Source organism: Mirounga angustirostris, unplaced genomic scaffold (genome assembly GCF_029215605.1).
Source record: "Mirounga angustirostris isolate CCGP_5_RB_7025 unplaced genomic scaffold, mMirAng1.0.hap1 SCAF_11, whole genome shotgun sequence".
NCBI classification, from domain to species: Eukaryota; Metazoa; Chordata; class Mammalia; order Carnivora; family Phocidae; genus Mirounga; species Mirounga angustirostris.
This window is the reverse complement of record NW_026991719.1, coordinates 125,507,748-125,575,449: the sequence shown is the minus strand read 5'-3', so window position 1 is coordinate 125,575,449 and position 67,702 is coordinate 125,507,748. Positions and strand designations below refer to the sequence as shown.

The window sequence follows — 67,702 nt, the reverse complement described above, 5'->3', positions numbered from 1 at the left end:
CTCGGGGTTCATCCATGTTGTAGCTGTGTATGGCAGGATTTCCTTCCTTTTTCAGAAAGAATAATATTCCATTGTGTGGATAGACCACATTTTGTTCAACCATTCATCAGTTGATGGGCGCTCAGGTTGGCTATCGTGAATATTCCTGCTGTGAACTTGGATATACAAGTATCTCTGCTTTCAATCTACACATTTAATGCAATCCCTATCAAAATACCGTGAACATTTTTCACAGAGCTGGAACAAACAATCCTAAAATTTGTATGGAACCAGAAAAGACCCTGAATAGCCAAAGGACTGTTAAAAAAAGAAAACCAAAACTGGAGGCATCACAATTCCGGACTTCAAGCTCAGTTGCAAAGCTGTCATCACCAAGACAGCATGAGCACGTGCTGGCACAAAAACAGACACATAGCTCAATGGGACAGAATAGAGAGCCCAGAAATGGACCCTCAACTCTATGGTCAACTAATCTTCGACAAAGCAGGAAAGAATGTCCAATGGAAAAAAGACAGTCTCTTCAACAAATGCTGTTAGGAAATTTGGACAGCCACATGCAGAAGAATGAAACTGGACCACTTTCTTTTTTTTTTTTTTTAAGATTTTATTTATTTATTTGACAGCGAGAGACACAGCAAGAGAGGGAAGACAAGCAGGGGGAGTGGAAGAGGGAGAAGCAGGCTCCCCACAGAGCAAGGAGCCCGATGCGGGGCTCGATCCCAGGACCCTGGGAACATGACCTGAGCCGAAGGCAGATGCTTAACAACTGAGCCACCCAGGCACCCCTGGACCACTTTCTTACACCATACACAAAAATAAACCCAAATGGGTGAGAGACCTAAATATGAGACAGGAGTCCATCAAAATCCTAGAGGAGAACACAGGCAGCAACCTCTTTGACCTCAGCCGCAGCAACTTCTTGCTAGACAGTCTTCAAAGACAAGGGGAACGAAGGCAAAAATGAACTATTGGGACTTCATTAAGATAAAAAACTTTTGCAAAGCAAAGGAAACAGTCGACAAAACCAAAAGACAATCGAAGAATGGGAGAAGATATTTGCAAATGTCTTTTTTTTTTTTTTAAAGATTTTATTTATTTATTTGACAGAGACAGAGACAGCGAGAGCAGGAACACAAGCAGGGGGAGTGGGGAGGGAGAAGCAGGCTTCCCGCTGAGCCGGGAGCCCGATGTGGGGCTCGATCCCAGGACCCTGGGATCATGACCTGAGCCGAAGGCAGACGCTTAACCAACTGAGCCACCCAGGCGCCCCAATATTTGCAAATGTCTTATCAGATAAAGGGCTAGTATCCAAAATCTATAAAGAACTTATCCAACTCAACACCCAAAGAACAAATAATCCATCCAAGAAATGGGCAGAAGAAATGAATAGACATTTCTCCAAAGAAGACATCCAAATGGCCAACATGAGAAAATGCTCAACATCGCCCGGCATCAGGGAAATACAAATCAAAACCATGATGAGATACCACCTCACACCAGTCAGAATGGCTAAAATCAACAACTTAGGAAACAACAAATGTTGGAGAAGGATGCAGAGAAAGGAGAACCCTCTTACACTGTTGGTGGGAATGCAAACTGGTGCAGCCACTTTGGAAAACAGTATGGAGGTTAAAAATAGAGCTACCCGGGCGCCTGGGTGGCTCAGTTGGTTGGGCAACTGCCTTCGGCTCAGGTCATGATCCTGGAGTCCCAGGATTGAGTCCCACGTCGGGCTCCCTGCTCAGCAGGGAGTCTGCCTCTCTCTCTGATGCTCCCCCCTCTCATGCTCTCTATCTCATTCTCTCTCTCAAATAAATAAATAAAATCTTAAAAAAAAAATAGAGCTACCCTATGACCCAGCAATTGCACTACTAGGTATTTACCCAAAGGATTCAAACATAGTGATCCGAAGGGGCACCTGCACCCCAATGTTTATGGCAGCAATGCCCACAATAGCCAAACTATGGAAAGAGCCCAGATGTCCATTGACAGATGAATGGACAAAGAAGAGGTAATAAATAAATAAATAAATAAATGACTATTACTCAGCCATCAAAATATGAAATCTTACCATTTGCAACAACGTGGGTGGAACTAGAGGGTATTATGCTAAGCGAAATAAGTCAATCAGAGAAAGACAATTATATGATTTCACTCGTGTGGAATCAAAACAGAGGATTATAGGGGAAGGGAGGGAAGAATAAAATAAGATGAAATCAAAGAGGGAGACAAACCATAAGAGACTCTTTTTTAAAAAAAAAAAAGATTTTTTTTATTTGTCAGAGAGAGGGAGCACAAGCAGGGGGAGTGGCAGAGGCAGAGGGAGAAGCAGGCTCCCTGCAGAGCAGGGAGCCTGATGCGGGGCTCGATCCCAGGACCCTGGGATCATGACCTGAGCTGAAGGCAGACACTTAACGACCGAGCCACCCAGGCACCCTTGCCCATTTTTTATTTTATTTATTTTATTTTATTTTATTTTAAAGATTTTATTTATTTATTCATGAGAGACAGAGACAGAGAGAGAGAGAGAGCGGCAGAGGGAGAAGCAGGCTCCCCGCAGAGCAGGGAGCCCGATGCGGGGCTCGATCCCAGGACCCCGGGACCATGACCTGAGCCTAAGGCAGACGCTTAACGACTGAGCCACCCAGGTGCCCCTGCTTTGCCCAGTTTTTAATTGGAGACTTTGATTTTTTTGTTGTTGAGTTGTAGGAGTTCTTTATGTATTCCAGATAGTAAGCCCTTCTCAGATGTATGATTTGCAGATATTTTCTCCCATTCCATGGGGGGCCTTGCACTCTGTTGATTGCACAGTCCTTGGATGCACTAAAGTTTCTCAGTTTGGTGTAGTTCCATTTGTCTACTCTTTGCTGTTTTTGCCTGTGCTTTTGGTGTCATTTCCAAAAAGTCATTGCCAAATCCAATGTCATGATGCTTTGCCCCCTATGTTTTCTTCTAGGAGTTTTACAGTTTTAGGTCTTATGTTTAGGCCTGTAAATGGTGTTGAGTTGCTTTTTGTATATGATGTAAGATAGCGGTCCAGTTTCATTCTTCTGCATGTGGCTGTCCAGTTTTCCCAGCACCATTTGTTGCAGAGACTGTCTTTTCCCCCATTGAATGGTTGTGGCACCCTTGTCAAGGGTCATTTGATCACATACGTCAAGATTTATGCCTGGGCCTCTACTCTGTTCTACAGGCCTGTTTGTCTGTCTTCATGCCACTACCACACTGTCTGGGTTCCTGTAGCTTTGCATCAGGTTTTGAAATCCGGAAGTGTGACTCCTCCAACTTTGTGCTTCCTTTTCAGAATTTTTTTGGCTATTTGGTGTCCCTTGAGATTCCACATGAATTTTTGGATGAGTTTTTCTATTTTGAGTTAATTTTTTTTGAAGATTTTATTTATTTGTCAGAGAGAGATCACAAGCAGGGGGAGCGGCAGGCAGAAGGAGAAGCAGGCTCCCCGCTGAGCAGGGAGCCCGAAGTGGGACTCGATCTCAGGACCCCGGGATCATGACCTGAGCTGAAGGCAGATGCTCAACAGACTGAGCCACCCAGGCGTCCTTTGAGTTAGTTTTTGATAAACAATATTTTCTTAGGAGCATGCCCATTTCATCACAGTTTACATTTATTAGCATAAAGTCTTTTGGTTTTATTCTATTATTACGAAATTTGGTAGGTCAAAAGTCAGATGAAACTGCTTAATAGTCAGCTATTTTGACCTATAAAAATGGCAGGTTCTCAACCACATGCACACACAAGAGCACGCAGCAGTTCTGCGAATTGTCTAGAGAATGATGATAAAGCACTACACCTGTGTCCCCGCCGTCAGCTGGATGACTGCACTCCAAAGCCTCTGGGGCCCCCGTGTCCCGTCCTCCCCCGCAACAGAGGCCACCAGTACCCTTTCCTTGTTTTTCTTTATACTTTTCCCAAATATGCATTATCCCTAAACAACATTAGTTTTGCATCTTTTGAACTTTATATGAATAGAATCGTAACCGGGTGTATGTTTCTCTAACTTGTTGCTTTATTTATTTTTTATTTTTTTTAAAGATTTTTTATTTATTTATCTGACACAGAGAGAGAGACAGTGAGAGAGGGGACACAAGCAGGGGGAGTGGGAGAGGGAGAAGCAGGCTTCCCGCGGATCGGGGAGCCCAATGCGGGGCTTGATCCCAGGACCCTGGGATCATGACCTGAGCCGAAGGCAGACGCTTAACGACTGAGCCACCCAGGCGCCCCTCTAACTTGTTGCTTTAATTCCACATTACGTTTGTGACATAATCCAAGTTGATGCATACAGCCGTACTTGATCCACTCCTTTTGTGGAGTGCTCACTTCGGCAGCCCATGTACTACAATTGGAATGATACAGAGAAGATGGCTTGTTTCTAGCCTTGGTGTATTGTAAACAATGCTGCTGTGAACGATTTGTACGTGTGATCTGGTTTATTTGTAAAAGACCTTCTCTAGGATGTGCCCAGGAGTGACACTCTTAGGTCATAAACACGTACATCTTCGACTCTATTAGATAATGCCAAATTCTCTTCCAAAGTGGTTATGTCAGTTTCCAGAACACCGCCCCCCTCCCCCGCAGTGTATGGATTCCTGCTACTCCATGTCACTGCCAATACTCGGGATTGTCACTCTTTCATTTCTGCCAATCAGTGGGAATAAAAGGATATTTCACCATGACCTTGATTTGCATTTCCACAGACCTTCTTTTTTTTAAAGATTTCTTTATTACATGTAGAGAGAGACAAAGAGGAAGGGCAGAGGGAGAGGGAGCCGCTTAAGCAGACCGTGCACTGAGCGTGGAGCCTGACGGGGGGCTCGATCCCAGGACCCTGAGATCACAACCCGAGCCGGAACCAAGAGTCGGATGCTTAACCGACTGCGCCACTCGGGCTGTGGAAATGCAGGGTCTTCGGCAAGAGGTGGGGCAAAGATGTGAATATTTAGAAGCTTCTGTGTGTGTGTGTGTGTGTGTGTGTGTGTGTGTGTGTGTGTGAGATATCTAGCAGCTTCTTATATAGATTTCCAATCAATCCTCCTGTCTGCCCCCTATCACCAGACATACATATTCTCTTCTGCGGTATCTGGTGCTTCCAGCCCCTGCCCCTGGCTGCCTCTTCCACCTGTTTTCCAGCTTCTAAAACATTCTCGGTAGGCACTCACTCCTCTCCTTTTCTGTGGTGAACTTACTCCTTTCTGCACTTGTCATCCCCTTCCTGTCATTTTCATGGTGTTTTTAGAAGCAAGTACTACACAGCTGTTGTTATCTGTCGCTTTATCCCTCTTTTCCTTCCTAGGATTGTCTAGTTATACATTCTCTCCTTTCATTCTCACCAGACTGGTTTATTTTGCTAATTTCAGAGAACAAACTTTTGGCTTTATTGATCTTTCTTTTTTCCATTTCATTAATTTCTGCTGTCTTTGTGATTTCCTTTTTTCTACTTTCTCTGGGTTTATTCTGCTGTGGTTTTTCTAGCTTCCTGAGTTGGTGCTCATCTTATTCTTTTTAAGGCTATACATTTCCTCCGAAGCACTGCTTGAGCAACATCCTATATGTTTTTTTTTTTTAAAGATTTTATTTATTCAAGGGGCGCCTGGGTGGCTCAGTGGTTTGGCGTCTGCTTTCGGCTCAGGTCATGATCCCAGGGTCCTGGGATCGAGCCCCGCATCGGGCTCCCTGCTCGGCGGGAAGCCTGCTTCTCCCTCTCCCATTCCCCCTGCTTGTGTTCCCTCTCTCGCTGTGTCTCTCTCTGTCAAATAAATAAAATCTTTAAAAAAAAATAAAGATTTATTTGAGACAGAGAGAGAAGAGTGAGAGGGGGGCAAGCACGAGTGGGGGGGGAGGGGCAGAGGGAGAGGGAGAAGCAGACTCCCTGCCGAGCAGGAAGCCCGACAAGGGGCTTGATCCCCGGACCCTGGGATCATGACCTGAGCAAAAGGCAGATGCTTCACTGACCGAGCCATCCAGGCGCCCCTATTCATTTTCATATGTAGTGTTTTCTTTGTTGTTCAGCTCTGTTGTTAGATTTTCATTATAATTCTTCTTGCACCGGTCAGTTATTTGGAAGTGTATTTTAAAATTTACATTTGTACATTAAAATTTCCAAACATATGAGAGGACTTAATTTTAGTTTTATCATTTTTTAAAAAATATGATTATCTTTTTCCTTGGACAAGAGTCAAGGAGAATAATTTTCTTATTTTTTTTAGATTATTTATTTATTTGACAGAGAGAGAAAGAGAGAGCGCACACAAGCAGGCAAGCGTCAGACAGAGGGAGAAGCAGGACCCCGGGATCACGACCTAAGCCGAAGGCAGATGCTCAACCGACTGAGCCACCCAGGCACCTCTAGTTTTATCATTGACTTAGGATTTTATTCTATCACAGTTTGAGAACGTGATTTGTACAATACCAATTCTTTTAGTATTTGTTGAAATTTGTTTTGTGGCCAAGGACATGGTGAGTTTTATTAATCAAGCTAGTTCAATTTTTCTTGTAGTCTTACAAGCTTTGTCTTCTTGAGCTACCATGTGCAGTGAGACGCAGTGTAATTTATTGTGGCAAGTGTACTAATTAATTTTTCTTTTTACGGCTACTTTTTCGTTTGATATACATTTCAGGTTCTACCATTAGGCAGGTGCACATATGTTAATGGTTAATGCTTTCAAATGAATTATTTATTTAATCATTATGCAGTGACCTCTTTTATTCCTAATAATGATTTGTGCCCTGAGGTCTACTTTGTCCGATGTTAATTTCTCTCCACTAACTTCCTTGTGGACAGTATTTGCCGGCTATGTCTTTCCATCTGTATCAATTACGGTTTGGTGGAAGACCACAGAAACATTCTAACTATGTAACTTAAAAAGAAAAAGGATTTATTATCAGGTAGGGACAACTTCAACAATCTTGGGAAGAAAAGGAGGAACAGCTCCTAGCCCCCTCTGAATTTGCCACCTCTCCTGGGATCAAGAATAAATCTTAACCCCCAAATTCAAGTAAAATGTAGGCTATTTCCCATCCCCCAGATGAAACGCCAGGCACCTCCTCTCCAGGTTGTCTCCTTGTATCTTCAACCACCACCTGTTCCTCCTCCAGCTAAGGGTGCCATTGCCCACCTGGCCACCTAAGACAGAGCCCAAGGGTCACCTTGACTACCTCTCTCCACTACCCCAAGTCTGACCCCCCCACCCCGACTTTCTTCTAGTCTCTCTCTAATACGCCCGGGATTTCAAGCCTCAGCACATCTTGCCTGGGCTGCTTTAAATGGTTACTCACTCATCTACGCCTCTATCACCTATCATCTCTCTCTATGTATCATCTCTCTATTATCTATCATGTATCATCTAGCTATCATCAATCACTCAATGTACCTGTCATCTATTATCTATAGATCTATTTTTTGAGGTGACATTTTTTTTTAAAGATTTTATTTATTTATTTGAGACAGAGAGAATGAGAGATAGAGAGCATGAGAGGGAGGAGGGTCAGAGGGAGAAGCAGACTCCCTGCCGAGCAGGGAGCCCGATGCGGGACTCGATCCCGGGACTCCAGGATCATGACCTGAGCCGAAGGCAGTCGCTCAACCGACTGAGCCACCCAGGCGCCCTGAGGTGACATTTATTACAGCCACAGTGTTGTGTAACCCTCACCTCTACAGTTCCAGAACATTGCCCCAAAAGGAAACCCAGCCCCTGGCAACAACTCATCTGCTTTGTGTCTCTATAGATTTGCCTATTCTGGATGTTTCCTACCAATGAAATCACACGGTATGTGGTCTTCCATGTCTGGCTTCTTTCACTCAGTGTCACGTTCTTACAGTTCATCCACACTGTAGCAGAGGTCAGAACCACACTCCTTTTTTTAGCCGAATAGCATTCCATTGCATAGAGAGACCACATTTGGTTTATCCATTCATGTTGGTGGACTGCTGGGTTGTTTTCACTTTTTGATTATCACCAACAGCCCTGTTACGAACATTCACATCTAAGTTTTTGATTGAACACCTATTTTCAGTTCTCTTGGGTTTAAGCCTAGGAGTGAAGTGCTGGGTCCGTGCTTAGCTTTCCACAATGGCTGCTCCATTCCCCTTCCCACCAGCAGTGGACAAGGACCGAGCTGTGCGCTCTTGCCTCCCTCCAAAGCCTCCATATCGCCCACCGTGGGCATAACTGCATCTTGTCTCCATCCTGCCAAACACCCTTTGGTGGCTTTTCGTTGCCTCCGAAGTCAGTCCAGGCTCCGTGGCATGGCCCCAGCACCTCCCTTCCTCTGCCTTCCGCACCACACTGATGTCCTGCGCCTTGCTCCTGATTCACCTCTGGGCTTTCCCTCTTCCTAGAAGGGAATTCCCTTCCAGCATTCCCTCTTCCTAGAAGGTCCAGAACTACATCTTCCCCGCTCCCCTCTGCCCCACAGGGTCAGGACTCCTCCTCCTCTGTGCCCGCCACCCAGCCCACTTTGCAGCTCGCTGCTTCTCCCCCAGTGTCTCTCGGGATGTTCCTCATGTGGGGACTGGGCAGCAGCCCCCTCCTCTCCACCCCAGCACTGGGCCCAGGATTGGTCCAGAGTCCCAGTTGCCAATATTTTTGTGAGAAGTTGCTAAATCTATCTCCCCACTGGAGAATATGCTGAGCTGTCTTTGGGTGGGGGCGGGGGTTGAGGTTACTCCTTCCACCCCAGGTGACCTGATGCCCCTCCCGAGCTCCTCCCCAGCCCTGCCAGACAAAGAGGCCAGGAGGCAGGACGGCACTTTCTGCGGGAGGCTTTTACTGAGGGATTGAGGGATGCTCCCCGGCCAGGTGGCTGAGGATCTGGAAAGGCACATGCGGTGGCTGTGGTGGGGTCTCCCTCTCGGGTGGGGCCTGGCTTTGCAGATACAGCTCCCCTGGCTGACCCCTCTTTGGCACTGAGCTGGGCGCACAGGTGCCCTCATGCCCGGCAGCCCCAGCACCCGGTTCCCCCTTCAGTGGCCTGTACCCCCCACCCCCACCCCACGGAGGTGGCTGGCAGTGTAGGCTGGTGGGGCGACAGGCTGCCGGGGGCTGGCTCAAGGGCCAGGCCATCTGTGGGAGGACGGCGGCCCCGGCCGCCTCCGCTGCTGGCTGGGTGCTCGTGTTGGCAATCGAGATGGCCCCAAACAGGAATCCAATAAATTAGCTTGGAGAAGGAAAGGAGGCTAGGGGCAGGGGCTCCATTCTCACCATCGCTCGCGAGTGCTGTGCAATCCTTCCTCCCGTGGCAGGGAGAAGGGGCGCACGTGAGGGGCCCCGTCTGGCTGTGGGTTCTGTCTGGCTGTGGGTTCTGTCTGGCTGTTTCTATGGCAGGAAGGGTGTCCTGTGGGGTGGGAGCCTCAGTGGGCCATTTGGGCCGTAGCCACGGATGGCCCGTGGGGTCTCCAAGGGACTGAAGAGGAGGGCATAAGGGGGACTGCAGCGTCAGGAGGGCAGGCCCCCCGCCCCATGCAAGGCTCCGCACAGACTGGCTGGCGCTGTGAGCTGGGGGCTCCCCTCCACCCTTCCCCCTCCTGGAAGAGAAGAAAGTCCCATCTGCGCCGCCCAGGGACAGGCACGTGGTTTTGCTGGCAGTCCTCTAGGCAGGGCAGGCCTGCGGCCAGGAGGCCTGGGAGGGAAAGGCATGCAGGGCAGGCCTGCGGCAGGGCCAGGTGCGGGGCGGTGGGCAACTGCTGTGGTTTCCTCCATGTGGGCCCAGGGCTCAGGGCGGAGCAGCACCCTGGAGGAGCCCAGAGCCTTGGCCCAGGATCTGGCAGAGCTCCTGGAGGCGCCGCTGCATCTTGGGGATGCCCGCTAGCTGCTGCTCGAGCCGCTGCTTCTCCTCGGTCAGGCTCAGGCGAGCGGCGGGGTCTAGCTTCTCGAACTTCCAGCCACCCTCCCCGTCAAACTGCAGCAAGTGCGTGTGGTACTTCCTAGGCCGGGAGAGGAGCGGAGGCCGTTGAGCAGGAGACACTTGCCTGGCCTCCTCCTCCCCAGCCACCAAGCAGGCAAGGAGGGGGGGCACCTACCACAGGGAGGGCCGGTGGGTGATGGAAAGCAGGGCAATGCCAGCGTCCTTGGCCGCCTGGAAGATCTTGCCTTCCACGTCGATGCTCACGGCGCTGGTGCACTCATCCAGGAGGGCGTACTTGGGCCTGGGGCGGGGGAGGGGGCAAATGCGCTAGGCTGTGGACCCTCCTTCACAGAAGCCTTGGCCTGTCCCCTCCCCCCCCCGCCCTGTGGGAACCCTGACCTGCGTACTGATTGTGCTTCTTGTGGCCACTGCTGGCTGGGCCCAGGCCGGGGTGAGGCCTCCTAATGGCCACAGGGCCCCTGGCTGTCCCACTCAGCCCCCTGGGGAACACCCGGCTCACCTGTGGTAGAACATTCGGGCCATGCCGATTCTCTGCTTCTCACCCCCCGACAGCACATCCTTCCAGTCACACACGGCCTCCCAACCTAGGCAAGGGACAAGGGGCTTCCCTGTGCAGGACCCAGACCCAAGGGCAGTGGGAGGGGCTGAAGAGACTGGTGAGAGTGGGATACGGGGGCATATGTGACTTTGGAGAAGGCTGGCCCCTGGGTCCATGTGCCCTGGATGCTTATCTATCTGGAGGTGATACTTTAATAGTCAAAAAAGACTTGTGAACAGAATTGTGTCCCCTCCAAAAAAAAACGATATGTGGGCATCCGGAGCCCGAGGACCTCGGCACGTGACCTTATTTGGAGACACGGGCTTTACAGAGGGGACAGTTACCACGAGGTCACGAGGGCGGGCCCCAATCCAGCAGGACTGCGTCCTCATGAAAGGGGAGAACTGGAAACAGACACGCACAGAGGGAAGGCCTCGGGCAGACACAGAGAGAGGACTGCCGCCCACAGGCCGAGGACGCAGGCCTGGAACGGCTCCTCCCCTCCCGCAAGGGACCGACCCTGCCCGCTCCCGGCTCTTGCGCTTCGGGCCTCCAGAACGGGGACACGAGACGGTTCGGCTGGCTGAGCCGCCCTGGTACCGTGTTGCAGCAGCCCCAGCAGATGCCCGCAGGACCTAAGAGAATGCTAACGAACAGCCAGCCGGTGCTTCCATCCCTAGGCAGCAGGCAGTCGTGGCAGAGCCCCGGGGATGGCTGCTGGGGTCTCTCCAGAGGGCTTCTCACCCGCAGCAAGTCCGAGCAGAAACGAATCCTTACGTCCTACCTCCGCTCCGTCTTCCCATGGGACTAGAAGTTGTGTCAAGGCATAGGGCCACCCACAAAAAAGACTCTGCTCCGTAGCTTGCCTTGAGGTGAGGTGTGACCATGGAACTGAATTCCGGCCAATAGGGTGTAAGTGTGTTACACATGTGTCAGCTTTTGGAACTTTCTTTAAAAGACAGATGACAGGTACCCTTGGTTCTTCCCCCCCTTTCCCCTTTCTCTGTCCCATGGCCTGGGATGTGATGTGATAGCCGGAGCAGCCATCTTGGATCATGAGATGACTTCAGGAATGGAGGGCCCACAGAGCTGAGTGACCTGAGGGGCCTTCACAGAGCTGGGCTGCCTCCGTCAACTGTGGCCTGCTTTCCTCAGGACTTTTATGTCACAGTAAGATAAACTTGTGAATGATGTTAAGCCACTGTTGTGGGGACGGGGTTCTGTTACTCCCAGCTGAACTCAATGCTGATAGGTTGTGATGGTAGGCCCCGGGGGCCCAGGGCACTCCTGGAAGATAGGAGGAGGGGTGCACTCCCGGGCCCAGGGTGGCTGGTCAAGCTCCCCCCAAGTGATGGAGGCAGGAAGTTAAACCTGCTTTTCGGATTTCACTAAGAAAATTGAGTCCAGCCCCACCTTGGTTTCCCCCCACCCTGCAGCTGGGCTGCCCTCCCCTCCTCCCCCTCTCTGGGCACAGCAGGCATTTGCAGACAAACCTGGTAAGCCCCTGACCAATGCCTTCTCTTGCTACCAGCCTGTCCCTCCAGTCCTGCAGGCTCCTTTCCAGGGGATGGCACCTCCCAGGCTCAAGCCAGAAACCCAAGCGTCCCCTCTGGCTCTGTCCTGCCTCCCATGCTAGAGGCTCGCTGCACACACACCCTGGGCTCACCTTCTCCCCAGCTGCCCTGCTCATGCCCAGGGTCTGTCCTCTTGCTCAAATGTGACACCAACCTGTCACTTCCCTGCCTAAGGTCTTCCAAAGGCTTCCTTCACTGTCAGGGCAAGCCCGGGCCCACAGGGCCCTCCCTGCCACTGAGCCCCAGAGCCTGGAGAGGGTGTCCAGGGCCAAAATGAGCGCCTCCTGCTGGACACCTCCTGCTGTGCCTGGCCTCCCTGGCCTAGGGAGCTCAGGGCTGCCCTGATGGGTGGGGCTTTCTTGGGCACCTAGCACTTTGGACTCCTGGATGTCAGGGTCATCTTCACCCCTCGGGGGCCAAGAGGGAGGCAGGGGCGAGGGTGACAGCAGATTCCCCAGCGGAATCTTGGGACAAGGGCAACCAATCTAGGGCTCCCTCCCTGGCCGCGTCCTCCCCTACCTCCTTCCCGCTGCAAGATGTGGTTCAGGTGCACGATGTCCAGAATGGCTTCCAGGTGCCGCTCCGAATAGCCTTTCCTTCGCATGTCGTCCACGGAGTCTGGGTAGATCACCTGGTCCCGCAAGGAGCCCACGGACATGTAGGGCCTGCCGGAATGCCGCACGTCAGCAAGGGCGGGCCTGGCCCTACCTCCCTGCCGAAGCCCTGCGCCTGAGCAGGCTCTGTCATGGGCCCCGGCCGCCGGGGGGCAGGGCCGACTCGAAGCCCGCAGACCCCCCCACCAGCCGCCCTGCATGCACAGCCCCACACCGTACACGCATCACACGGCCACGGCCGGACGGCAGGGGGAGGCCCCGTCGCCCCTCGGACGCTGTGCTCCCCTGATGCCCCAAGCCCTGCCATCTCCGGGGTGGGAAGGGGCAGGGGCCAGGCTCCGTCCCCGCCCCCTCACCTCTGAGGGATGTAGAACATGCGCTGCGGCGGGGGCTTGTAGAGCACGCCACCGTACGTGGGCCAGAGGCCGCCAAGGATCCGGAAGAGAGAACTCTTGCCACAACCGTTGGGGCCGGTGATGAGCAGGTGCATGCCCTCTTCCACCTGTGGAGGCAGCGCTGGTAGCCGGCAGAGGGGGCCTGCATGGACCTCCCTCCTCCCAGCGGTGGCCCACGCTCGGGTCCGCACCCAGGCCGGGAGGTGGGCCACTCTCAGTCTCTTGGTAAGGGACAGCGGGGCCTGAGGAATGACGTCTGGCATCCGGAGCCCCAACCAAACACCTGTTTTGGGTCCTGGCCTGGCCCCTAAGCCCCTGACATGCACCAGAGAGCATGGGGCCAGCATGAGGAAGGCCCCAGAAGGCCAATGTCACCCTCTCTCCCCTGCCGTCCCACGTCACTAGGACTCCCAGTGTCTTCGCTTCCCCAGCAGACTTGCTCTCCCTTGAGGAACGGTCCCGGGAAAGGTGCTTTCTTTCGAGTTCTAGGTGGACAGTACAAACCCCCAACTCTGTCTGTTCCTAATGCCTGGCCAATCCTCCTGCCCTCGTGGGCCTCTCTCTGTCCCCACAGGTACTAGGGCGCTGGGCAGATGCCTCTGTGACCCCTGGGCTCAGCGTCAAGGGCCTCAGGCTCCCCAGTTAGCCGATTACATGGTGCCCGCTGGTCTTATGGAAATGCCTGCTGGAAGAAAAAGGCCAGCTGAGCTTGGGGGGGAGTGTGCAAGAAGGAGGGGGTCAGACGGCAGGGCACCCGGGGCACAGCCCCCTCCCCCATCGCCATGGTGAGTTCCGCTCTCGCAGGATTGAGCGGTGCCCCCAAGACCTCAGAGTGTGACCTTATTCGGAAAAAGAGACTTTGCCAATGTAATTAGCTAAATTTCGATGAGGTCCGGGGCACCCGGGTGGCTCCGGCGGTTGAGCCTCTGCCTTCGGCTCGGGTCATGATCCCGGGGTCCCAGGATTGAGCCCCGCGTCGGGCTCCCTGCTCAGCGGGAGGCCTGCTTCCCCCTCTGCCTGCCCCTCCCCCTGCTTGTGCTCTCTCTCGCTCAAATAAATAAATCAAAATCTTTAAAAAAAAAAAGATTCTATTAAAAAAAAAATTTAGATGAGGTGTTCCTGGAGTGGGTGGGCCCCTAATCCAACGTGACTGGTGTCCTTATCAAAAGGAGTCATTTGGACACAGAGACATGCACACAGGGAGAAGGCCATGTGAGGAGGAGGGCAGAGATTGACGTGAGGCTTCCGCAAGCCCAGAAACACCACTGATGGCCAGTAAAGCACCCAAACTCGGAGGGGGCCTGAAGCAGACTCTCCCGCAGCACCCCAATTTGGCCTTCTGGCCTCCAAAACGGGGAGAGAAGCCACTCCTGCTGTTTGAGCCCCTCACTGTGTGGTCCTGTTACACTGTAAATGCCCTCGCGGGGGGTGGGGGGGATGGGCCTCCCTCTTCCATGATTGATGTACAGGGGCCAGTGTGTCAGGCCTGGCTCTCCCCCAGTCAGCCAGCCTCCCTGGTCCCCTTCCCTGTGCCTCTCCCTCTTCCGCCAACCTTCTTGCCCCACCGCCTGGCAGATCATGACTGGGAACTGCTCCCCTGCCTTCCCCCACATCTCCCAGCCCCAGAGGCTGGCTTCCGCCTCGCCTCCCACCCCAGCTCTTCTGTCCCAGTCACCCGTCCTCACCCGGCCTTGCTCCCTCACCAGTTGCGCCCTGGTGAGCCAGGGCCCCTGGTCTTTGCCTACTTGGCTGCCACTGGGCCTGCAGGGAAATCGTTCGCCTTGGATGAACCAGCCATTGGTGGCTCCCTGCCACACCCCAAGAGTGGCCGCGGCCAGGGGCGATGGGGATCACAGCACTGTCCCACGTTGCCTGGGTAACGAAATGTGCCCGGCCTCCCGCTGGCTCTCAGGACCCCTCTCAGTGGATCGAGGAAAGGAGCCTCCACTTGCCTCTTCCCAGTAACTCCCCGCCCAGCCATGGCGCCAACGGACCCAGCTCTGCAGCCAGGCGCACAAGGCCCCAAGGTCCCCCAGCCCCATGCTCCTGCCACTTCACTACCTTTCCTCTGCCTGCCTGCTGGGGGACGCCTTCTTCCTCATGCTGCCCATCCACCCTGAGGTTCCTGGGTGAAGCTTCCGGTGACCTCTACTCGCCTCAGGGACGGGACCACCCTTCCTGTGGCCCCCATAGGATCCTGGGCAGCTAACTGGGGACCTTTGCAATGTTTAGGGGACCCGGCATAGGGCTTCCTGAGGGCAGTGCCCCTCCAGCTTACCTCTGGTTCCCAGTGCCCAGCCCAGGGATGAATGAATGACTCCCTCTCGCTTCTTACACTGACCCTGCCACCACAGGTCTCCTTCATTCCATCATTGCCTGACCCTGCCCAAAGCTCTGGCTAGGGACACAGGTGACTGGTGGGGGTTGGCCACCAGGGCTTCCTTCCCACAGACAGCCTCTGTAGTGGCTGAGAGCCCTCCCAGTGGGCCAGGCTGTTCCCAGCACACACCTACACTGGGGGCTTCTTGAAGCAGATGGGTGGGACCCTAAGCCCGGGTCACTGGAGGAATCTATTCCACCATAGTCGGAGTTGAACCTGAGTCCCCAAGTCCTGGGCTTCTCAGGGATGGGGGTGGGAGGTGGCAACGATGGGGCCAGGGCCAGGAGCCCTTGGATGACCCTTCGCTACTCTTGGTAATCGCTAGTCATTTTATGACTGCACTGTGACAGAACCAACAATCAGAGACATGTTCGCGTTTCACCTGGACCTTAGCCCACCTGCCAAGTGGATCTGGGGAATGACAACGTGTGCAGGCCCAGTAGGCCAGACACCAAAGGTTGGGGCTTGCAGATGCAGAAGGCCAAGCCCAGGGTCCTGTAGCTCAGCCCAGCTCAGCCAACACTCCTGGGTCAGGCAACCCCCCCCCCAGTCCCATACTTGACCTACCCTGATATTGAGACTGGCCACCACCACCTCTCCCGTGGGCGTGATGATGGGGATGTTCTCACAAATAATTCCCTGTTCCACATCTACCACTTGGCCTGGAGAGAGAATGCAATGAGGGAATACAGGGAGCAGCAACACGCCCTCTGCCTTCTGGTGGATTCCACGTGCCCACCCCCCGCCCCCCCCCGCAATAGCACGCCAGTGTGTGGTCTGGGGCCCCTTGGGAATATGGTGGGTCTTCCGTGTCTGGTGCTGTGCTCTGGGCAGGGGAGGGGCCATGTCAATTCTCTGGCTTCTGGAACCTGAGGCATGGAGTCCACCCTTACGCTGTAAAACCCTCTGACACCGGCCCCTGCTGTGGTCTTGAACTTTCTCTTGCTGCCCACATGGGAGAGTGATCCCCTCTACTCAGGGACTGCATCTCCTTCTTTTGCAAAGAGAAATAAGAGAAATCTTGGCCAGAGCCCTGGGAAGGCACGGGCAAGTGAGGGGCTTGGCTGGCAGCTACTGCTCTGGGAAAGAAGGTTGCAGGGGCACAGCTCAAAGACCCAGCCTTCTGGGGGGGGGGGCGCCTGGGGGGAGGGTGCCCTTACCTCGGATCTGCAGGGGCCCCTCTACATGGACACCAGACCTGGCCACAGCCCCGGGCCCTGCCTGAGGGTCCTCCGGCTCCCCGGGCCTCTTGAAATGGCAGTGCTGGACATCTTCGAATACCTGGAACATCTCGTATACTCGGGCTGTGTAGCCGGCCAGCTCTGTCACCTGCGGGGAGGGTGACCCTGGCTCAGACGCTACCAGCTGGGGGAGGGGTGGAGGCATGGCGGGGGGAGCGGTGCTGGGTGGGGGGTACCTCCTTGTAGGATGACATGATCCGCTCGATGGCATCCGCAGCAGCTGTGAGGAGGTTGCGGGCAATGGTGAAGGCCTCTGTGCGCTCGCTCACGAGCTCCTCCTCCTTCATCTCCAAAGCTGCCTTCTTCACTGCCTCCAAGTCTACGCAACACAGTGGGAAGGAGGGGACCGTGGAAAATCAAAATGGACTCACTAGGGGAAAGGCGAATCTCTCCGGCAGATGGTGCTGGGACTACCGGGTGTCCACTTGCAAAAGAATGACCCCTACCTCACACCACCTGCAAAAACTAACTCATGGAAGAGCTAAGACTATAAAACTCTTGGGAGAAAGCAGCTGTACGTCTTTGTGAGCTCGGATTATGTATGGCACAGGCAACAGAAGCAAACCAGATAAATGAGCTTCATCAAAATTCAAACTTTTCGGGCATCCAAAGGAACCATCCAAAAAGCGAAAAGGCAACCTACAGACTGGGAGAAAACATCTGCAAATCACATATCCGATAAGGGTTTCGTATCCAGAATATGTAAAAAAACTTTTCCCATTCAGCAACAAAGAAAACCCAATGAAACCATGGGCAAAGGATCTGAATAGACAATTCTACTGTATTTCCTAGATCTCCAAATGGCCAATAAGCACATGAAAAGACGCTCAACATTATTAGTCATCAGAGAAACATAAATCAAAACCACAATGAGATACTACTTCACACCCACTAGGATGGCTGGTGGGGCTGTAAAATGGCGCAGCCCATGTGGAAACCGGTCGGCCAGTTCGCAAAAAGTTCGACAAAGAGTTACCACAGGCCCTAGCAATTCCACTCCCGGGTATGCATCCACGAGAAACAAAAAATACACGTTCACATGAAAACTTGTACACAGGTGATCACAGCAGAACTATTCGTAATCATCAAAAGGTGCAAATGACCCAAATGTCCATCAACAGACAGATGCATAAAGACACTGTGATACGTGTATATAGTGCAATATTATTTGGCCGTAAAAGGCAGTGAAGTGCCGATTCACCCTACAGTGTGGATGAACCTTGAAAACGTGATGCTGAGTGAGAGAAGGCCGACACCAAAGGCCACAGATTGTGTGATTCCATTCATGTGAAATGTCCATGAGAGGCCAACGATCCATAGCAACAGAAAGATGAGTCGGTGTTGGGGGCCGGGGAGTGCTGGGGAGGGAGTGACTGCTAATGAGTCTAGGGTTTCTTTCTGGGGTGATGATGATGTTTTGGACTTAGTGGTGATGGTTGCACAATTTCATCAATATATTAAGAACCACTTAATTAGGGGCGCCTGGGTGGCTCAGTCATTAAGCGTCTGCCTTCGGTTCAGGTCATGATCCCAGGGTTCTGGGATCGAGCCCCGCATCGGGTTCCCTGCTCCGCGGGAAGCCTGCTTCTCCCTCTCCCACTCCCCCTGCTTGTGTTCCCTCTCTCGCTGTGTCTCTCTCTCTCAAATAAATAAATAAAATCTTTTTAAAAAAAAGAACCACTTAATTACACACTTTAAAAGGCCGAATTGTATGGCATGTTAATTACATCTCAATAATCTGGATAAGAAATTGAGCCATTAGGCATTTGGCTTTCTTTTTGGGCAGAACCAGCTCCTTTCCCCTAAACTGTCCTCCCTCTGTCTTATACTAATGACGGCAGCCCCTCTCGGGGCACACCTGCACCTCATCATCCAACCCCCAGAGCTGTTGTACCCCCGAGTCTTTCTAACACAAATGTCCCTTTTGGACCTCCACTGTTACCCCCATTTCTCCCTTAGCTCACCCCTCGACACTGTATTCTGGGGCCTCTCTGAGAACGGTCATCCTTGATGCCTCTCTTTCTCCCTGGGAGCCTGTTTCTGTCTCGACTTGCTTTTCTGTTTCAGTCTAGACCCTGTGGCTGCTTACTTCAATCTCTTCTGTCAGTGGTTTTGACTCCCCTGACCCTTAGAGCTCCCGGGAAGGCAGGGCTTTCACACAAGGAATGTGCTGGAAATGGTGATGGGGAGCAAGGGGGCAGCTGACTCTGAGGGTCCTGAGATGTGGGAGAGTGAGCAGTGCCCACTGGAGTATCCAGGGGAAGCTGAGGCTCCTGGGGCCAAAGTGGTAGGAAGAAAAGTCCTGTGAAGGGCCCAAGGACTCTACCCAGGGGCATATGTCAATTCAAGGTGGAAGCCTCAGGGACATGATGGCAGGGGTGGGGTGGCAAGGGGCAGGAAGCCAGCTCAGGGCAGATGGCCTCCCGGGCAGTACCGGGTGGAAAAGGCATGGGATGGATGGCCTGACTGCCTTGCATTGCCTTTTCTTGGGCCTGAACCAGGAATCCAGGGAATAGGACGGGGTGGGGAGGGGGTTAATCCTGACAGTTTATGGTCCTGGGCCTGCCTTCCCACTGTGCCCCCCATTGACATAGCCTCCAACATGCAGGGGGGACATAAGCTGTCCTCCCCAGATGTCCTAAAAGCCAGAGAGGGACTACACACTAAGGGAAAGGGTTTGTAGTTGCTGGGGGCACCCTGGCAACAGCTGGTACCTCCCTGGAGACAGAACTGACTGCCCTCTGTAGTTTCCCTCAGAGGCTAAGGCAGCTAAGACCAGGGCCCAGGGGCAGGATGCCAGGCAAGCTGTTCAGGGCAAGGCCATTCTCCCTCTGGGCCCTCCAGCCTTGCAGCTCCAGCAGGCTAGAAGGGCAAAGGTATCGAAATTTTCCCCCACTGGTAAGTGTCTGCCTCCTCCTATAGGTCCCCAGGGCTTTCAGCCTCCTCGAAGCACCCAGAGCCCTCAGTAGTCCCCGGGTACTAGGGACACAGCAAGGACAAAACAGACAAAAATCCCTGCCTCCATGGAGCATGCACAGCCTAAAGTGGCAGAGTGACAATAAACGAAATAGAGAAGTAGAGCAGACAGGGTGTGTGGCGTTGGGAGAGCAGCGCGGCGGGGAAGGGGAAGAGGATGGTGGGGGCGGTGGTCTCGGCAGAGGAAAGAGGGTTCCTGGAAGAGCTAGTGGCGCTTGCGAGGGCCAGGGGGCAGAAGCACTGCTTCCGGGGAATAGAGAGGAGGCCAGCAAGACAGAAGAGTGAGTGTTTCACATTTTCACAGGTAACTAACTATAAAGGGCCATGAGGCCAGGGACAAGAGCTCATCTTCTTGGAATTGCCCACAAAGTCTGGTGTAGCAGAGTCTCCAGAAAGTCCTAGGCTTTCAGAGGAGGGAGAGGCCTTGGGGACTAGATGGGCCCCAAGGCCAGCTATAGAGGAAAGTAGCTGCAGGCGCTTCCTCATAAAAACCACAGGTCGGTTTCCTCGTGGGTGGATTCCCACGTTCCAGGCCAGGGGTGCTGACTGGGTCTGGCACCTGGGCCTAAATCAAGGCCACCCTTTATGTAAGGCCTTTGCGGTGGAAAGTAATAATCCCCCTCCATTTAGATCCTTCCCCTTGGGGGTTACCCAGAGAAGGACAGTTGAGGGTACAGAAAACCCAAGGTAGAGACACAAAGAGAGAGAGAATCAGAGACTTCGGCTCTGAAACAAGTCAGGCTCTCTCTCTTTACATGCAATTGAAAACCCTCTTACTGGACGCCTGGGTGGCTCAGTCAGTTGAGCATCTGCCTTGGGCTCAGGTCATGATCCCAGGGTCCTAGGATCGAGCCCCGCGTCGGGCTCCTTGCTCAGTGGGGAGCCTGTTTCTCCCTCTACCTGCTGCTCCCCCTGCTTGTGTGTGCGTGCTCTCTCTCTCTCTCTCAAAAAAATAAATAAAATCTTAAAAAAAAAATAAAACCCTTTTACTACCAAATTGCATAAAATATAACACCTTTAATTTTTTTAATTTTTAAAATAGATTTCGTTTTTTTTAAGTAAGCTTTACACCCAACATTGGAGCTCCAACTCACGGCCTGGAGATCAAGAGTCGCACGCTCCACCAACTGAGCCAGCTGGGGCTCTAGGTGCACTAAAGAAAAGGTCTCCTCTAAGAATCTGTAATTATGTGTCCGGAGTTAAAATTAATACCGTCTCCAAGTTCAGGAAGCCCTCTTCTCCAAGCTGAGAAGCTAAGGTAAAATGGCCTTCAAGTGATTAATTGCCTGGGCAGGCATGCGTGGCCCAAGCACAAGCAAATACACACCGTGCTGGGGAATGACCCCTCGGGTTAGGCCACTCAGGGCTCCCACGGAAGTCTGGTTGCAAAACCCACAGGGAAACAATCCACCATGAGTGAAGAGCAGCAGATGGAAGATAAGGCTGGCCTAGATCCCCAAGAATTCTGATAATCAAATCGTTGGATACAGACCATGGAGCATAAAAAGGAGCAGTCCAAAAGAGGAGAGAAGCAGACACTTACGAAAACAGTTTAAAATTCCTATTTGAAAAGAAAAATGTCTGTTTTCACATTTTTGTGTGAAAGAGAAGCAAATAGAACTTATAGAAATAGTCACTGAAATTGAAAAAAAAAATTCAAAGGGTGCCTGGGTGGCTCGGTCGTTAAGCGTCTGCCTTCGGCTCAGGTCATGATCCCAGGATCCTGGGATCGAGCCCCGCATCGGGCTCCCTGCTCGGCGGGAAGCCTGCTTCTCCCTCTGCCACTCCCCTGCTTGTGTTCCCTCTCTTGCTGTGTCCCTCTCTGTCAAATAAATAAATAAAATCTTTAAAAAAAAAGAAAAAAAATTCAAATCAGATGCTGCTGAAGAGAAAACGGATGGACCAGTGAGCATAAAAGATCTGCAGACAGTGCCCCTAATTCAGCACGGTGCTAGGTGGGAGACAGCCAAGTGGTGAAGAGTCGCAAAGGAAAGAATGAGAAGAAAAGAGTAAAAGGACAAGACCAAGGCAATATTTGAAAAGATAATAGCTGAGAAATTTCCGGAATGATGGAAAAATCTGAATATATGAAGGCCATACAACAAATCTCAAGCAGGACAAACAGACACCTACAGGTAAACACTTCATAGGGAAACTGCAGGATGCCAGAGAAGAAAGTCTAAAAGTAACCAGAGAGACAATGCAGGCTGCCAGAGGCACTGAAGCTGATAACAGATTGTCCAACAAAGACAATGGGATATTGTCAAGGGGCTGGGAGAAAGTAACTGTCCGCCTTGACTCCCACACCCAACTAAACTTTAGTCTGGGAAAAGAGTAAAATAAAGATGTTTCACACAACAAGATAATCTCAAAGTTCCCATGACGAAAGCCTTGCAGAAAGAACTTCTAGAAGATATCTATCTGGAAGAAGGAAACTGGGCTGTGGAAAAGGACCGGTGAGCACAGAAATCGGTAACCAAAGGGGTGAATTTAAACCCACATTGACCCAATAAAGCAATAGCCAGGCATCAGAACAACAGGAAAGCAAACTTGATGCTGAGCTCCAGCAAACATCAGTGTGGCTGGGCCCTGACTTAGAATGTTCTAAAGGACAAAATGGGAATCCTGATGACGCACTAGCTCAAGTGACAAGCTTGTCTCCCTTCACCCCCACCCTAGGCCTTAGGGCCAAGGTCTATACCCGCTGCAACCTACTAGAGTTGTTTTAGGCACAGGAAAGCCAAGGCCCAGGCGATGAAGGAGCTGAAGCTACTTCCCTATCCTCCCACTCCCGGGTCGCAGTGAGCCAAGGACAGGACCAGGTGGGCAAGGGTGCGTGCGTCTGAGGAAGGGACATAAGGGCTTCCTGATTCCCAGTCCCCAGCTCACTCACCCAGCTCAGCTGAGTGGTACCGAGGAGTGTGAAATGCTGTCAAGGGAAGACACACGCCAAGCAGAGGGCAACCAGGAGCTCCAGGAGAGTGTGACTTTTGCTGAGCTCAGGATACCGGCTGGGCCTCAAGGCCCTAGCAGAAGGCGCAGGTAGGTCAGCCAAGCCGCAGGGCCTCCCAAGCCTAGCACGTAGTGATCCAGGAGGACAGGAGAGGGTCCCTGCCCCCGCCCCTTTGGCAGCCGTGGCTCTCACCTGACTCCGAATAGCCGGGGGCAGTGATTATGGGCACGGCCACCATGAGCAGGCCCGAGGCGCTCCACACATACTTCATGAGGAACTGCTCCAGCATGATGTACCACAGGCGTTCCAGCAGGATAAGGTTAATCTGCGAAGCCAGGTCCTGGTAGGAGTGCTGCAGCAGGGCTAACTCCACCTGCGGGGGTGGGGGTGACAAAGAGAGACCAAAAGGCCTCATGGTAACTACCACAGGGGCCACAAGAGTCTCCAAGCACCACGCATACATGCTATGAAATTTGATGGCCAGGACAAGGTCAAGGGCTGGGGGTTACGACTGGGCCATATTTACAGGGGCCAGTTTTCAAGCTTTGGGACCACCTGATGTCATAGTACCAGGGGACAGTCGTAACGAAGAAGGGACTCGTCACCCCCACCTTCTGAGGCCCATTCCCATCCCTTCTTTCCACTACCTCTCTAGTTGGGACACTTACCATGCCCCTCTCTTTGCCCTGCACCGCTTCGGGACATCTTTGGGCAATTGCTGGGGGCTGCTGGCCTGAACTAAGCAAAGGGCAGCACAGGAAAGCAAAAGGCAGTACTTGGTTTAGAGGAACTCAGTTCCAGAGTCTCTACTTTGGCCCCGCCTCCCCAACCTGCCCAGGGTCCCCCTGGATGAGGACCCTACACTGCATTCTCCCACAGAAACCTGGAGGGCAGGCTCCCAAGCCAGCCCTGCCCTTCCCTCCCCATGCCCGCACTGGCCACACCACCCGCAACTTCAGGCTGCCGACACAGAGGTGGCAGGAACCGGGTCATGGCAGGGTGGCCATTAGGTTGTGGGTTTCTTGGCTCATTACAGGGGGGTGTGCCCCAGGCCTGCCTCCCACTGCCAGCTGAGCACAGCTGCCCAACCTGGCACCATCTCCTTTGTCCAGTACTTTCACACCTGACTCTCCACTTGACTCTCATCCCATGCAACAGTATGTGTACTCTCATGTCCACTGTACTGGGGACGCCAAAGCCCAAGAGGCAAAGGGACCTGCCCAAGCTCACACCGCTTGGAGGTAGCAAGAGGTGTGCAATTTGGGCCATCCTGGCAGAGCCATTAGGAGAGAACCAGATTCTCATAAATGACGCTTTGACCTACTAAGAAAGGTTTACCTTGCTCTCAAGCCAGCAAGAGTTTGCATGTATGTGTGCGCGCCCACACGCGAATGAAATCTAAATCAGCCTCCTCCCTGAGATCTCAATGAGAACAGAACACCGTGACGTCTGCCCTCCAGCCAGCCAGCCACCTCTGCCCTAACCTGTTGAATGGAGCCTGGGTCAGTGTCCATAGGGACATCAGCTGGCGGAACTGGGGCGAGCCACACGCCTGCACAGTAAAGGCAATCAACCCCCCCGTCCCCACGAGGACCCATCACCCCACACCACTTTCCAGCCCTTTAGCCGAGGTCAAAAGAGACAGGCTGCGGACATACACCAGGGCCCTCCTGCCCCCACCATCCTGGTCTGGCGCATGGACTGCCTTTGCATTTAGTCCAATCCTGGTTCCTGAAGTGAGCACGCCTCCTCTGAGCACCCTGGCAATCCAGGCTCGTGCTGGGAGCTGGCAGGAGTGCCCGCCGGGGCTGACAACGGAGCTGCGGATAACGTGCCAAGCGCCTCACCCAAGGCGGTGGCTGCCTGCCAAGGCCCTGCAGTCCGGCATGTGGGAGAGGAGATGGGTTGTGGCTGCAGACCAGGCATTTTCTCCTAATCCGGAGCCCGGCCTACACCCGGGATGCCCCCTCTGCCGAGTTTAGGGCCAAGCCTTTTTGTAAAAACATCACGGCCTCTGCCCACTGTGCAGCCAATGAGGCAAGGTCCGGGGACAAGAGGCCACCTGACAAAGACAGGACACACAGGCCTTCAGGAGGCGGGTGCCACCGTGCCCCTCCCTTGAGAAGCCCTCGGAAAGCAGAGAGCAGGGCCCGAGGCAGCTGCAGCCCCAGGCCGGAGGAAGGGGCGGGGCTGAGGCGAGATAAAGGGAACAGTGGCCCGGAGTAACCTTTCCCAGCACCAGGCTCCCGGCAGGCCTGGCCTGCTGGGGAGCTGCGCGCCGGCGACCCAGGCGGAAGGGCGGCCACGCGGGGGGTGGGGGGCAGGGTGGCTGCTGGGCGGGCAGGAAGTGCGTCCCGCCGCGCTGGCGGCCTGGGCCAGGCAGCCCCGGCCCGGGGCCTGGGGAGGCAGCCGAGCAGGTAGCCAGGCTGGCCTGCGGGCTCAGGTGGGGGAGGCTTTGACCCCGAGTACCTAGCGCTGCCACCGCTGTGGCCGCGGCGCTGGGTGCTGCTCGTTAACCCCCGCTTGGGCTGAGTCATGCCCATAATGCCAGCCTGCCTGGCCCACCAGCTTGGCCAGATGCTGGCCTTCAAAGGGCCCGGGGGGGGGGCACGAGGGGCCAGGCAGCAGGAGGCCGCGCGTCCCACTGTCCCTGCTCCCAGATGGCAGGAGCCTCCTCCTGGCTGGCTGTAGGAGTGGAGCAGGCAAGGAGCTCCAGCATCTGAAACCGCTAGGATCCACAACTCCAGGGCCAGGCCAACCACATGGAGGAGGAGAGGAAACAGAAGTGGCCTGGAGCAAGCCGGCAGCCGGCCCAGGGCAGTCCCCACCCAGCCTTCCTGCTTCTCCCTTTCTGAGCCTACGTCTGGGCTGCCCCAGGCCCTGCCGTCCCCAGTCTTCGTCTTCTGTGACCTCCCCACACCTCTGGCATTAGCCCCAGCCAGACCTGGACTTTCCACGCTGTCCATGGCTGCCCTGCCCCCTGGCCTCCCAGCCACAAGCTTTCTTCTGTGCCCAGTACCCCGACCTGCCCCACCTCGTGGCCCCCATAGAAGGCGATCTCCTCTGAGTTGGCCACCACTCGAGAGTGCATGTAGCGCAGCTCTCCCTTCCTCCGTGCCTCCTCTGCCACCAGCTCGCCAAACTTGGGTGAGAAGGCTCGCAGCACGTTGGCTGTGAGGAACACAACGAGGCCAGCAATGGCCGAGGGCCAGGCTGTGCCGGCCCCCCGGGAACGGGCTGCTCGAAGCAGGGTGTAGGCGGTCACAGCAACATCCAGGAGCGGCTTGGTGAGGTTGGAGTAGAGGTGGGCCACAGAGGCTGCAAAGGCCACCACGTCCTCCGTCAGGGACTGGTCAGGGTTGCGAAGCCGCCCGTCCATGTTGCTGACTCTGTAGTAGGTCTGCTGGGAGAAGTAAAGCCTGTAGGCGTGGGCCACTAGACGGCTGCGGAAAGACAGGGCCAGCTGGCCCTCTAGGTACCGGATGGCGCTGTTGATGAAGGTGGCAGGGAGAGCGATGAGGAGCCACTGCAGGAGCTGCCAGCCGAAGGCCTGTGGGTCCTTGCGCACGATGCAGCGGGCCAGCCGGCCGTCCAGGCGGGCCACATACACGGACAGGAAAGTCCGGCTCACCAGGGATGCCGAGTGCAGTGCCAGCAGCCCCGTCTCCCGGCACAGAGTCCTGGGGAAGAGCAGCCGCAGGAGGCCCAAGAGCCGCTGCAAGAACACCCGGTTCACGCCGGCCTTGGCCGCTGTGGCGCCAGAGACCTCCTGCGTGGACTCCCCTGCTGGTACCTGAGGGCCCCTGGTTGCAGCCAGGTATTGCCGCACCAAAGGGTAGATTTTGTGGGCTCCATAGGCCGTGAGGGCCAGGACCAGAGCTGTGCGCTTCAGCGTGGTCACCCGCGAGGACCGGGAGGTGGAGAGTACCGGCATGTCACCTGGGTTGGATGCACAGGGCTGGGACTGGTGCCTGAGGCAGAAGTCGAGGCAGGTGGCTGGAAGGGTTGTTGCTCTGACCCCCGGCTCCTTGTCTAGGCAACTGGAAACCTCGCAGTGGTCCCTGGGACTGTCGCGTTAGGCCACCGGGCCGGTGCTGGGGCCCCTGGTGCGGTGGGCTCGGGGCCCTCCAGGGTAGCGGCCTCTTCAGGCAGCCCGGGTGGAGAAACTTGTCAGGCCCCTAGCCCCTGGGGTCAGAGCCTCGGGGGGGAGGGGGGATGTCAGCAGAGAGGGCGTCTCTTCCTCTCCACCTCCTCCTCCGCCTCCTCCTCCTCTCCTGGTGGCGCCCCTCCCCGGGGCACCAGGCGCGTCCGTCCGCTCCGCAGCCTGGCTGAAGCCGACAGTGACTCCACCACCCACCCCTCCCCAGGGGCAAGTCGGGGGGGAAAGGGAGGAGGCGGAGGAGGGGCGGGAGGCGGAGCCCGGGCGCGGCGAGCCCCACCCCATTCTCGCCCCACGACTGGGCCCCGCCCCTTCCCCCAACCACTGAGACGTGGGAGGACCGCGCGGGCCAGAGAAGCGGGCCCTGGCTTTCCCGCCAAGGCCCCGCCCCTCACATCGGCGCGCCCCAGGCGCCTCTTCTCCTCCAGTCCTGGGCTTTGGAGCCTCGGCTCGGGGGCGGGGCGAAAACGGCCGTGGGCGGAGTCGTCGGGGCCTGGGTGCGGCTGGGAGCGGGGTGGGGTGGGTGCTTCCGGTTTCCGGCCGTGGGGGAAGGGGCGGGGCCAGGGTTGCGGTGGGAGCGTTTGGTGGTGGCGGCGGCAGCGGGGCGTGTGCGTTGGCTGTGGGAAGCTCGGTGAGCGTGCTTGCGCGCCTAGCTGGGCTGTGGGGCCACCCAGGTCGTCCGGGCTTTCGACGGGGGGCAGCGGCGGTTAGTGTGGAGAGGGCCCGGGGCCTCGGGCCGTGCCGGGAGTACGGGGGCAGGGCTGGGCGGGGCGGTGGCTGGAGTTGGGCTCCGGGGGCGTGAGGGCCGGCCGCGGGGCGAGGGGCGGTGGCAAAGCCCCTCGGGAGGGGCGGCCAGGGTGGGGCTCGGGGGAAGGCGTGGCGGCCTAGGGCCATGTCGAGGGGCCGCGCGGGTGGAGCGCGGGGGACTCGAGCCGGGTGGGCGGCTGTGGGCGACCAGGGCTGTCGGGAGGGGCTCCTCCGGCTTCTGAAAAGACCGTTTTTCTAGAGCTTTCTCTAGATGGGGCCTTGAGGTGCTTACTCGAGACCCGCATTTGCTCTTGGCCCCGACTCCCGCCCGGTAGGAGTCGCTCTTGTGGGCTTTCGGAGGTACTCCCGAGTTCTCCCACCGCATCCGAGGCCGACGCGGCGGCGTCGGGAGGCTTTTTTTTAGCCCGTGCTCTCGCCCCGGAGGGAGGCTGCAGGTTTTCTCTCGGCTTGATTGGAAAGGCTCGTGAGGGAAGGGCCTCCTGGTTTCCTTCGGAGGGGGGTGTGGGGGCGTCGCCGCTCTCGGAGAAAGTGCGTTACTGAAATACTGCCGCCCCGGGGCTGACTGGGAAGGGAGTGAGCCTGATGGATGTCGAGAATTTTCTCCCGTCTATATAATTTTTTTTAAAGATTTTATTTATTTGCGAGAGAGAGAATGAGAGAGAGCATGAGAGGGAGGAGGGTCAGAGGACGAAGCAGACCCCCCCGCCGAGCAGGGAGCCTGATGCGGGACTCGATCCCGGGACTCCAGGATCATGACCCGAGCCGAAGGCAGTCGCTTAACCGACTGAGCCACCCAGGCGCCCCCGTCTATATAATCTTTATTAACACTTTCCCAGTTAAGCGGGCATAAGGAGTTTGCTGAACTCAGTCGGAAAAGGAATTCGCCAGAAAGGTGGCTTTTAAGGCACATACTGGAAGGCAGCAAGTAACTGCGTCCTGGCAAACGGGAGTTTGTTAGGCCTTTGAGCACTGTTGGCCGAGTATCCCTGCCGAGCTGAGCCCAGTTTCAGCCAGTGGCTTAAAAAGACTGGAGTAGAGTGCTGTGGTAGAGGGTAAAGAGTGGCTGCCCAGCTCTCACAACAGCTTCTGTCCCTTTTGTGTCCTGTCAGGAAACAAGCGCACATCTCACTGTTGGAAACCTTCTAGCAACACGATGAGTCTGCAGTGGACTGCAGTCGCCACCTTCCTCTATGCAGAGGTCTTTGCTGTGCTGCTTCTCTGCATTCCCTTCATTTCTCCCAAAAGGTATGGCCTGTGGAGCAAGCAGGCAAGCAAAAGGGTGATTGTTGCTGAGCCCCATAGCTTCTCCATGCAGGGTTGGTAAGACCCTGGAATTGGGGCCAGATGGAAACAGGTAGAACCTGTCTGGGGTTGAGGTGGCAGGGGTTGTGTTTATTATTGCCAACCTTCCACACAGTTTTGCTTCGTCACATCTTCTTGAATTCCTTTCCTGTGCACGCTGCCGTCTGGCCTTCACCATGCTCCAAGAGGGAGAAGACCTATCTCTAGTTACGTTTCTGGGAATGCTGCCCTCCGCCTTCCCTTGGGTGCCTAGGGTTCAGGGGATGGCAATATGGCGCCTGGAAGACTTGCACCATGGGGTCATGTTGTAGCTGACTTGGTGACGTCTGTCCTCCCAACCAGTCCCACCGGCATTGCATAGTAGCCTCGTGAGCATTACTCAGCCTGTGAGAGGTGAAGCCATAGTCCTTTTAATGAAGAGAGGATCTGTCAAAGTTAATTGGAAGTTAATTTTTAATTACACATAATATATGAATATATTCTGATTTTAATTAGAAAATTATAAATAAGGCTAAATCTTCATAGGTATTTTAAAAAACTTTTTAGACAAAAATATAGATCTCTGATACAATAAAATAGGAAGAACATGATATTGTCTAAGAAGTACTCTTGGCAAAAGCCAGATCTGAATCTCTTCACACTTTACACAGTTCAGAGGAAATGTAGAGACAGAGGCATTTTGGAGCTGTAATCTGGACAGCTTTGTAAGACCGACAGCCTGGTTTCTGCAAAAAGTGGATTGGGAAAGAAGACAGAAGAGGGTGAGGAGCGATTGAAGCTACTTATCAACTAAATGCACAGTCAGAACCTTGTCAGTTCAGATTTAAACAAACCAAGTGTTAAAAAAAAAATTGCAACAATTGGACTTTGGGACTCTGGCTCTGATGATGAGGGATTCTTGTTCATTTTCTTGAGGTCTGGTGATAGCATTGTGATTGCATAAAGGCTCTTTATTGACAGAGTTACATCCTGAAGTATTTATGGAAGGAGATGAAGGGAAGTCTTGGGTCTGCTTCTTAATAATCCAGGGTGGTGGAGGTCTAGATGAACCCACATGGGTCATGTGGAGAAACCGTTTGAAGAAATAATGTGTACGTGGCAAGCATTTTGAACATTACGTAGAGGAATGCAATGAAAAGTTTTCCATTTCCCTGCTCCTGAAACTAGTAGTATGCTGTGTGTTAATTATCCTTGAATAATAATTAAAAGGAATGTTTTTGTTTCCCTCCCCAGAGACTCTTAGTGTTTTTAAGAGTGTGGCTTTTTTTTTTTTAAGAAATTTCTGCACGTGGACAAGCATCTCCCCCCCCCCCCCCCACGCGCTCTTGAATAGATGTCATAAATTGGAGAACTGCAGGCAGTCGAGGCTGAGTCTGTTCAGGATATTCAGCCACTGGAAAACGGTGCAAGAGTGGCTTTCTGTTCTCGGGGCCCTGGGGCCCAAGTGGATGTTTATTTCTTCAACCCTTTTGTTTTCACAGATGGCAGAAGATTTTCAAGTCCCGCCTGGTGGAGTTGGTAGTGACTTACGGCAACACCTTCTTTGTAGTCCTCATTGTCATCCTTGTGCTGCTGGTTATTGGTGAGTGAACCGTGGCTGAGGGCAGCTACGCACCCCAGACCCTTTGCCACGGCATAGCCTTTGCTGCAAAGCCCTGTGCCACGTTCCACATGTAGCTTACAGGTTGGGCTTCCCAGAGACAGACCCCTTCAGTGTCTCTGTCTTCTTGGGAAGAGGCTCCCTCATCCCTGAACAGAGTGCTGCTGACTGCTGGCTTGGGCCTTTACTTTGACCAGCAACCTTTATGCACCCTGTGATGACCACTTCACTTTCCTGGGCTGGCTCCTCACGTCATTCCAGAACTGAAACCAAGAGAAGCTGATTGGTCCATGTTGATCTTGGTTTAAGCAGCACTGCACTTCAGTCACGTAGAGAGTCTGTGTGAATAAGGGACTGAGCGACCAAATGGTCAGGGAGCGGGGCTGGGTAGGAAGCTGTGGGGGGGGGGGCACTGAGAGGTCTGGCAGTGTATCCTAGAGCTCTCTGGATCTGGGTCAGGCTTCAGGTCTTTCTGGGTCCTTCTAGCTGTGAAGTTCTATAAACACCATGTTGAGGTGCATACCAGCCAGGCTTGGAAGATAAGCTGGTCCCAGGGCATGCTCCGGGATGGGGCCTGGGGCCTTAGGGTACTAAGGTGGAAGGCAAGCATTTTGTGATGTGGTGGTATGATTGGAGACCAGAGAGATCAATATAATTTTCATCTGGCTGTTAAATGTGTGCTGCACTAAGTGGTCACTGTGTCCCTCAGCGTGGATTCTAAAGTATTGGCTGGGTTCTGCTGTAGACACTGGTCCTGTCTCCAAGGTGTTGATGCCCACTTAGGCTCAGAACACTCCTCTCTCCCTGAGTCTCCAGCAGAAATGTGGCAGTGGGGGGGGGGGGCAGGGGGCCATAGTTCGGGGGGAATGTGCAAGGTACCATCCACTAGCTGCAGCATTAGGCATTTTTCCTTCCTAATGTCTTGGCTCCTGATGGGCTATGTTCAGGCAGGACTTCCTCTGAACAGGCCAGGTGCAGCCTACCCTTTCCCAACGGTGTAGGGTGGGTACCAGCTGCCCACATATGCATACTGTGCTGTTCTTGAATACTTGGCAAGGCCCCAAGAAGTAGCTCTTTCCAATCAGGGTTCCTTCCCTGAGTGGTCTCTAAGCCTGGAGGGGCTAGGGAATATGTGTGTCATCCTTTGGGCATTAAAAAAAACAGACTTCAGAGTTTTGGATGTAGGGTGGGGGCAAGAATTGGGGTGGGGAGGGGCTGTGCCCCCGTGCTGCCTCAGGGCCTTGCCCCTCTGTACAGGCCCCATGAGCTCCCCATTTCCTAGCACAGCTGATGGGCCAGGGAGGCTCTCTGCAGAACCTAGGAGTTGGCAGAGGTGCCATTCTTCTTTGAGGTCAGGGAAGTGCTTGGAAGTTCTAGAGAGATACCGGCTTTGATGACTGGCTGCTTCCTATCCTTAACAGTAAGAAGTGTAATCTAGAGAGGTCTGTCGAGACTTCTACAAATATAAATGTTAGCTAGCAGGAAATCCTGGTGAAAGGTGATAGGCATAACTAGCTAGAGCTGCAGCCCTGGCTGGCCCCTAGCCTTCACTGGGAGGAGTCTGGGGCAGGTCTGAGGGGGTGGTGGGGGAGTGGGCTTGATGAGCATCCAGGGGCCAGGTGCTGGTCCAGAGGCCTGAGATACGGAAGGCAGCACTGTGTTGTGTGACTTGGGCTAGTGTGGCCTAACACCCCCATTCCAGTGTGCTCCCCGCCATTGCCCAAGGTGGTCCTTAGGGTGGCGGGGTTCCTGGATGCAGATGTGAGGGTGTAGAAAAACATGTTTTTATTTTACTTAATTTTTTTATTTTTTAGAGATTTGTTTATTTTAGTGAGAGTGAGCACTTGAGCTTGGTGGAGGGGGCAGGGGAGAGGGAGAGGAAGAGAGAGTCTTAAGCAGACTCTGCACTGAGCATGGAGCCTGACATGGGGCTCAGTCTTACTACACTGAGATCATGACCTGAGCTGAAACTAAGAGCTGGATGCTTAACTGCACCACCCAGGTCCTTCAAACAGGTTTTGTTTTATTTATTTATTTATTTATTTAAGATTTTGTTTATTTATTTGACAGAGAGAGATACAGTGAGAGAAGGAACACAAGCAGGGGGAGTGGGAGAGGAAGAAGCAGGCTTCCCGCGGATCGGGGAGCCCGATGTAGGGCTCGATCCCAGGACCCTGGGACCATGACCTGAGCCGAAGGCAGACGCTTAACGACTGAGCCACCCAGGCGCCCCTGTTTTGTTTTATTTTAAATCACAAAAATAACACGTTCTTAAAAGGTCAGAAATTTAACCCAGAAAGTTAAAGTCCTCCCATAATCCCATGTCTCACAGAAAAACCATCGTTAATACTTTGTTGTACATATCCACAGGCACTTTTCTGTGCGGACATATTTACTAAAATGCTACGTACTGTTTGGGATTGGATTCAGACCATAGTACACACTGTTTTCCATTTACAGCAATCTTACCTTTTTAAACATTGTCTGGTATCCTGGGGCACCTGGGTGGCTCCTTCGGCTCAGGTCGTGATCTCAGGGTCCTGGGTTTGAGCCCCTAATTGGGCTCCGAGCTCAGCGGGGAGTCTGCTTCTCCCTGTCCTTCTGCCCCTCTCCCTGCTTATGTGCGTGTGCGTGCGCATGCTCGCGCGCGCTCTTTCTATCACTCAAATAAAATCTTTAAAAAAAATAAATCTGTAGTATAACATATGGTTTTGTTGTAATTCAGTTCTTTATAGGCATACTGGTATCATTGCACATTTATGCAAATGTTTATGTAGGATAAATCCATAGAGGTGGAATTGATGAGCCCAAGGGTATGAACATTTTAAATTTTAGGTCTTATATTGGGCTGCTATAACAAAAATATCATGGACCGTGTTGCTTAACAACAGATATTTATTTTTCACATTTCTGGAGGCTGGAAGTCCAAGATCAGGGTGCTGGCAGATTTGGTGTTTGGTGAGGGCCCTGCTTTCATGATCTGCCCCTCCCAAAGGCCCCACCTCATAATACCATTCCATTGGGGGTTAGGTTATCAGTATAGGAATCTTGGGGGTTGGGGGACAGGAACACTTAGTTCATAACAAATAGGCATGTTGTTGGCCTGGTTTAGACTTCTGCTAATAGTGGTGGAGAATGCTTGCTTCGTGATACAGATTAATACCAGGATGCCAGCAAAGGGAGGCAGATGTTTTTATAATGTGAGGTCAGCTTAAAAACCAAGCAGTCTCGGGCGCCTGGGTGGCTCAGTTGGTTAAGCGACTGCCTTCGGCTCAGGTCACGATCCCGGAGTCCCTGGATCGAGTCCCGCATCGGGCTCCCTGCTTGGCAGGGAGCCTGCTTCTCCCTCTGACCCTCCCCCCTCTCATGTGCTGTCTCTCTCATTCTCTCTGTCTCAAATAAATAAAATCTTTAAAAAAAAAAACCAAAAAACCCCAAGCAGTCTCAAACTAAAAACTAACCTAACAATATCAATATAGTGGTACCTTACTCCTCTCCCATGGGGGTCTCTTTTTTTTTTTTTTTTAAAGATTTTATTTATTTATTTGACAGAGACAGCGAGAGCAGGAACACAAGCAGGGGGAGTGGGAGAGGGAGAAGCAGGCTTCCTGCTGAGCCGGGAGCCCGATGGGGGACTCGATCCTAGGACCCTGGGATCATGACCTGAGCCGAAGGCAGTCGCTTAACCAACTGAGCCACCCAGGTGCCCCCCCATGGGGGTCTCTTAAGAGACCTTTCTCGATAGATTTTTATGTACTGACTTAAAAAGATGTCTCGGGTAAGGGGTGGGGGCGGAAAGCAGTAGATGGTTCCATTTCTACGACATACACAAATAGATGTAAATGTATTTGTAAGCTAGAGCACTGTATGGCTACCGGTGCCTCTCCAGAGCAGAGACTACTCACGATTCAGTTATTTGCATGCCCCCTATGCACCCAGAGCTATGCTAGGTCCTGGATGTGGCAGAAAAGATTTCTGCTCTTGTGGTACGTAGTCTATTTCAGGGGAGATGGACAATAAACCTGTAATTAGGGTAATTTCAGCTTAGGATGTGTATTACAGAGAAAATGGAGTAATGGGGCTCAAAGTGATTGCCTTGGGTAAGATGACCACATGTCCTGTGCTTGCTGGAGGTGCTTATGTCATGGGATATTTTCTCTTTGCACATTTCTGGTATATTTGAATTTTTGATGAGCGTGCACTTGTTTTGTAATCAGAATAAAACCATTTTTTTGTATCGTCTTTGACTTTGTACTCCCAATAGTTTGTTGTCCTTGCCTCAGGACACATATCTAGAAAAACGCTGCTGCAGCCGATGTCAGAGAAATTATTGCCTGTGCTCTCTTCAAGGATTTTTTTTTTAAAAAGATTTTATTTGGGGCGCCTGGGTGGCTCAGTCGTTGAGCGTCTGCGAGAGAGGGAATGCAAGCAGGGGGAGTGGGAGAGGGAGAAGCAGGCTTCCCGCCGAGCAGGGAGCCCAATGCGGGGCTTGATCCTAGGACACTGGGATGATGACCTGAGCCAAAGGCAGACGCTTAACGACCGAGCCACCCAGGTGCCCCAATTTTGAGTTTATTTTTGTGTATGGTGAAAGAAAGGGGTCTGGTTTCATTCTTCTGCATGTGGCTATCCAGTTTTCCCAACACCATTTGTTGAAGAGACTTTTTCCCATTGGATATTCTTTTCTGCTTTGTCGAAGATTATTTGGCCATATAATTGTGGGTTTGTTTCTGGGTTTTTCTGTTCTATTCCATTGATCTCTGTCTCTGTTTTTATCCTAGTGCCATACTATTTTAATTATTATTGTTTTGTAATATAATTTGAAATCTAATTGTGATCCCTCCTGTTTTGTTTTTCAAGATTGCTCTGGCTATTTGGGGTCTTTTGTGGTTCCATACAGATTTTAGGATTGTTTGTTCTAACTGTGAAAACTGCTGTTGGCATTTTGATAGGGATGACATTAAATCTGTACAGATTGCTTTGGGTAGTATGGACATTTTAATGATACTTGTTCTTAGAATAAGGCAGTTTAAATAATAAAACCCATTATGAAGCTTTGAAATGGAAAAGCCTGTCTTCAACAGGCAGTCTCGGGGTCTTGACTCCTAGGCTGCTCATGCCTCTTCCGTGGGGATTTACGTGAACAGGACGACCCTGGGTTATTGGTGGGGCAGCTGATAGCCAGCCTGACTTGAGGTAAACAGAACCAGACACTGGGGGCTCCGTGGATGTTGCCAGCAACACCTCAGACTTGATTAGCATCTTGATACAGAGCGAGTTTGTGGTCTGGGTAGAATGGGGCCAGGGAGTACCATGAAAAAAGCCAGAGGAGAATGGGTCTCAGGGCAGAGCTTCTGACAAGGTGTCCTCCCCAAGGTGTGTGTAGAAGGGGAGATACCTGGGGTGACAGATCTGGGGGAAGTGAGGTCACCTTGACTTATGCCGCCTGTCTCCTCTTGACAGCCCAGTATTGGCCTGAGCAGGAGCTAATGCCCTTGTGTGTCTTCTGCCGCAGACGCTGTACGTGAGATCCGGAAGTATGACGACGTGACGGAGAAGGTGAACCTGCAGAATAACCCCGGGGCCGTGGAGCACTTCCACATGAAGCTTTTCCGTGCCCAGCGGAATCTCTATATTGCTGGCTTTTCTTTGCTGCTGTCCTTGTGAGTGAGGGAAGGGACCCCTGGGCTCGCCTGTGACTTTGACTTATTCAGTCTGTGGCCTTGAACTGGAGGCCCTGATTTCCCCAGAGGCCTCTGATTTTCCTTCTGACCTCCAGAGGCAGTGTGGTGAGTGGGAGAGGTCCGATCGGAATGTCAGAAGACTTGTGTTCTGGCTTTGCCGTAACTTGCCACCTGCTCTTTTAGGGCAAACGCATGCCCAGCTTGCTTTCTGTAAGGAGGTTGAAGTGAGTGATGAGGCGTTGCCCTCTGGGAGAGGATCTTTGGAGGCCGGCTTAAAGGGACCAATTGAATAGGGGCCTTTTGGGCATGGGGACCTGACCTGAGAAGAGTGGGCAGAAGTGGCACAAAGGGGCTGAGAGCATGTCTGTCGCCAGTGTAGACCTGTTGCAGGAGCAGCCTATTTCTGGTGGGTTTTTTGGTAAGACTGAGTGCCTCAGTCAGTGCCAAGGGGGTGGCTAGTTGAGTTAAGACTAAAGTGATATAAAGCACCTCTTTTGAGTCCGGAGGCCGCTTTGCTGCCTTCTGCTCACAGGGCTGCTCATCAGAGGGGCCTGGCTGCCGTTGAATGTACTGATGGGCTGGGAGTAAACGTACTCAGGCCAAGGGCTTCCAGAGGTTGGCAGGGTAGCATGTGAATCCTCTAGCTGGGCTCTTCTGCCTCTGGTCACTGGGACATCCTTCTTCATTAGGCATTAGAATGGCTGCCTGCCTGGGTTTCAGGTTTTCAAAGGAAAAATCAGTTGTTCAGGTGACCTTGATTACTCTCAGTCCACGTTGGAGTGTGGCAGGGTTGGAGCTGGGAAGGGCAGAGCTTTTCCAGGTGGTCTGTTGGATCACTGAAGGGGTCTGCAAGCATGCTGTCTTCAAACTGGAGAGTCAGGCAATGAGAAGGCTGGGAGGACAGGTACCCTGGAGTTGGAGGGTTTCGGGAAGCTCCAAAATGAAGCGTGATTTTGTGGTCTGAGCCTGAAAGGGAGGCAGGTCCAGAGGATTGCGTCTAACTGCAGGTGAGTCCAAGGGAGGAGGAAGAGTTCGCTGTGTCTAAAGAGCCCACAGAGGGGCGCCTGGGTGGCGCAGTCGGTTGGGTGTCTGACCCTTGGTTTCGGCTCAGGTCGTGATCTCAGGGTTGTGGGATCATCAGGCTCCGTGCTCAGTGCAGAATCTGCTTCAGATTCTCTCTCCCCCTTTGCCCCACCCCTGTGTGCGTGTGTGCTCTCTCTTTCTCGCAAATAAATCTTAAAAAAAAAAAAAAAGAGCCCATAGAGGCTCGGGGGGGGGTGGGGTGGGAGGGGACTCCCTGGCAAGCTTATGTTTTATCTGAAAGATAGGAAGGACAGAAAGAAAACTAAGGACTGCTCCAGGATAGCACAGCTTTAAGGAAAGCAGCGTCAGGAAGACGAAAGCCTGCAGTGGACTCTGCAGTGTGAAACACAGTAAGTCAGACATGACAAGTGGCTGGAGTAGCTTCTTGGGCCTGCTTGTTTGAGCAGCCACAAATCTCCTGCCTCTCCGTTGTAGCTAGAAGATGCTTTGCTGTGCTCTCCTGTGTCCCTGTCCAGTAGCCGATCCAAAAACTTGTGAGGTTGGTCTCATGCAACTTCTTAGAAAAGGAAACAGTGACCCCAGGGGTCAGTGTGGATTCACCAGTTGCCCACAAATGATCAGTTGAATCATTCTGGAATTTTCTAGAAATACATACTCCTCCCTAGTCTAGGGCTCAGATCCTATATGGCGGCTGTGGTCCTTGAGCAACTTCTCTTTTTGCACAATGTTAGCAATGGAAAGTTCTTGTCCAGACTTGATGTCCACACAACCTGTAACGTGGCTTGCAGGAAATAACTTCAAATAAAAACAAAACTATAATCTTTGTTGCTCTGATTATAAAGTTATTCTTGCTCATTGTAAAATAGAGGCCCCTAAACTTCAAATAATACAGGAATGTCAGGCACAAGAGTGAGCACTTTGTCTCCTCCGCGGAGATGGGTAATAATGGGATGTTTCCGAACTCTTAAAGTCATGTTTTATGTAATGTGTAACTTTTCTTTCACAAGTGCCATGGGTTTTTTTGCTCTGCTTTGACTTGCCCTTTTCACTGAATGATATGTCTTGGTGATTTTTCCATGACTCATGCAGACTTCTCTTGTTTTTAACGGTCATGTAGTCTGTCATGTGAGGGGACCAGTGTGTGTAACTAGTTCCCTGTTCTCAGATATGTGAGCTGGTTTGAAATTTTTACTATTAAAAACCACTTTCCCACATCAGTCCTCCCGGGCATTCTGTTCCTTTTTGCCTCTTACTCTTTTTAGTCATTGGAAATGGATCAGTGGTGTCCTGCTCCCTTGGCGCCTCACTGCTCTGATGGCCTGTGGCCCAGTCGCCTCAGTAGGAACTGGAGGCTTCTTGGAAATGCAGCTCCGCAGACTGGCTCCCGGCTCCCGGCCCCCGGGCGAGCAAGCTCCGGGTGAGCCCCGTGCACGGGCGAGCGTGGACAGCTCTGCTGTGGCGCATGTGCGGTGCGAACTTCCCTGGAGGCCGACAGCGGGTGGCAGTTCGGGCCGTGCCGTGGGCTTTCACTCCCTGGGACAGGAGTCCCCTAGCTAGGTCTGGATCCAGTCAGATGCATTTCAAACAGCGGGAGCACCGTCTCGCTCTCCTCATTTACCTGCGTGGTTCATAAACCGTGCTGTGTCTGCCCTGTAATGTCTGTAGCGCTTTCTCTCTCTGAAGAATGTCTTCTCTCACCTGTTAGCACATACTCCCTGCTCTGCGCCGAGGGCTCATTTCTTGTTTTGTTCTACATGTCTTCGCTGATGGGACTCTCTTGAGTTTTTAAAATATTTTTTAATTTTTATTTTTAATTTAATTTAATTTTTTTTTAAAGATTTCATTTATTTATTTGACAGAGACAGTGAGAGAGGGAACACAAGCAGGGGGAGTGGGAGAGGGAGAAGCAGGCTTCCCGCAGAGCAGGGAGCCCGATGCGGGGCTCAATCCTGGGACCCCGGGATCATGACCTGAGCCGAAGGCAGACGCTTAACCGACTGAGCCACCCAGGCGCCCCTAAAATATTTTTTTTATTTTTAAGTAGTCTGTATACCCAACGTGCACCTCGAACTCACAACCCCAAGATCAAGAGTCACGTGCTCTACTGACCGAGCCAGCCAGGTGCCCCTGAGCCAGTGATTCTTGTTGGCTGTGTGCAAACCTGTAAAGGAACGAGCAAGAGCTGTCTCTTTGTCTTTGCTGGGTCAGGTTCGGTTGTATTGTGACAGTTTTGTGGGTTCCCACTCACAGTCTTACTTAGCTCGACGGACGCGTGAGCATTACTCAACAGGAGACAGTGCTGGGTTATTGCTGCAGAAAGAGGTCAGAGTAGTTGGGGGAGCTGTGCACGTGAGTAGCCCTCACTGCCCCATGTTGGGGTGATAGCAGAGGGGTGCCCGCAGTACCATGCTGCACGGAACCACACTTGGGGGGCTGGCAGTGTCTGAAGAAGGACTCAAAATTGGAAGTGGGGAGACTGGCTCTACCAGGTCAGGGTGTGGCTTTGGGTAGGCTCCTCCCCTCTTGCGCTGCGTGTTCTCACCTGCTAAGGGCTTCTCTCAGACTGCAGCCCTGTGGCCTCACCTCTACATGTGAGTGCTTTGTGTGGTTTGTTTGGGTTCTGGTTCTGTTCAAAGCCAGTAAGAACTTTAATAACCTGTGTAGTTCTGGCGGGCTTATGAATGGAGAAGGGCAGCCCAAGAGATGGAGTGGCCCGAGTCGCACAGACTCCAAGTGGCCGTGCCCAGGCTCACGCCTAGTTCCTCTCCCCTATTCACTACCAGCTCGTCTGCGTCGGTGTGAGCTGCCAGTACTGGGTTGTTGGTTTTCAGCCTACCTCTGACTGTAGACCAGATAGTGGGCTGTTCTGTTCTCTGAGTGGTTACTGCCTGGCTTTTGGTAGAAAGGCTCCTGTGCCATCTCTGTAAGCCAGCATCTACTTTTCTGCATGTCTTCATTTATTAATCTTGGTTTCATGGGTCTCACGACTCTATAATCTCTTAGATGATTCTGTCCCTTTTCATACATCTGAAGATGGTCATCAGGTAACATAGTCTTTGGAGGAAGATGAGGCTTGAAATTAATAAAAAATAAGTTCTTTGAAATGTTACTGCTACCGTAACTGCTGCTGACCTATACTTTTGCTGTGTGCCTTTCTAGAGGTTTTGACATCTGATAGCAGCTACCGCTTGCTAGGTGTTCTATATACTAGGCACAAGATAATTTTTACAGTAGCTTTGCGAAGAAGAATCGGGGGTGCAGAGAAGCTCAAAAACCTCTCCCCAGTCCCCAGAGCTGCCTCTTGGCAGAGCCGAGAAGTCATACTTAGAACGATGAGACCTCCGTACCTGGATTCTTTCCCTACAGAGTCTGCCCGTTTCTTAGAAACAGGGTCGGGGGTGGGGGGGGCACCTGGGTGGCTCAGTCGGTTAAGCGTCTAACTCTTGATCTCCGCTCAGATCTTGATCTCAGGGTCGTGTGTTCAAAGCCCCCATTGGGCTACACGCTGGGCATGGGGCCTACTTAAACCAACAGAAAAGACAGGGTCAAGCAGTAGCTGCCATGTGGGAGCTTGCATTTTCTTTCTACTGAGTTTATCGTGAGCATCATTCTAGGACAAGCGATCTGCCTCTCCAGCATTCTTGTGTGTCTAGCCAATTGCCCACTCTTGAACACTGAGCTCATCTTCCCCATTTTTCTGGTCGTGAACAGTGGAAAACTTCCCTCAGTTGCCATTTTGCGTGCACCTCAGCTAGGCCAGGTGCTTTGGGCCTCCCAGTCCTGTTTGACGCATCTGCCTTGGTCGCTCCTGTTGGCACACATTGCACTGGAAGGCGCTGGCTCAGTCCCTGAGCGACAGTAGGTTCTGGCTGAACGTGGGGAGGGGCAGGCCACGCAGGGTGGCTGGGTCAGGGGGAGTGAGAGCTGGGGTGGAGCGTTGAATGCCGGTTCCTGAGTTTGTGTCTGAGCTCCGTGTGGTAGAGTGCGGACTTGTTCCAGTAGCACTGCCCCTCGGTCAGAGTTGTCTTCATGCTTGGCAATGGTCAAAGGTTGGGGTGGAGCAGGAGAGCCCTGACAGAGGGAGACCAAGTCAGAGGTTGCTGGAGGGAGTGCAGCTGGTGGCCCGAACCAGGGCGTGGTAGTTGGGGGGGGGGGGGGCGAGAGGGCGGAGGGGTGCTGATGAGAGAAGGGGAGAGGCCAGCAGGAACGCCAGGTTTCGAAGGCTGGGGCACCGGTGGTTTGGCTGGGGGCACTTGCAGAGTGGCAGTGCTGGAAGGAGCATGCCCTGGAGGGAAGGGAGCCAGCAGAGCTCACTGGAGGGGGGCCGGGCAGCTGCAGGCTGCTTCATGAAAGGGTTGACAGAGGAGTGAGAGGGAGGTGCCGGCAGCTCCACTTCCCTTGAGTTGGAGGGGAAAGGAAATGTGCCAGGAGAGGCAAGACTGGGGTAGAGACCTGGAGACAGCGGGTTAGTGGATGTGAGGACCACAGAGGAGGAGAGCGTTGCTCAGAAGGGCGGCTGGCGATAGTACTGGTTCCTAGCGGGGCCCTCATCGGGAGCATGGTGGGGACCCCGCTGACCCTGCTTCCAGTGCTTTCCTAGCACCGTTGGCATAAAGGCTTGATACCCAGGTCCTTTGGGATGTGATCCCTCCCCGCAGCCCTCTGCCATCTCTGCTCTGGCCTCCCCATGTCATGAACTGGCCACATGGGTCCCCTTCCCCAAGTATTTCTGTGGCCTCTGCCTGGAAACCCGCCCCCCCCTCCCCTGGTGGCCCAGCTAAATCACCTCTTCATGCTTCCCAGAGGTTTCTCTCCTGAGTCTGCCCTGTGAGGCCCTTGCCGTGCCGTTAGCCGGCCCAGCGGACTGTCCTCCAGGGCCCCGGGCAGCCTGTGAGGTACGGCATGGGAACCTGGGCTTGTCCCCTGTAGGCCGATCAGCTCTGTGCCAAGGTTCTAGGCACACGCCGAGGGCTGCCTAAACCTTGGGGACTGAATAGGGGGTTGTAGGCACATAGGGAGGGCGTCAGGCTTGCGTCCAGGTTGAGCTTGTCAGACTGCCGTGCCAGGCGTTGTAGATTGGAAGCGCAGCTCTTCAGGTCTCCTGAGCTCCTATAGTAGGGACCCCAGGGGCGTTAGAAAAACACAGTGTCTGAACCTTCAGAAGGTGCACACTGGGGGCCTCTGGTCTGGGACAGGGGGCCTGGGATAGGCTGCTGCCGAGTGCAGATCCGGGCAGCTGCGGGCCCGGCCAGTAACTTACTGTTGCACACCCATTTCCTTGGTTTCTACGTCCCCACTTGGAGACCGGCAGCTGGCCATCGTCCCTCTGGGGTGGCTGGGAGTGTAGCCACACGGCAGCTCCTCCCGTGCTGTTTCGAGTGTTCTTCTCTGCTTTTGCTAAAATGTCAGTCAAGGTCAAGATAGTGCTCACCGTCCAGACCCAGGAAGGTCCACCCCTCCGTGTGTATTAATGACCTGAATTTGATCCACAGGGATGGCTGCTTTTCTGCCTATTCCCTCCAGGCTGGATGGTGTCACTGCAGTCCACTCCTGCAGTCAGATGGGTCTGCCCCTGTGCCGCTCTACCAAGTTCCTTTCCTTCATGGCCAGTGACCTGGGGGCTGGGTTGTCTATTTGAAGGTGATTGAGTCCCTTTTAACCCACAGGGTAAAATTCATCAAGACCCTCTGAGGCAAGCAAGGCGGGCTCTGCTTTGCCTTCAGGTCAGGACTGCTTATTTCTGATGTTTGGCTCTGCAGATGGTTGATGCCTGTGTCCCTGCTGGGGTGCATGCGTGCCAGGCAGGGGCCAGTGGCTAGCCTGGGCTCTCTTGCTCTGCCTTGACCCTGGCTGCTTCCCTCTCCCCCTCCATAATGACCCATGGTGGCCCTGAGAGGCAAGCCGGTGTGACCATAGTGGGATTTGGAAATTGGGTCTGAGTTTGGATCCTGGGTCTGTTATTGGCAGTTTGGTAACCTCGGGAAAGTCACTAAACTTCTCTGAGCCTTTCCCCGGATCTGTAGAGTGAGGTTGAGGATGCTTTTCTTGTGTTCTTGGTGTGGGGATTGAGGTGATTCAGGTATGTTCTCCACATCATTTCGGGCACATAGGGAGTATTTAGTAAATGGTAGCCATTCTCAATTTCACTCTGAGTAGTGATAAGAGTTTTCTGGGATTTTCCCCACTGTGTGGTAAGCTATGCCAAGCTCAGGCAGGGAGTCAAAGAGAAGGCCCAGTTTTGGCCCTCAGGGGTCTTGTGTTGTGGGGCCCAGCATGGGGGTGGGGGGCGGAGTAGAGTGGGATAGGCCTTGCGGCAGGAACACAGGGTTGGGGGATGGGCATCCTCAGGACACCCAGTTACATGGTGCTTGGGGGCTCTCAGCGTTGGCCAAGCACTGGATTCACCCAGGGCTGCTGCTAGCTTTGTTGACATAGACAACATAACCATTTATAGAGGCAGAAAAGAAGGACAGTCCCGTCCCCCCCCCCCCCAACATGACAGTTTCAGCAGTGGGAGTCTCCTGGCCACTTCCATTTTATCTCCCCACCTCCACTGTCCCCTGGCTGTGCATTTTTTTTTTTTAAGATTTTATTTATTTATTTATTCATTTAAGAGAGAGCACGCGGGTGCCTGAGCCGGGTGGGGTGGGGGGGTGCAGAGGGCAGAGGGCAGGAGAAAGAATCTCAGGCAGACTCCACACTGAGCAGAGCCCAACGCGAGCTGATCCCAGGACCCCGTGTTCATGAACTGAAACCAAGAGTCAGATGCTTAATTGAGCCACCCAGGTGCCCCTGGCTGTGGATTATTTTCCCAGATACCATGTTTACAGGTAAAACAAAATTTCGGTTTATCTCTGCAAAGAGAGGGACTTTTTAAAAAAATCATAAGGGAGGGGCGCCTGGGTGGCTCAGTTGGTTAGGCGACTGCCTTCGGCTCAGGTCATGATCCTGGAGTCCCGGGATCGAGTCCCGCATCGGGCTCCCTGCTCGGCAGGGAGTCTGCTTTGCCCTCTGACCCTATCCCCTCTCATGTGTTCTCTCTCATTCTCTCTCAAATAAATAAATAAAATCTTTAAAAAAAAAAAAATCATAAGGGATACTAACATCTGATGTGTAAGAACTTTACAGTAACAGCTTCGTAACGTAAACTTGAGGCCATTCACAGTTCCCTGATGACCATGCAGGTTTTGGGTTTGGGTTTTTATAGTTTGTCTGTTTAAATTGGTATCTAGATAAGGTAACTAAGGGTTTTTTAAAATCCTGATGCTCACGCCTGTTGGAAGATAGAGTGATGTGGGGGTGGAGGCCCTATCACAGAAGGCCAGGTGTGGGTTTGGCCTTCAGTCCCACTTGGTCTGTTGCTCCATCTGTTGCTGTATTGGCTGTGGTCGTTAGTTTCTGAGCGCTGCAGGTCTAGGCACTGGGTAAGTCTCTTCCAGAAGCCCTGTCCCCGCCCTGCCCCAGGGCCGCTCAGCGCAGTTGTAGCTGCCCACGCTGTCCTGTGGGTGCTGGGCCACGAGGGGCTCTGATGATGGGGCAGCAGGAAAGCAGGGTGGGGGGAGTTCTCTACACGTTGTCCAGGAAGGATCATCTGACATGCATCAGAACAAGCGTCGACTTTTAAAGTACGGATTGTCTGTTCAGCTATTTGATTTGGACTGAAGAAATGTCTTCCTCATGCTCCAAAAGCAGATGGTGAATGACCTCCTTTGGGGCAGGGTGCCAAGCAAGCAGAGATTCCTTCTTCCTAACTCCAAGGTCACTGAAAGCCTGGCGTTCCAGGAGGGCCCCTTTCTGAGGCAGAGCGTGGGGGAGTGGGGAGCAGGGTTCTAGATGGAATGGGACCACTGGGGCTCCTCCAGCCTGGCACCGTCCCAGCTGTGTGCAGGCTGAAAGTGCTCAGGCTGCGAAGGAGCGCACTGGTGTCACCACGGAACTGGGCCTGCCATTTAATGTCGTTTTAATTGATTTAAACTGAAAAGGACACATGTGGCCGGTGGCCTACACATTGGACAGTGTAGCTGAAGCTACTTCTCGTCCTTTAATTGGATGCCCTGGTCCAAGCATGTTTCCCAGGCTCTGAGCATGGCACCTTGCCTGCTGGAGGCACTGCCTTGTTTCCTTTGGACCCTAGTTACTACCGTGTTGGGCACACCCAGGGCTGATGGCTCCCGTCCTCCCGTTCCCTCAACTTCTCCACTCACCAGGTGGGCCACTCACGTATTTGAGTCCATTGCTTTCTGTCCCCCGGATTACACAAAATCTCTTAGCTGGTTTCAAGAAGGCAACCTGCCAAAGCCCGAGAAACCCAGCTTGCTCCTGTCCCCTGGCTCTTTTTAGCGCTAGGGGATGGATGGCCACCTGCTTCCGCTCCGCTCCCCTCTGGCTGTCCCACTGGCCACAGGGCGGGCGGGCACCACCGGCTGTTAACTGGAGTTGCTGCGGGCATTGGCATTTACGCTGGTCCTAGTCCCCCAGCGCCCCATTTTCTACAGCCTTTGTACTTGAGGGCTAAGAGGAAGGCCAAGCCATGTGTGTGAAGATGTTCTCAGAGCAGCCCTTTTGGAAGACTTGCCCTGGATCTTCTTGAGTAAACTCTTTCTGCTGTTTTCCTGCCGCCTTCTTTTCATGATTCCAGACTCTTTAAGGGTGTGTGTTTCCTGGGGTTGCTTCTGCCGTTATCATCATTCCACTTTGCCTGAAGCCTTTCCTGGGGCATCAGCTGACTTTGGGTTCCTTGTCAGGGTGGCCTTTTCCTCCTCCTCCATGTTTTTTCCTGGACAGATGGGCTGGGTTCACCCAGAATCCACCAGCAGCCCTGCAGAGCTCTGTCTGGCACCGGGCTGCAGTCAGCCTGCAGAGTCAGCAGGTGGCACTGTGACACTAGCCTGTGCCCGCTTGCACTGGGGCAGTGGGGTAAAGGGGAGTTGCCTGCCTACTTGTCCCTGTGGTGGGGTCCTGCTGACTCAGTGACCCAACTCACCGGAGGGCATGGTACCCAGGAGATGCCTGGGAAATGCTAAGTGGGCAGGATCGGCAACAGAGTCGGGGTGGGAGGGTTGCCAGAACCAAAGAAAATTCTAGTTGGCCCTTGGGAGGACCCTCCCCTTGCTTTTGCCCCACATCCTGTTAAGCTAGTGTCTGCCTCCTGTACTTGCCCACAGGAGGGAGATGGGGTAGGTGCGCAGCACACAGGAACCCGGTCTTCCCCATCTGATACGGTTGGCACTGTTTCTTTAGTGTCCCCATCGAGAGTCTGTTTCTCCCTAGTTCTCTCGTTTACTCAACCTTTTATAAAAGCATTGAGAGCGCCACTCAGTATCCAAGAACATCTTACAAGAAAGCCAAGTCGAATTCAGGTATTTGGGGATGATCTTTGTCTGCCAAGGACACATTTAGATCTTCTTAAGGTTTGTGTGTTGGCTTTTCCCTCTGTCACTGGGACCCGGACCCGGACCCTGGGCCCCTCTGTCAGCCTGGTACCTTTGGGAAATCCTTTTGGCTCGTGGGTTCTCATCTGTTGTCCAGAAATGGGTGGCTAAGAACAGTTACCTGCATAATAGTACATGGGCAGTACAGCAGAGTGTGATAGAGGATCAGGGGCAGGAGAGAGGAAAAAGGCAGTACATCAGCCTTTTCTCCAGGCTGACATCTTGGGGGCAGGTGCAAGAACTCGGGGCCCCGTATGTGAGGGGCAGTTCCAGAAGGCCGGCTCCTGGGCTTCCTGCTCTTGGGTTGGCCCCGGGCCCCCAGCTTTGGTTGTGAGTGTTTTTTCCACCGGCCTCGTAGCTTCCACTGCAGTCACAAGCCTGACTTGCACGGTCTCACATGCACCTCTCTGCTCCTTCCTGTCCCCCTGCTTCTGCCTGTGTCCTCGTTGGTGTGGCTGGGCTGAGGGAAAGCGGAGTCGGGGAGAGCTGGGGCCCCAGGGAACAAATGACAACTTGAAGAGGTGGTAAGGGGGAGCATGGAGTGAGCACAGCGCAGCCAGCCACATGGGGGAACCGAAAAAGGGGGGACCCGGGAGGGTCAGGAAACGGATTTTGGGGAAGGTGGTGATTGAACTGGATCTGAGTCATCAGAAGAGGAGAGGCTATCGCAGACCGGAGTGCAGTGGCATGGAGACCAAGCAAGCGAGAACCCAGCGTGTTCCAAGAATGGCCAGCCATCTGGTGTTACTGGAGCAGAGTGCTCCATGGCTGGTGAGGGGAGAAGGCCCAGGGAGGGACTGGCATCGGAGGGTTTAAGGAGAGAGGTGACATGATCGGATTGTCACGGACAAAGATCACTCTGGCTTGCTTTCGGAGGGTGGATTGCAAAGCCGTATGGTTAGGGGTAGGGAGGAGACTAGTGGGAGCTGTTAATCAGCTAGGAAACAAGTACTGAGGCCGTCCCCATTGGCAATGGGGATGACCTGACTGGAAGATGGTGTGTGTGGAGGTGACGTGGACAGGACTGGGTGGGGGCTGGGGGCAGGAGAAGGGTGCAAGGTGGCATGCATGCAGAGTGCAGGGAGACCAGCGACGCCCTTCAGCACAGTGGGGTGCAGGGACGGTCCGCCCTCAGATAGGCTGAACTGGACTTGGCTTAGGGACCCCCAGGGGCCGGCCTTTAGTATGAGATGAGCCCTGTCGATGATGAGATTGGTGGGCAGTGAGGGTTGCTTGAGTGAGGGGCAGGGGAGAATCATGCGAGGAGGGCAACCTATCGGCTGCACCAGGTGCTGCTGAGTGAGCACCCCAAGAATTCCAGGGCACTCCTTGGAGCGGGCGCTTAGGCCGGAAGTGGTCCTGCTAGTGACTTGGCCAGGGCAGGTTCTAGGTTGGTGTAGGTTGCCAAATGGAGGGAGGGAGGACGAGAGGAGCGGCTTGGGCCAGCAGGAGGGAGAGCTCCTTGAGAACAAGGTTCCTGGAGGGAAGAATCACCAGAATTGTCCAGGGCAGGGTTGGAGGAACAGGTCTAACAGGAAGGCAGAGGACACGGACTTGGGGGGCTGGAGTGGGTGGGGGGTGCTGGAGGGTGCCTGCCCTGGTGGCTCCGGCCCCGTACTGAGGGAGAGAGCCTAAGTACGGGCTGTGAACCCGGGGCCGGCGGGCTGGAGCAGGCTGCGGTTTCGGGAGGCTCCCTGCACAGCTCTGGTGCTAGTTTCTCTGTGTTTGCCTGGGCTCATGGTGGTAGCCCTGGCTCTCCATAGCTGGGGATGGGCTGGGCGGGCACGGAGGCGAGCTGGACCCCTGCTGCATTGCTACTGTCACCACCGCCACCCTGGGGACAGCCTCCCTGGATAACCAGGGCGGGGGGGTAGGGGGACAGCCAAGTCTTGCTCATGTCGGCCACCTGCCTGGCCTTGTTGTGCTGGGGGGGGGGGGTGTCACTCTTGGGCTTACTTGCCCCATCTTTGCCTGCTAGATCCAGCAGGTGGCACACGTGCCCTCCCCCCAGTCTGTCACCATCTGGGAGGCGGGGCCTCTTCCACATCACCAGGATCTGCTCAGAGCTGCCCAGGCACTTGAGCACTCATAGCAGGGAGGTTTGGGAGGTTGGGGCTTGGTCACACTTGCCTTTCTTTCTGGGTCCCTCCAGTGACTTCCACCCTGCTGACATAAGTCAGGTGTGTTGCTTCTCTCTGGTTCCGGGGGTTCTTGGGAGCTCCTTCCACTTCCAGGGCTCCAGCCCAGTGGGGGCAGGCTGGTGTATAGTCAGGGGCTGAGACAGGGAAACCTGAGCCCTGGGCCACGAGGTCTGGCTGCTAATTTTAGAGAGCACATGTCATTGGAAACTCTCCCTTCCTGCCAGGAACCAGCAGCCTGGCTTTCCCCATACTGCCAGGGGCCCCTGGAGCCTCTCCGCAAACCAGGGAGCGTGGTGGGCCTCTGAGGGCCCCTGTGTGCCCACCTCCCCCCACCCCTGGCCTGGGGACTTGCGCCTCACAGGGACTCTGCCAGGGCCTGTGCCGGTGGGGGGAGCTCACCTTGTTTCTTACTTATCCCATGCCCTCGGGCTGTCTGAGCTGCTGGTTTCCACAAGGACCTTGGGAAAGCCGGCCTGGGAGCAGGCATCCAAGGCTGCTTTGTCTCCTCTGAGCAAGCACTTTATTGTGGAAACACTCTGCACAAAGCAGTCTTTCCCTGTTCCCCAGGGGTGCTCGTAGGTGCCTTCCTCATAGCTGTGGCCAGCCCAGGCCTCTGTCTCAGGTGTGTGGGGAAAGTTCCCTCCCTCCTCCCCCACCACAGTTTTTACTGTTTGAGCTGTGCCTTTGTCCATTCCTCTTTCCTCCTGTCAGGTAACATTTCAAGGACAGGGCTGGCTGTCGGGGGAATGGAGCAGCAGGTGCCCCCCGGCTGCCACCTGCTTGACCCTCGTGACTGGTCTGCACCTGACACGTATGCCTGGGCCCTGGTTCTTCCTTTTCTGCTCCCCTGGCGCCGGAAGAGCTTGTTGTGGCTGCCTGTAGACTGTGTTTAGGAAGGGGGTTGGGGAGAGAAGAGAAGAGTCATTTGTCTTTCTGTCATTTGGCTTGGGAGTGGTTCCCTCCAAATTGAGAATGGGTGGTGGTTGCAAGCTTGGATCTTGGGGTCAGACAGACTGCAGTGGGGATTTGCTGTGGCCATTTTTGGCTCTTGACCTCTACCACTTGCCTTAGCCAGTTTCCCCTCTCTGAAATGGGGCAGTGATTGTGCCTCCCCGATCAGCTGGGCTGAGGATTTGGCCCAGAGGTTGGAAGTGCCCCCAGATGTGCTAGCCAGTCCTTTTTACCGGGGCAAGCCTGACATCACAGCCAGGAAAATGGTGCTGTGGCTTCTCTGGAAAATCTAGGTCCTCAGCTGCAAAGGGCTAGGTTCGGGGTCCTCCGGCTGTAGCTAGGCCTGGTCTGGGTGTCCTGTCAGTCTGTTGCTTCCTGTACCTTTGGGACTGAAGGACAGTCGCAGGGCTTCGGGCAGCCGTTTTGGGGCAGTATTAATCATTCTGGTGGCAGAAGACAGCTCTCAGGCTACACCTTTTCTCTACCTGTTGCCAGACCCAGGCTGGTGGCGTCTTGCGTGGATGCCCTGGCAATCCAAGAGGACAGGTCTAGGCTAGAGGCAGGCTTGGGGCAGGAGCAATCAAGAGAAATTCATGCCAGTCATTTTCCCTGCTTTCTTCTCAGTTCTCCCTTCTTTTTCGATTGCAGCCTGCTTAGACGCCTGGTGACTCTCATCTCCCAGCAGGCCACGCTGCTGGCATCCAATGAAGCCTTTAAAAAGCAGGCAGAGAGTGCTAGTGAGGCGGCCAAGAAGTACATGGAAGAGAATGACCAGCTGAAGAAGGTGTGTTCTGCCTGCTGGACTCGGCCATGTGACATTCCCTATGGGCCCCAGGGCCACTGTTGGCCTGTCAGGCTGGGAAATGTGTGACACTGTGGCTGTTGGCAAAGCTGAGGGGTTGGGTAGAAGGTGAAGGGGTGGTTCTTGGTGGGAGTATGTAGGGGAGGGGTCCGCGGGACTCGACAGGGAAAGGGGCACCCTCGTTGCTACCTTGTCTCTATGTGCTACACCCAGGCCAGACTCTTGCCTGATAAAGCTGACTCTCTAGTGAGCTGAGCCCTGTGCTGTGAACCATGGGCAGGTTAGCATAGAAGAATGCAAGGTAAGGCCTGTGGTCTCCTGAGGATTGTATCAGCTGGGGACAAGGCAGGGACGGGAGGTGGCCAGTCTCAGAAGGCTTGTGCGAGGAGGTGAGTTGTGAGCTGTGCTGCGAAGGAGATGGGTAGATGGACTTGGATTCATTCATAGGCAGGATAGAGTTGCACGGGCAGGGATGAGTTTGGGGCTCCTGGCCAGAGTGAGCTATGGAGCCTGGGGAGAGGAACAGAGGTCATTGGTCAGTTGGGGGTGACTGGCAGAAATCTCCAGAAGAGAGTAGATTGAGTCATTGGCTGGACTGGTAAACCCCGCAGAGCTGCTGAGAAAGAGAGGCAGGGCGTTTGGCCTGTGCTGACATTTCCTAAGGGGCAGGTCCTGGGGCCGCTTGAGGAATCACACTCTGCAGGGAAGACAGAGCTGGATCGCCTGTCTCTCTCCCTCCCTCCCAAGTAACCCATGCCCTTGGCGTTCTGCCTAGGAAGCTGCTGTTGGCGGGGTCAAGTTGGATGGTAGGGATGCCGAGGAGAAGGTGGAAGAAGAGAACAGGAGCCTAAAGGCTGATCTGAAGAAGCTGAAGGATGAGCTGGACATCAACAAGCAAAGTGAGCATTGTCCTCAGGTGTCCCCCAGCCCCTGAAAGTCTGGAAGCTCCAGCAGTGGTGGTTGCCCCTCTTGTGCCAAAGTATTAATAACAAGTGCGCCCTTGGGCTCAGGAGCTGGGTGAGAACAAACGGCCCTCTGCTCGTGCAGCTTCTGGGCTCAGTGGTCTGGTGTCCGTCTGGGGGCCCAGGGAGTCCTGGATGCTCTGAGACTAACTCTGGAGCATCTCGGCCAGCACCAGGCCTGGGGAGCGCTGCTCCCCACAGGTGCCGGCATCACCAGGGTCTTTGGGGCTGGGACAGAAAGAATGCGGGAAGCTACACCAGAGCTGCTTGCAGTGTTCCTGAAGAACCTGCTGTGAGTTCATCTGGTCCCTTCCTGAAGGCCCCTCCCAACCCGCTTTTAGCGCTCAGCTTTGAGGATGGGATTCTGCTCCTGCCTCCTGCTCTCACCTCAGCCTTCTCAGGCTGTCCCATGCCATGCCCTTAGCCTCCCTAAAGTCACCTGTGCCTAGGGCCACTTGGAGTCCCTCTGTCAAACGGGCCAGTGGGTCCTTGGTATTTTCCCGCTTCCCCCAGCTGTGTTGGCCAGCCCTCCTCCACGTAGGGGGCTCTCACAGTAGCCGGTAGGGGAGCTTTCTGGAGAGGAGTGCTCTCCTAGACAACCTCAATGGGGACATGTTCAGACTTTTATCTGGTGTCTCCAGCAGGTGGGTTTTTCTTTCCCTAACCCTGTCTTTCTGTTTTCCTTTCCTCCTCATCTGCATCATCCCCAGAACTAGAGAAAGCTGAAAACGAGGTTCTGGCCATGCGGAAGCAGTCTGAGGGCCTGACCAAGGAGTACGACCGCCTCTTGGAGGAGCACGCAAAGTTACAGGTCAGCCGCACGTGTGGTCTGCTCTGTTGGAGAGGATCAGAGCCCCCCCCCATTCACACACCCCCCCCCCGCACCCTCGCACCCTGAGCAGGCCCAGAGCAGGCCCATCCCCAGCCTAGCCTGCCTCAGCAGAGTCTTCAAGAGGCCCCAGTGGCAGGCTGGCTGCTTTCTCTCCTGCTCCCCCTTTCTTCCTCCATTGCTGCTGACTCTGGGTCTACAGAAGAGCCTGCCAAGCAGTGCTAGTCTGGGCCCAGCAGCTGGAACCCTTTCTCAGGCAGGAGGGGTGTGGCTTGGCAGATGGCAGCCGCTTGCTAAAGTGGCCTCAGCAGTGCGGTGGGCCCTCTGCACTGTGGTCTGCCCGGCCTCACGCTTGGAGTCCGTGTCTTTGAGGAGAGCTCTTTCCCTTACATGTGCACCTGGTTTGTGGTGCAGGGCCCGTGACTCTAGTCCAAGTCCATTGCAGGGAGACTCTGCGACGGGCAGCTGGCCTTCTGTACATGGGCTATGGGGGTGATATAAGGCTGGGGCCACCCACCTATCCCGTCCCCCACAAGACCTGTGTGAGTCCTCAGATTGGCTGAATCTGGAAGCTCAGGTGGCCTGGAAATTGGACCTGAGGGCCCGGTAAACACCCCTAAGTTCTGACAGTTTGCCTTGTCGCTTGGTGGCCCAAATTTGGCCACCACAGCAGCCGAAGAGGAACAGCCCGGGCCCCAGAGGAGGCCCCAGAGGAGGACTGGTGGTGGTTTCAGTGTAGGGCGGGCTCACCGGCAGGACCCTTAAAAGATGTGCAGAACTGGGCAGGGCCTGAGCTGGGACTTGGGGGAGGGACTCGAATGCCGGGCCTGCCATGGGCCCAAGATGGTTGGGGTGGGGCCCTGCAGCTTGAAGAGCAGAGTGACAGCAGAGGCTCCCAGCTGCACCTCCCTGATTGGTATTAGGGTCGCAGCCTTTGTTAGAGTGGGGCCCCTCCCACACTGGCAGACCTTTCCCTTGCTCACCTGGTACCTGTCATTTGGGGAGAAGGCAGCCAGCTGGGCCTTTTGGGGTGGAGGGGCTAGGGGCTGAAGGGGAGGGGTGCACCCTGTCGACCCCTTGCCTTGTGGTTTCTGTCCCTTCCAGGCAGCGGTAGACGGCCCCACGGACAAGAAGGAGGAGTGAGGCTGCTCCTCCCTGCCTGCCACCTGGCCTGTGCCCGCTGCTGCCTGTAGCCCAGCCTCCCGGGTACTTCGGCCTGCCCTCTACCGCTTCCCGTCCCCTGGCGCAGCTTGCAGTCGCACGCTCTCCTGGTGCGCCACAGGGGACCCAGTTTCTGCCTGCTTCATGCTTCCCACTGGGTTGAGCCTTTTTTGTGTTGTGTGTTGTTTGGGGCTCCAGGGCCCCTTGTCTCTGGTCCTGCAGGAGGGTGGATGGAGCAGGCAGAGTAGAGTTTCTCTTGGGGACAATAAAAGTTGTTATTATGTGACCATGGTTCGTGCGTGTAACTGAGGCTACCAGGAGGCCGCCTCTTTCTCCCATCACTGGAGTGACTAGGAAGGTGGTGGCAGGTAGCTCTGATAGAGAACTACCAGAGTCTTTGGTCCTGGAGGCCTTCAGGTTATTTTCTTTTAACTTATTCTAACCCCTAAAGGCTCCCTCATCCCAGGCTCGGCCCAGGCTCACACTTGCTCTCTGTCCCTTTGCCTACTGCTCCCCAGGCAGGCCCTGTTTTATGACCGCTTGGGGTGTGTCTGACCCGTTGGGTTGGCCACTGGGTCCAGGGAGTCTTGGGAGATTCCGTAAACTGCTGGGGCTTCTGGGTGGCAGAGTTACCTGCCTCCTCTGAGTCCTGTTCATCACATTTTAGGACAGATAGAACATGGCAGCGTGCCACCAGTCACTCCTGGCCCCACTTCCTCCTGAAGGTTTGCAGGATGACCTCTGACTCATGCCTACTAAGAGAGGAGACTTGTCCTTGACAGCGACCTACGATTGGCTCAGGGTAGAGCCAGGTGGTGGGGAGGGTGTCCCCTCTGCTGCCTGCAGCCCTGGGAACCTGTTGGGCGTGCCTACCTGCTTGGAGAGCCTGCTTTTGCAGTGGTCTCCCTCTTGGTGGTTGCCCCTGCCGGCTACCTTCAGTAGGTAGCCTCTGCTGAGCAGGGCCTAGTATTCAGGACCAGCCTGAGAGCCTGGGTGGTTGGGGCTGCTGTGGCCCCTGTCTCTGATGCAGTGCTCATCCTTTGTTGGCCCTGAGGACTGGGCAGAAGGAGCAGGTTGGAGGTGTTTTCTTTTGGAGTTGGGGGGCTCCTGAAGATGTTAGTGCTAATGGCTAGCTTGTACTCACACTGCTCCTAACCCGGTCGGCCTGGGCCAGTGGCTGCCTTCTCCAGTGTCCCCTCCCCATGCTTTCATGAGCAGCAAGGTGGTGTCTGATGGGGGGTAAGGGCGGGGGACTATGGGTGAGGCTCTGTGGTTGCTATGCTAAGGCTGAGGGATAGGCACACTTTTCCAGGAAGTGTTCCCTGACTACCTTGCCCTCCCTTGAGCTTGCCCTTCTATGAACTTCTAGAGGCCAGAGTCCAAACAGTGTGTCTGTGGGTTCTTCCCTGGCCAGCTTCAGGCAGTCCCTGAACCCCCTTGGTGTCAGGCCCTGGGCCAGGTAGAAGAAAGTTGCACCACGCTGCTTTTGGTGTACCCCACCTAGTGGCCCGGGGGGGTGGGAAGACGGTGAAGGGGGCGACAGGTCAGCCTCGACTGGAGGGCCACCCACGGAAACTGGCCCCTAGGTTCTAAACACTTCTCTAGCAGCCTTCTGCTCTTGAGTAGGCCTGTGCCCCCCCCTTGTGCCCCGCCCCTGGCTGTGGTGGCCCAGTGCACACCAAGTCCTGGGCTGACTGCTTTCCTTACCTATCACCCGCTAGATGGCCAGACCCCACGTCCTAAGCCCCTTCCACAGGGGCAGATTCCAGAGTAAATGGTGACTACCCACTGCTCTCAGGGCCCCAGCCAAGCAGTCCAACCTCTGTCGACATCTCTTTTTATGATGTTGATGTTTTCTGAGTCTGGTGCCATTGTGGCAGGTGGCTCGGAGGCTATTTGGCAAGAGGTGCCAAGGACCTGAGCCAAGGCGTGGCCGTAGTTGGGGGAGTGGAGATGGTAAGGAGTTGGTGTGCGGCCAGGATGGGGGAGCAGAGTGGGCCTGAGGGTGACCCTAGGGTGCAGGCTCCATTCTGTGGGCTCGGAGGCAGGGGCTGTTGCTGGAGGAGTCGCCAGGGCGGGGCACGGTGTGAGGGGCCCGGGACATGGCTTGCGTGTCCCGCTGGGGAGGCGCCTCCACATGCCCACACAGGCCCAGCTTGCGTTGCAGTCGGGCCTGCTCAGCCAGTGCTCCTTTCTGAGTTCTTTGGGGACCTGCCCCCCTGTCCTGGTTGTTGGTGACCCTCAGAGCATGGCCCACCCTTGGCTGTATAGTTGAGGGCTAAAGCTCCTCCTCAGTAAGGGGGTCACGCTTTGCTGGAGAGCAGGGACTGGCCTGGGAGGGACTGCAGGGGGTAGCAAGCCATTAACTTTTCTCTGAGGGGCCATCACCCCTCCCCAGGCTGGCATCCTGAGTGAGCACCAGGCTCCCAAACCTAGACCCACCATCCTACTCTCTCTGTGAATGTGGCCAGTCTGTGTGCCTCACAGAAGCAGACTCCTACAGCATCTTTGTGTCTGCTTTGAGGTTCTTCCACGTTGTAGCACGTGTCAGTTTCTTTTTCTTTAAAGCCTTTATTTAAGTATAAATAAACTTGGGGCTTGAACTCACGACCCCGAGATCAAGTCACACGTTATTCCAACTGAGCCAGGCAGGTACCCCGTTTCTTTCCTTTTTAAGACTTACGTGGATAGGCCATGTTTTATTCATCCATTTCCTCCATCAGTGGACACTTCAGTTGCTTCTACCCCTTCTCTTTTAATCCCACTCCAGTCAAGCTTTGGCTTGCACCCCTGCACCGGAACCTCTCTTGTGCAGGTCTCCAGGAGCCCGTTGCCAAGCGCAGCGAGCCTGCTGGGACCTCCCCCCCCCCCCGCCCCTGTGACTGTCAGCAGCCCCCGGCGGGGGCGCATCACTCCCTCCTCCCTGACCACCCCTCCCGGGTGCGTGCATGCGTGCGCGCGTGGGCACGGCTCATTCCCGTACCGGGAGGTCACCGTGCACCTGCACTCTCGGGGTCCCTCCCAGAGCCCTGGCCGCCCCTCTTCAGTCTCCGCTGCCGGCTCCCTCTCTCCTCTGCCACCTCCGAGTGTCCCAGGGCCCCAGGGCTCGGTGCGTGGGCCGCCGCTCTCGGCCGCCCTTGGTGAGCTCGTGCAGGCTCAGGGCTTTCAGGGCCGTCTTTATGGGCTGAGAACCTCTATATTCTCTCCAGTCCATTCAGACTCTTTCTGGAACTGCAGACTCCTTGTCCACTTGCTGACTGGACATTTCCAGTGAGGTGATGTCTCTGGTACAGCAGGCCCTCAGTCAACTGCCACCATCCCCTCCACACCTTCTCTCCCTCATCTCCCTGGGTGTAGGGCCTGGCAGTGCCACCCTTCCTGGTGCCCAAGTGCTCAGGGTCAGTCTCAGTCTCACGGGGTCTCCCCGACTCCTCTGAACCCCGCATCCCAGCCATCCACGGCTCCCTAATCTGAAGACTTGGCCACTATGTTACTAGCACCCTGGTCCCATCGCTGTCCGTGCCCCAGGTCCTGCTGCGGCCTTCTCCCTGGCCGCCCCCGCCTCCTGCTCACCTGCCCCTCACTGCCTGCACTTCGGGAGGTTACCTGTTCAGCGCAGCATTTGGGCAACCTTCAGGAACCTCAGCGCCCGTGACTTCCCACCCACCTTCCCTGCTCTCGTGTCCGTCTCCGCCCTACCGTCAGCCTCCCTCCCCAAGTATGTCAGCTCCGCGGGGAAGAGGCCTGCCGCCGCCTTCAGTACCTGCTCTATTCCCAGGTCCTGGAACAGCGGCGGGTGCGGGGACCCTCCGAACCAATACTTGCCCGAGGCAGCGGCTCGAGGTGGGGAGGCCTCCCCACCACCCCTGCAGCCCCAACAGCCTCCCTCCCCCGCCACCCCTCCCTCGTGACAAGCAGAGGCAGAGCAGGAGCCAGCTTTGGAAAATGACATGTTTTTATTGCTATGTTTGCAGTGGCTTTTTAGCACAGTAAGAACGTCCCCGCTGGACCCCTGCCCTCACCCAGTCCCACCTCTCCGACCGATGTCGGGGTGGCGTGGGGGAAGCCTCTCTAGGGCCCACTCGGCTGTCTCGGGATCGGACGTGACACACACGTGGGTTAATTAAAGCTGCTACATGGAAGACTTGAGACGTGGGAAGTGCATCAGCTTTAAGCTCGCAGGTGGGAGCCATGCCCGGGATCCCTCCCCTGGCTGGTGCCCACCTCGGATCCCTGCAGTCGTGCCCAGCCCGGGGGGGTGGGGAGGGGAGGGCAGGGTGCGGGCGAGCCTGAGCATGCCGGGTGAGCGGCCCCCGATCGCCGGGGTCACAACGCCGCATCTGCTTCACCCCGCCGACCTGTGGGCAGAGGGGGCGGGGGGGGTGCTCCCGGAGGCCCCCCCCCTCCCCCAGCCGTACACTCTTTCCACCCCAGTCTGGGGCCAGGGACTACACATGCACACCCACACGACAGACTTGCACACTCCACAGCTTGAAGCTTTTGCCTATGAAAATTAGATCTATAAGTTCACACTCCTTGGCTGGGGCAGAGGACTAAGGGGTGCTGAAAGGGACAGGGAGTGGCAGGGAGAGGGACGTTGGGCTGTTTCCTCTTTAGAAATATACAAGCAGAAATCTCTTTCCTCAAGTTTTTATAAAATGTGCAAAATACAAGCCTCACGTGCCCACAGGCACAGTTTACACCCGGTATTCACCTTTGCTAAGAGAGGTCTAGGCTTCCCCTACATCCTCACGCACACACGCATTCGTACACAAGCTCACACGATTGATATTGGTGGCAATCGGCGCAGGAACCAGGAGGTCCCGTTGCTGGCTGGCTCTCGAAGCTTCTAGAATAGGGACGGGGAGAGGGGTCTAGCCCCGCTGAAGTAGCCGCCTTGGTTCTGCTGCCCCTCCCTCGCCTTCCTGCTCTCCTCTGCTGCCCGGGTCCCCCAGCTGTCACTGCTGCCTCCAGGGGGGAGGGGCCGCCCGAGGCTGCGGCGGGCAGAGCCCAGAGAGGCAGGCGTGGCGGGGCTGGGGGAGACGCTTCGGCGGCGGGCACCAGGGGAAGGGCGGTCGGCAGGGCCTGGGAAGCAGCGTGTGTACCAGCTTGGTTGGGGGGCGGGGTGGGGAGGCGTCTATTTTTGGTGGGTTGTGGTATTTTTGGTGTTTTATTAAAAGTGGAAAAAAAAGTTATTTTAGTTAGCACTCGTGGTGCTTCGTCCCCGCCCTCCCCAGGCAGACCCCACAAGTGTCAGGGAAAGGCAAGCCCCCCGGAGGGGTGGGGGGGCTAAAGCAGGGGCTGCTATGGCTACAAGAGGGTGAGCTGGTGATGGGAGCCAGGGTGCCTGTCACATGACGCTCTCTACCACCACCACCTTGCTGCTCTCGGACACTGGGGTCAGGGTGGTCAGGCCCCTGACGTCGGAGTCCTGAGCTCTATACTCCAAGTGGTGGAGGCCCCACACAGGCTGCGTCAGGTGCTGCCAGCGCTGCAGGAGAGAGGGGGGACACGTTGAGTCCCTGGGCCATGGCGGGGGTGGGGGTGGGGGGCGTGCACATGCTTGCCCTCGGCCTCTCTGCACTTGCCACCACCTGCCACTGGCTGGGGACCAGGGCCCCTCCTCCCGTGGGTACTGACCACACCCCACTCTCTGTACCAGGGAAAGGGGTGAGAGGCTAGGGACAGACCTCTCCTCCCCCCTCCCAGGGACCTCAGTCCCTGGGGGGGCCAGCGTTCCTTCCATCCACCCCCCCCACCCCCCCGCCCCGAGCAGGCCCCGGAGAGTCCTAGCACAGTGGTTACGTCCTAGTGGGCGGGAGAACGGGCACTCTGGAGGTAATGCCTTGAGCCGGTGCAAGGGAGGGACTCGAACAGGGGAGAGGCGGTAGGGCAGACTGACCTCAGCCATGGTCCCCTTGGCCCTGAGGAGGCAGCCCAGGAGGTGGAGGGGCACGCACAGCATGGAGGAGAGAGCGAAGCCCCAGCCCATGGCCTCGCCCCACCATGGATACACGTAGGTGTTGTTGTAGACCAGCGGCTTGTAATACACCACGTTGAAGATGAAGATGCCCTGTGGGTGAGAAGCCCTGCTCTCAGCCGGTGGCGCGCCCTCGGCGTCCCTCCCCCTGCTCAGCCTCCCCTGGCCCTTACCATGCAGACCAGTGGGGTGAAGAAGGACCAGCACCATTTCATCCAGGGGCAAGGTCGGTACCCGATCATGCAGGCAACGTCGTCCATGAACCGGTCGGCTCCTGGGGCGGGTGGGGCAGGAGGGCTGGAGCTAGAGACCCTGCTGGGGAGGGGGGGAGGGCCCCCTCCCCAGAGACGCCGCTCCGGGGGGGGGGGGGCCTCCCCGCCCAGGCCCCGCCCTCACCCCACCCCCCGCCTCGCCTCGCCCTGCCTCTTGCCCCAGACCTACCGTACACCCAGGCGACCACCACGCACTCCCAGAAGGCCTGCCAGAGCAGGGTCGTGCCGCTGGCCGAGTAATAGTCAAACAGCTGGAAGACATACATCCCGCCCTGGGGACAGAGCTGGGTCAGGGAAGGTGGCAGGCGGCCGGAGCCCAGGGGCGGCCCCCACCCCGCCCCCACTCACATCAGTCACCATGGAGAGGTCGATGACAAAGCAGAGGGCACAGCAGAGGGCCACAGAGATCTCCCTTTGGAAACGGAAGTAGTAGGAGGCCGGGAGGAGGTCGAGCAGGCCAGTGATGAAGCCTTCCACACCTACAAACTGTGGCCAGGCGCTGAGGCTGCGCCCCTCCCTCTCCCCTCCCCCAGTGCCCCCCCACCCCAGCCGGCCCCCTCTGTTCTGTCACCCCCTGCAAACCTGGCTGTCCAGGCCAAGCAGCAGCAGCATGAAGAAAAACAGGGCAGCCCAGAGCGGGGCCACAGGCATCAGCGTGACGGCCCGGGGGTAAGCAATGAAGGCCAGGCCAGGCCCTGAGGGGGAAGGGGCAGAGTTTAGTCAACAGGTGTGCCCCACCCGCATTCCACTGTTGTCCTTGCTTGCCACCCCCCCACGCCTCGCCCCCCCCATCATCCCCCCCCCCATCGTCCCCAACGGATGGAGGACTCCAGGGCATCCCATGGCCGAGGGCCCTTCCACTCGGGTCAAGGTGTTGCCGGGTGTCACTCAAGCCCCTGAGAGTGGACTGTCTAACTCAGACTCCTGGTCTCTTATCCCAGCTGCCGCTGCGGTCACGGGTCCCTGTGAAGCCCGCAAAGGCCCTCCTCTCCCTGGGCAACCCTCTGGCAAACGTGAGGGGCGGTCGGTTTCCGTAGTGTGGTGGTTGATCACGTTCGCCTCACGAATGTGAGGGGCATAGGCCAAGGCCCTGGGGATGGGTGGATGGGAGCTCCAGGCTCCGTGTGGCCTGGCCCACGAAGGCTCCGGCTCTGAGCTGGCCCGGAACAGCTGCTCAGCCGGGCCTTCCTCTGGTCCAGAGCGACGGACGACGCGACGGGTCCCGTGCATGTTTCTCTCATCTCCCGGACTTGCCTCTTTGCGTGTGTGTGTGGGGGGGGGGGGGGGTTCATGAGCATGGTACGTTAGGACGGCGGCTGCAGCCTGGGGGCCGGGCTAAGGGGTGGGGTCTTTACCTGACTCCGCCACCTTGGAGATGTGCACGCCCTGCTCTGCGGCCATGAAGCCCAAGATGGAGAAGACCACAAAGCCAGCAAAAAAGCTGGTCCCGCTGTTGATGAGTGCCAGGATGATGGCGTCCCTGGGGGCAGAGGGGCCGCGCGGGCTGGTTAGGCCACCTGCTGCTCGCGGGCGGGCAGGCGGATGGCCTGGCGGGGGCACCTACTTGTAGCAGTTGTTGTTGAAGCGGTTGTAGCTGCCCAGCGCCGTGAGGGCCCCCAGGCCGATGGCGTAGGAAAAGAAAATCTGGGTCCCAGCATCTATCCACACCTGTGGATGGGCCGGGCAAGGGAGGATGTGAGGGAACCTGCCGGCGTGGCCCGCCCCCTCATCCCGCCCGCCCCCCCCACCCGCGCCTCCCCCTCACCTGAGGGGACCCCAGCTTCGACCAGTCAGGCTTGAGATAGTAGATGACCCCATCCAAGGCGCCAGGCAGCAGCACTCCACGCACCAACAGCACGACGAGGACCACGTAGGGGAATGTAGCGGTGAAGTACACGATCTGGGGGGCCAGGCTGCTCAGAGGGGCCCTGCGGCACCCGCCTCCCCCCTTAGGGGCCCCCCGCTCGGCAGGACGGCCAAGTGGGCCACCCTGCCCCCACTACAGCATGGCGTGTTCTGAGGTCTAGAGGGAGGCCGGCATGCAGCCCCCCTTCGACTCCTCAAAGCCTAGGCTCCTCCCAAAGGAAGCTCAGTGCTCCGCTGGAGAATCAGCCACCCCATGGCAAACACAGGTCAGCGGCAGAGGGAGGGGAGAGGCAGGGCCTTCCCCAGGCAGGGAGCGGGACATCAGCCTGGGGGCAGATCCCATGCCTCCCGTGGCGCCCCTCCCCCGACAGCAGGTCATCCCGTGCCCCGCCCTCTCCCCCGACAACAGGTCATTCTCTGCAGAGTCTTTGGTAGGCGGGATGAGACTGGGCCCGCCAGAGACGGTGGCGAGGGCCACATGGACCCCAAAGACTTCTGCCTCCTGTCCACTCCGAGCAGAGCAGGACAGGCAGGCAAGGGACAGCCATAGCCCAGGTTCCCCCCCCCCCCCCCAGGCCAGCACAAGAGAGAGCGAGTGAGGAACAGAGAGAAGGTGGGGCGGTCGGGGAGGGCCCCACACGGGCAAGGGGCAGCTGCTGCCTGGGCTTCTCCCCACCTCAGGAGGGAAGGCTGCTGGGCTTGACTCTGGAGGGGTGGGAGGACTATCCAGGCATGGGTGGGGATTGAGTGCTCTGGATTCAAGGACCTGCTCCCTGGCCCTGGCCACCTCCTGTTGGCAGCAGCGGTCCTTGGCAGAGACGCCCCTTCTGTCCCCCATGCCCCACCATGGCCCTGCCATCACCATCACCATCACCATCCCCCCCCCCCCCCAGCCCTGCGGGCCTCCAGCCGTACCTTTCCTGTCGACTTGACGCCCTTCCAGACACAGAAGTAGACCAGCACCCAGCAGGCCAGCAGACACAGGGTCACCTCCCAGTTGAGGGCCCCTGGCACCTCCAGCCCCCCGGAGAGCCGCAAGACTTTGTTCCTGAGGGAGGGACAGCCCATGAGGGCTGTGCCAGCAGAGGGCCAAGCGCCTGGGAGCTGCCCCAGGGGTGGTGCTCCCCGCCCTGCAGCCCTCGAGTCCAGCTGGGCCCAACCCCAGCCTGCAGCCCCGAGGTTTGTGCAGTGTGTGAGCCTGAAGCCCAGGAGCCGCAGGCCAGAGCCAGCAGGACTGGTAGCCGGGCCCCACGGCCCCCTCAGCCTGCACGGTGGTGATCCCTCCTCCCCGGCTGGCAGGCACAGTGGAGTGACAATGCCTGGGACTGAGAAATGGTGAAGGACCAAGGCCAATCCCTTCCAGCTCCTCTAGAGACTGTGCTGGGGGCTCCCCGAAGACAAGCAGGGCCTGGGAGTGACCCCTGCTCTGCGTCCCCTCGCATAGACTTGCAGACTCGGGCCCTGTGTGGAGCCCAGAGAGAGGGACAGGCAGAGCCTGGCCCAGAGGCGCCTGACTCACTCCCAGAACTCGATGACGGGGGACCGGCGGTCAGCAAGCTGGTCACATGTGAGGTTGGCCAGGCTGGCATTGGCACAGTCTTCATGGCGGAAGATCTCCACGCAGTCGGGAGTGTTCCAGGTATGGCCACATGTGGCCCAGGGCAGTGCGGTGGTGAAGGATTTCACCAGGTAATAGAAGCCCCAGGCCAGCACCATGATGTAGTAGGTGTTGCAGTAGAAGACGATCACCATGGAGGCGTAGCCCAGGCCTAGGGAGGAGAGGAGTTTCTGTGTGGGCTCTTCTCTATAGCCACCCCCCCCTTATCTACCCTACCAGGCTCAAAGAAGTCTCCAGAGCACGACTGAGAAGATCTGGTGGGAGGACGGTGGGGAGTGGGAGGACAGCAGATGCAGAGAGCCCCCTGGACCCTCCCTTGTGCCAGTGTCCCAACACCAGGACAACTCCCCAGTCTGTACCTGCCCCTGCTCCTGGCTTCACCTCCTGCATCTTCCCTCGAGCCCTCCCCTCTTGCCCCAATCTGAGCATGAAGTCCCATAAATTCCCTAGCCTCACACACCTGTCCCCTTCTCTTGGGTCCCACTGCCACCACAGCGGTTGAGGGAGGGCCAAGCCTCCACCTGGGTCCCTAGTGGCCTCCAGTACTCAGCAGCTGGGGGCTTTCTGGTGACCTCGGGCCGTACGGGAGACCGTCACCCTCTCAGCAGGCAACCTTGGCCAACTACTTCACCTCTCTGAGCCCTGGCTCCCCCAGGGTCCTTCCTAGGGCCTTGAGAAATAATGGGGACATACTACACACACTCAGAAGGAACTTTAAAGTGACCTTTGACAGTAGTTCTTCCCTTCAGACCCTGAACTCCATGGCTCCCGTCCAAGCTCCTTAGGTTGGCCCTCTGGCCTTGGGGGAACAGGCCCTGGGCAGTGCCTCGTGCTGTCAGCTCTCAAACCCTCTGCTCAGGCCCTTGGGGGGCCAAGCGTGCTTGGCTGGGCCCCTGCTGGGCCTGGGTGTCCTGGCCTCAGTGGAGAGGCCAATCCCCGACTCCAGTCCCCATCTGCCCAAGGTCACTGGGTGGTCTGCAGGTCCTCCAGCGTTCCCTTCATGACTTGGGGGGCACCAGTGGGACCCTGGCCTGGTGCTGAGATAGGACAAGGTTTCTCACGTGGGCCCCAGCTTTGCCCTGGCAGTGGGAAGGGGGAGGGGTCCCTGAGGGAGAGGACAAGAGGGACTGGCCTGGGGCTGCTCACCTTTGAACAGGGGGCAGATGTTCCAGACGTTGATGCTGCCGGCCTTCATGAACTGGCCCAGCGAGATCTCCAAGAAGAAAATGGGGATTCCTCCAACCAGGGCGATCAGGACATAAGGGATAAGGAATACACCTGGGGGAGGAAGGCGAGGGTGGGCACTTGCACAGGGCAGCCCTTTAGCCCCTGGCTGGCCAGTGCGGCTTTCGGAAGCCCTGGGAGGTCAGGGTGGAGCCAGCTCTGGGCCCCACCCTGGCCCCATCATAACTTCCCGCTGCGTGAATCAGTGCAGGGGGTGGCCACTGACTCAGAGGTGCAAGGTGAATAGCCTTGTGGGGAGAAGGGAGTTGGAGTGTTGGGAGGGCTGTGGCAGTCCCTGGGCCCTTACAGCCCTGTTTCTTGGGTTGGGGGGCCCTATACCCACAAGGCTTCTGGCCCCACAGTCACCTAGGGTGACCTAACAGGCGTGGAGGACACATACACCGTGGTGTCGCAGTTCCCTGTTTGCTAGGCAGCACAGGAGAGAACGGTGTGTTCATGTGCGTGTGTGCATGTGTGTGTGCCGTGGCTGGTACTCCGGCCTGGGGGACTGTCTGGCTTGGGCAAGGACAGGGAGCTCCGGATTTCCCTGCCCCCAGGCAGTTGCCTGCAAGTATGATGGTCCACGGCAGAGAGTGGGTAGGTGGGTGGGTGGGTGGCAGTCCTTCACCAGGGGGCGTAAGGGGTATCTGGAGGTGTCGGTGATCAAGGACGGGGACACAAAGTGGGGTACAACAAGCTCTGGTGAGCCTGGCTCTGGAGACCACAGGCCAGAGGTGGGGGGTGGGTAAGGGGAGCTGGGCACCATCAGCCCCTATCTGCTCCCCTTTCCTCTCCAGGTCCCCTACCGATGCCCCTGCTCAGCTTTGCACTACTCATAAGTCAGGCCTGGCCGCAGCTTGCCCAGCTCCTGGTCCCAGCATCCTTCTTGTGTGTGACCTTGGGCCAAGGCCTTCACTCTGGGCCTCAGTTTCCCACCCATCACCCGGTCGCTATGGCGTTCCCCCCACCCCAGTGCTGCTTTGCAGTCACACGACGCGCGGGTGCCTATCACTGTTGCTCAGCTGGGCTGGGGCAGGCGAGCACGGGGTGTGCATGCAGTGTGTCCAGTGGCGGCGCCAGGCGGCCCAGGCCGCAGGCTACCCAAGCCTGGCTCAGGCACCCAGTGTTCCGGGCCCAGGCTGGAGGGGAGGGGAGGGGAAAGGAGGGGAGGGGAAGGGAGGGGAGGGGAGTGAGGGGAAGAAGGGAGGGGAGGGGAGGGGAGAGGGCAGGGGGAGGGACAGAGTAGCCCATTGTGTGTGTGTGTGTTCGTGTGTGCACACGTGGGGGCCCCACACAATGTGCCACTTGTGTGCCTGAGCAGCGGAGGCAGCCTGGGCTCCTCACCTCTGGAAGCCCCCCCCCCCCAGGGGGCAGGCCTCGCCTTCCCACCTCAGTGGCCAATCACTCCGGGGGAGCCCCTGCACCAGGAGTCGGGGGGAGGCCGTCCTGGGGCTTCAGCAGGAGGCTCCCCGGCCCCCTCCCCCCACACACTGCCAGGCACATGACCGGCTGGGGGGTGGAGGCCGCCAGCCGGGGCCACCGAGCGGCAGTGGCCAGCGAGGGGCGGCCTCCGGCACCCCGTACCCCGGACTTCGGCCCTGCGCCCCAGTGGGGCCGGCGGCGGCGGGCGGGGGGGGGGGGGGAAGGGGGCCCCTGGCCAGGAGGAGCGGGGCCGCGGCGGGGCGGGGGCGCTCACCTCCGCCGTTCTTGTAGCACAGGTAGGGGAAGCGCCACACGTTGCCCAGGCCCACGGCGAAGCCCACGCACGACATGATGAAGTCCATCTGGCGCGTCCAGGTCTCACGCGGCGGCACGGCCAGGCGGCCGCCGGGCGCCCCCAGGCCCGCGGGGCCGTCGCCCTTGGCCGGGGCCCCGTCGGGCCCGGGCGCGATCAGGGGGCCCTTCTTCTCGTCGCCGGACACGCTGTAGATGCCGTTCTCGGCGCTCTTCTTCGCCATGGCCCCGGCGGGCCGCGCGGCCGGGCCGGGGGGCGCGGCGCCTCGCGGGGGCGGGCGGAGGGGCAGCGGGGGGCGCCGGTGGCGCGGGGGGGGGGCCCGAAGGCGCGGGCCCGCCGGGGGCCGGGGGCGGCCGGGCCGGGGGTCGGGGAGGCGGGGCGGCGCGGTCAGAAGCAGTCCACGAAGCACTTGAAAGTGAGCCTGAAGAATCTCATGTGTGTCGGGGGCCCGGGGGCGCGCGGGCGGCGGCGGGGCCCGGCCGGGCGGCGGCGGTGGCTCCCGAGACTCCTGCCCGCGGCTCGGGCGGCGGCGGCGGCGGCGGCGACGGCGGCGGCTCGCCGGGCCCGAGATTCAGCCTAGCGGGGCGCAGGCAGCATCGGGCGCCCACGGTCTGCAAGCGGCGGCCGGAGCAGGGGCCTGCGGCCCGCGCCCCCCGCCCCGGCCCGGGCCGGCGCGGCTGCCCAGCTCGCCCGCGGCTCCGGCGGTGGCGGCGGTGGCGGCGGTGGCGGCGGCGGCGGTGGCGGCGGCGGCGGCGGCCCGGGAGCGCTCGCCCCTCCTTCCCGGCGGCGGCGGCTCCAGCCGCTCTCGGGGCCGCGGGCCGGCTCAGCGACTCGCCACCGCGGTCCGACCGGCCCTCTCGTTCCCGGTCCGATCGACTGCCGCTTAAGAACCGACTCCGGGGTGATGTCACTGTCGCCCCACCCCCACGACCGGGCTGGTCCCCCTCCCCCTCGTCCCGCCCTCCCCGTCACTCCGCCCACCTTCTCCTTCCCTCCTCCCGAGGAGGAGACGCCACTCCAGCGGGAAGCAGGATGGCTGCTACCTGGGGCGCCGGCCAGTACCTCCTCCCCAGGGACCGGACCGCGCCTGACCCCAGGTTCACCTGGGCCTGGCTGCCGCCCAGATCGCCCCTCCTGACCTGCCCTTCCTGGTTCTAGGAAAGCCACTTCCCTGGCTGCCTTCCAGCCATCCTTGGCCCCTCTCTCGTCTTCTCCCCCATCCTTCCAGTCCGGCCGGTGTCTCTGACCCCTCTCCCGACTCCCAGCTAGGGCCCGGGCGGGTGTTGGGTGCCAAGGCCTACAGCTTCCCTGCTCCCTGCACCAGAGGGACTGTGCTCAGCTGGAGAGGGGTTCTGCCTCCAGGTGTGCTGGGGGGCTTTGCCAGAGGCACCACCCTGCCTCCTCCTGGCATTCAGCGAAGGAACCCTGGGAGCTGGAGGTCAGGGTCCCAGCTCTTGGGGTGCCAGGTCTCAATGAGTCTCCTTGGTGGATAGAGACAAGCCTGCTTGGCAAAGTTACACTTTGTCACCGAGGAGGGGTGGTAGGGACCCTTGCTGCCTCCAGTCTCCTGCCAGATTCTGGCACGAATAGGGGAAGGCTGCCCCCTGGTGCCTGTCAGGTGCA

At 56.2% G+C, this 67,702-nt stretch overlaps 3 protein-coding genes across 8 annotated transcripts; 1 reads left to right on the top strand and 2 right to left on the bottom strand.

The window, feature by feature from the left end:
• Window positions 1-7,215: 7,215 nt before the first annotated feature.
• Window positions 7,216-26,900, bottom strand: ABCD1 (ATP binding cassette subfamily D member 1). Its single transcript, XM_045883950.3, has 10 exons — window positions 25,585-26,900; window positions 22,743-22,923; window positions 16,798-16,940; window positions 16,541-16,709; window positions 15,948-16,042; window positions 12,962-13,107; window positions 12,511-12,656; window positions 10,379-10,463; window positions 10,034-10,159; window positions 7,216-9,937 (listed from the first exon to the last, which is right to left on the bottom strand). The coding sequence occupies exons 1-10, from the start codon at window positions 26,482-26,484 to the stop codon at window positions 9,727-9,729; spliced, it is 2,202 nt and encodes a 733-aa protein (XP_045739906.1). The 5' UTR covers window positions 26,485-26,900; the 3' UTR covers window positions 7,216-9,726.
• Window positions 26,901-27,231: 331 nt separating this feature from the next.
• BCAP31 (B cell receptor associated protein 31) lies at window positions 27,232-57,528 on the top strand. 5 transcript variants are annotated; one of them, XM_064574707.1, is made up of 8 exons: window positions 27,232-27,340; window positions 28,587-28,722; window positions 30,261-30,361; window positions 35,895-36,042; window positions 50,279-50,414; window positions 51,208-51,331; window positions 52,105-52,205; window positions 57,359-57,528. In XM_064574707.1, exons 2-8 carry the CDS (start codon window positions 28,631-28,633, stop codon window positions 57,509-57,511), a joined length of 855 nt encoding a protein of 284 aa, XP_064430777.1. In that variant the 5' UTR covers window positions 27,232-27,340; window positions 28,587-28,630; the 3' UTR covers window positions 57,512-57,528. The 5 variants fall into 5 exon arrangements, with proteins under 5 accessions (XP_064430777.1, XP_045739921.1, XP_064430776.1 ...); XM_045883965.3 differs by lacking the exon at window positions 57,359-57,528 and adding an exon at window positions 53,328-53,670; XM_064574706.1 differs by having other exon boundaries at window positions 27,262-27,415.
• On the bottom strand, window positions 57,322-66,773 carry SLC6A8 (solute carrier family 6 member 8). Of its 2 annotated transcripts, none has more exons than XM_064574704.1 (13): window positions 66,041-66,773; window positions 64,267-64,398; window positions 63,022-63,271; window positions 62,418-62,550; window positions 61,402-61,536; window positions 61,201-61,304; window positions 60,992-61,116; window positions 60,219-60,331; window positions 59,985-60,122; window positions 59,806-59,908; window positions 59,538-59,638; window positions 59,287-59,457; window positions 57,322-58,875 (listed from the first exon to the last, which is right to left on the bottom strand). In XM_064574704.1, the coding sequence occupies exons 1-13, from the start codon at window positions 66,300-66,302 to the stop codon at window positions 58,735-58,737; spliced, it is 1,908 nt and encodes a 635-aa protein (XP_064430774.1). In that variant the 5' UTR covers window positions 66,303-66,773; the 3' UTR covers window positions 57,322-58,734. The 2 variants fall into 2 exon arrangements, with proteins under 2 accessions (XP_064430774.1, XP_064430775.1); XM_064574705.1 differs by having other exon boundaries at window positions 59,994-60,122.
• Between the last annotated feature and the right edge of the window lie 929 nt (window positions 66,774-67,702).

Excerpts from the sequence above, each read along its gene's own strand:
- SLC6A8 (XM_064574704.1), bottom strand. The coding sequence starts at position 66,302 with ATGGCGAAGAAGAGCGCCGAGAACGGCATCTACAGCGTGTCCGGCGAC. Across the intron at positions 60,332-60,991 it reads CTCCAAGGTGGCGGAGTCAG|GGCCTGGCCTGGCCTTCATT; the intron begins GTAAAGACCCCA and ends CTTCCCCCTCAG. Across the intron at positions 59,639-59,805 it reads GGTGGTCGCCTGGGTGTACG|GAGCCGACCGGTTCATGGAC; the intron begins GTAGGTCTGGGG and ends CACCCGCCCCAG.
- ABCD1 (XM_045883950.3), bottom strand. The coding sequence starts at position 26,484 with ATGCCGGTACTCTCCACCTCCCGGTCCTCGCGGGTGACCACGCTGAAG. Across the intron at positions 13,108-15,947 it reads TGGCCAGTCTCAATATCAGG|GTGGAAGAGGGCATGCACCT; the intron begins GTAGGTCAAGTA and ends CTGCCTCCACAG. Across the intron at positions 9,938-10,033 it reads ACCCACCGGCCCTCCCTGTG|GAAGTACCACACGCACTTGC; the intron begins GTAGGTGCCCCC and ends CTCCCGGCCTAG.
- BCAP31 (XM_064574707.1), top strand. The coding sequence starts at position 28,631 with ATGAGTCTGCAGTGGACTGCAGTCGCCACCTTCCTCTATGCAGAGGTC. Across the intron at positions 50,415-51,207 it reads AGAATGACCAGCTGAAGAAG|GAAGCTGCTGTTGGCGGGGT; the intron begins GTGTGTTCTGCC and ends CGTTCTGCCTAG. Across the intron at positions 52,206-57,358 it reads AGGAGCACGCAAAGTTACAG|TGGCTTTTTAGCACAGTAAG; the intron begins GTCAGCCGCACG and ends CTATGTTTGCAG.